Here is a 72,089-nt window from a genome sequence, read left to right as displayed (position 1 = left end):
TGAAAATCGTGCCAATCAATGTGGTCTTAAGAAATCAGAATTTTACCCTCCAAAATGAAGTCAATGCATGGTCAAACATTCCAAGTCAACACTACCCTAATGTCTGAAATTTTTGGCCTCCAAAACCAGTCCAGAAATTCATCCTCTTCCACATGTGTGAAGTAGAGAAGCCTCCAAGTTGTAAGAACCAATCAAGAGAGGAGAGAGAGAGATATGTGATGAGATGATGATGTCCAAATGACAGAAAGGTCACTTCTATTTATGCCCTTCATTGAGGGTGAGGAGAGACATCCATTGAGCATCATGAGCATACATTTATGATTTTACTGAGGTCGACCTTGACAATTTGTCAATGACAAAGAATAAATTCAAAAATCCATTTCTGCTTGTCAGAATGAGATGATCTTTATATCAAAATTGGACCTCTCGAAAATAGGAATCAAATGAAATAATCATCTCCATCATATGAGTTGTCCCTAAGGTGGAATTTGTCCCTAGTTACCAATTTTAACAAATCCAGTTATCTATGTTTTCTGCAATAGATTCTCCACTAAACACATGTAGATCAAACTTGGAATCCAACTTGAAAAATGGATTTTTATGAGTTCTTCTGCCTCTAGAATGATGAGAAGGGGACGAAAAAGAACATATTCTGGAAGATGGAGAGGGAGGTTTAGGAGGATCTTTCCCTCCTCCTTCATGATTTATTAAGGCATGATCATCTGGTTCTCTATTCTCTGACTTCATTGTCTTCTCATATTCTACAAAAAAATTGTCCACCTTTTTTGCCATGGTGTAGAACGCCTTGCAATAATTTCACTCTTCCTCCATCTGAGCATATTTGTTTGCCATTTTCCTTCTTTGTGTTGCACGCCCCAATTTTGGATCAAAGGACTTAAGTTTTCTTTCACCTCTTTGGAGCTTTATGTTACACTTGCAATTCACATTAATAAAAGACCTTATCTGATACCAAACTTGATCTGGATCTTTTTACTTCAAATATGCATACATAATTGCATATAAAAGAGCATGTAACCATGAAATCATATCACATGAAAGGAGTCAAAATAAAATGCAACCATGAGAAGCAAAGTCACAACAGATTGGTAACAGAGTTCATCCAGTGTGGGCTATGTATTCAGGCTATGCTCAATGTGGGGAGGCCAATTTCATTAATCTTCAGTAAAATCAAATTACATGCATGTACAAAAGGAACCTTATAACTCCATTTCTGGGGATGCCCTAAAAATCCACACCTTTTTTGAAGAAATGGACCGCACCGCTGAATTCCTAGTGTTAAATCATGTCAAATGACTATAAACTTGACCCCATTCGCGCTCGGTCAACATGTGGATCCTCGGGAATGTCAAAGATTCCCCCAAAGATTCCTTCTTGCTATTTTACTGTAATTCTATTGCTTAGATGAGGAAATGGATCACACCATCACATTCCCTGTAAAATTGTAGTACATTTGAGTATAAACTTTGTGTGAATCTGACACTCTAAAAATTTTCCCTTCAGGGAATCTTTTAGATTCCTCACTGATTCTACATGGAATATTTTGTGGAATATTCTAGGGAATATTCCCCTAGAATATATTGTCTAGAAAAAAGTTCCCAACATGGGCACGGTTCCTCCTCAGCTTCGGGTTCTGCACACGCTCTTCTACTTCCTCCTCCATTGAATGGTATAACCTGGTTTTTAAATATGTGCAGGGGCAAACCTGCCAAACCCAGCCACTTGAAATGTTGGTAGTAGCCCCAAAATACTACCTAGGAGATCCGAGCTCAAAACTAGTGGATGGAAATTTTAGTTGGCTATTTTTGTTTGATTAGCAGTGGCATTTTTGTGTATGGCATGTAGTTTTGTCGTTGGTTATATATATGGGGCTGCCCATTGGCGGGTTGTCCCACTTGGGCCGAGTGGGTTTGACCCCCACCGGCTACCTTTTCAGTAGTTGTTGAAATGGAATTTATATATATATGTATATAAATAATGAGACATGGAGGTTGGGCCTGGTTGGTCGAGTTTGACCACCAGCCAACCAACCCTTATATATATAGGTATTAAAAAACAATTTGTTGATTTTTAAGGTTCACAGGTTTTTTAAGTAGGTGACAATTTCACCTTTTCCATTGCCAGATTCCGCCACCAATAAGTGCCAATTTGTTGCCTTGTTAGCGGCTACCAATGGGTCTAGTTTGACCAAAAATTTGACTAGCCATAAATTTCACATACAAAATCGAATTGAGGTGTTGTTTGTGCCATTGGAAATATTTCGACGCGATCTTCGATCTAACTCTAGCTTCACTGCAATCTAGCAACTTTGATTTTTGAGATTTTCCTAAGCCCTCTTGGAACTTTGAGTATCTCTGGAGCCACCTGGATCATCAATTTTTTTTCCATTTTGATTGATCCTCGATCTAATTATAGTTATGATAATTCCAACTTGGTGGATAAGTGTGGCTCGAGTAAAAAAGTGCATGCAAATTCTTGGCTGGTGCATTTGGCTATATGGACCAAGAAAAGAGTTCATCATTGGGTGAGAGCTTCTGTATTTGAGTTGAATGGTATGCCTAGATCAACACATCTAAATTTTCTTCCATAGAGTTCATATTGTAACAGCCCTAGGTTAAAATCCATGTAATAAAGTTAATAAAAGCACAAATAAGATCAAGGTTATGGGACACATATTCCAAGCTGAACATTGGGAAAAAACATAGTGACGAGGATCACTTGCCATTATTTAATGGCTATAGAAATTGGAAAATGAAATGGTAAAGGATTTAGAAAGGCATGAAGCAGTTTTTGCATTTTATCTATGAAATAATGGAAAATAGGAGAAAAGGAAGGTGAAAGGTCACAGGTTGCATGTGAGGAGGAAAATGAAGGAAAATAATGGAAAATGAAGAAAATAGAGGCCTCAATAATAAAAAGGCTTTTGAGGATCACTTCATATCTTTTTGAGAGTTTTAGCTTAGAGCTCTCTTTCTATTCTCTCTCTCACTATTGCACACTTAGAGTTTTCTTGGAGCACTTTTGGAGCATTGTGGCATACTTTGGATTTGGGGAAGAAGGAAAAGGAAGGGCAGGAAATCGCAAGGGAGCATCGGGATCAACAACTATAATAGGTTTTTCTTGCATGTATTGAGTTGCATGGATGATTTCCTTTCTAGTTTTGACATGCATGGCATATGCATGTGGTTATTCGATTATGATCTATCATTGGCATGGAGAATTTCCTGGATTGAAAGTGGTGTTACCTAGCCTTGCCATTTATTGGATAGCCTTGGTGTTGTGGGTTTTACCTTTTGTTTCTAGTTGTTTCTCATGTTCCTTATGGATGTGGGTTGAGTTATTAGTTCGTAGAACCTTCGTTGGACAAACCCTCTAGAAGCCTTGTAACAACTTGGGTTAAGTTAGTAGTCCTAGAATCCTTGGTTGGGAAAATGCTCCAGAGCCCTTTGTGGGTTGAGTTACTAGTATTGGAAGCCTTGGTTAGACAAACGATCTAGAGCCTAGCAACAGCTGTGGGTTGAGTTACTAGTCCTAGAATCCAGGTTGGAACAAACTCTCTAGAGCCTTGAACAACTTGGATAGAGAATGATTGGGTGATGGTTAGTTATGTCCAACTATGAGGTGGAATAATTGGTTGAGGGTTGAGGTGATTGGCCTCTGGAAGCCCTGGTTTTTTTTCTTGGTTTATTCCATGAGATCTCACATTCATGCTTGGAATATGGCACGGGGATGATTGGATAAAAGAAATATTTGGTTCAGCCCAATCTATGGTCGGGTGGTACATGGAAATATCTTACTTGGTTGTATTTTCATATGTTAATAAGAGCTCTTTTCCTCTTATGTTATATGTGTAAATGTACTTGTTATTATGTGACTGTGATGGTTGTTCTATTATTATTATTTATTTAGCTATATGTTGGTTAGGGGCATGTTTTTATGACAGTCTTGAGTTATGGCTCTCATCATGTTTTTATTAGTAGATGAAATTTTAATGAATATATGACCTAATATATGATAATTAAGTTATTGTGAGAGGGAATAAAACCTTATTGATGATTCTCAGATAAGTATGAGACCCGTATGTTCAGATATGTAATTATGACTTGTAGATAACATGTTCATGTTGCGTTTGATGAAATGTATGTCATGGATAAGCCAGGTTAGATCAAGTTCTTGTCTAAGTTTTGTGTGAAAGGCTTTATCCTCGTGTCATTCCTTGTTATTGTAAGTTTTATGAAGTTATGGGCAGTGGTGTGGAGACTACACTTAAAAATTTGCTTAAATGTTGAAGTCGTTGGCAGAGAACTCGGTGAAAATGTCCACAAGCACATGGAGTCCTTGTTGCAGGAACGATTGGATGGTTATAGTCACATGGAGGATTTTCAAGGGATTGATTAGGGGTTTAGTTCAGTTATAAAGAAAGTTAAATCAGGGGTTGGGTACCTGGTTGTAGAATTTCCTACAAATTCTCTACAAATCTACCTCCAAGATCTACGCAGAAAATCTGACAATAGATTAACTCAATAATGCAATATACCAAAGCAAAATACTATAATATACTTCTACTATCAAACTTGTGGAAGCTTAAAACTGAGCAAGATCGAGCTGAATCAGAGCTGAACACATATAACCATAAGAAGAAGAGTCAATGAACCAAACACATGAAACTACGCAGGGGAAAGCCTCAGCTAAGAACCCCACTATCTGTATTATCATACAAGGTGGAAATACATCAATATTACACAAAGATTTAGCTCCCACAGCTAACCAACTCTCAATACAATCCTCCTAGATGCTCACATGCAAACAAGGCTTCTCACAAACCTTCTCCTCTACCCTCCAAGCCTCCTATTTCCTTGTGATGTTTGTCTTGGGAGATCCTACTGTTACCAAGTGTAACATTGATCACTCGCACTAATCTCACACCTTGTAAGACTGTGCAATCCTCAAGGAACCTTGTTCCTTCTACATGGATGAGTTTCCTTTATAGGAAAGGTCATGCAACTGATAGTACAATGTCCCTGTCTTTAATCTCAACTAGGTCTTTGTCTGAACTGACATGCATGAGTTATTTATGAGAGAATCCTTAGTTATCTAGAGTACACTAGTTGCATGCATGCATATATTAACTGACTAAACTCACAATTAGTTCCTCAAACTGTTTGGAACTAATTTAATTGGACATAACTCAGTTAAGTGAGCTAACTAATTACAACTCAAATACAACGCATCCCTATCTCCTTAATTAAGGGATAACTTCTTCAATCAAAGGGATAACAATTGGATGACTTCACAAAGACTTCATGTTTGAATTTCTCCAACTAATTAACTTAGGAAGAATTAATTAATTATTTTTCAAATACTTGGTGAGATTAAATTCGAATTTTAATTCACAATTCTAATTCAAAGATGAATCAAAATTGGAATATTCTGAATGTTATTTTTAGAATTTCTATTTTTAGCATTTCTTGTTGCTATTTTCAACACTCCTTCTCAACAAGAAAGGAATTCAACTTGATCCCAATCCTGAACCTTTGGAATGTTCTGCATGCAACACTTCTCTCTAGTGTTGTTGCTCCAGCAACTCCAGAAACGAAAAAAATATCCAACCTGAATCAGTATGATGTATCTGTCATCAAAGTCTCTGACTGCTATTGCCTCTTTCAACTGAAATTTTTTCACTTTTGTTGACTCTGCCTTTCTGCACTGTTGCCAATCCTTATCTGTGCTCTTCAGTATCTGACTCCTTTAACCTCTATCACTTTGATCTCTGACTACATCAATCCCACTGATTCCCCCTGCTACTATGCACTTTGGGCTCCCATAGCAAGGTACGATCCATGAGATAAAAGCTCTCAATGAACTCTGCCCAATTTCAGCCTTCTTGAGACTATCACTTCACATTGCACCACCTCACACCTAGAGGTATCGCTGCATGTGATCCATCTACCCACTTCTCCAATTGTGGTTCATCCAAAATTGTATGAGACTTCTTTTGGGACTAAATGTTAAGAGGTAATTTACTCTCCCTCTAACCACCAAGTCTCTAACATTTGCCTTGCTCCTCAAGTCTTTGCATGCATCTTGTACCTCAAGTTCATACAGGTTTTGTACCCGTGAACCAATTTGTTTCACCTGTCCCATGGTGATGTGTCTAAGGAAAAACTTTCCCTTACTGAAGACAACATCGTAGCCTTTGTCCTCCAACATTGCGATCGATACTAAGTTCTTCTTCAGTCTAGGCACATACTTCACATCTGTCAAGGTGATAAGAGATCCATGCTCCCTCTGAAAAGCAACCGTGTCCACTCCTGAAACACTATACCTTTCATAACCCATCTCTATGTGTATCTTGAGGTATTTCTCCTCCAAGGTACTAAATAAACTTTTATCACTGGTCATGTGGAATGAGGCTCCACTATCAAGAAACCAACCACAACCCATCATCGAAGACACCATGCATGTGATGAGGGTGAAGTCCATTTCGAATTGAGATGCCAACGCCTCACCTTCAAATCCTTCTGACGATCCCTTCTTGGACTTCTTTGATGGGCAATTAGTCGCATAATGACCCATATCGTGACAATTAAAGCATCTCACTTTAGATTTGTCACCCTTCTTCCTTCCATGAGAAGAATTCAATTTGGGATGAGAATCCTTCTCCTTCCCATTCCTTAACTTACTCGCTAAGGCCAGATTTTCTTCATCCTCCTTGGATGAAGAACCATCTCGTGTTCTCCTCCTGATCTCCTCCTACATGAGATCCAACCATAGTCATTCCCAATCGAGGAGTTTCTCCCTTCCATTCACAGAGTCCTAGTAGCTATGCCAACTCTTTGGAAGACCTAGGAGAGCAAGGAACACCATATCATCATCGACAGTAGTTATTCCTACACTTCCAAGCTCATCTCTGCTGGTGGTGAGCTTGTTCAGATATGTAGAAATAGTGTCGGCCTTATCACACTTGATTTTCCGAAGCTTGTCCTTGAGCACCAGCTTCCTCTGGTCATTGCTTTTCTGATATAGGTCCTTCAATGTCTTCCACATTGAAAATGGAGTCTCCTTCCCATGGAGACTCGAGACAATATGGTCTCGAACTCCCTTAAGAAGAATCCTCCTCGCCTTTGCCACACACTTCTTCCATTTTGCCAATTCTTGGGCATTAGCTGCTGCTGGCTTGGGAATTTCTTGATCAATGTAATCCTTCAAACCATTGTCTTCTAATACTGCTTCCATGTGATCCTTCCATGATATGTAATTCAAGTTTCCATCCAGTGCATACTCGAGTCTCAAGCCATTGAATGCCATTGGTGAACTTTGAGCTGTGATAAGAATTTGATTTTGTACCTTCAATCAAGAAATTCAAACTTCGAATTTTCCCTTCTCAGTATGTAGTTCACAGCGCTGATCACCCTTGCTCTTGTCAAGCCAGGTAGTAACTCCAATAGGCAGTAAAACTGATTCATATTATTCCATAGGTAGGTCATTGTTATATACAATAGGGAGTGACTGTTCAGTTCATCTCTCGATGACTGTTCACATTCCTAATTGAATTATTTACATAAAATTCACCCAATCATGAAGATTAGGTGTCAACATTACCCCCCTTAATCTGAAGGGATGTTGGTGAGTCCAAGCATCATTCTGAATCGTTCAAGCTTTTCCCTTCCAAGTGCTTTGGTGAAGATGTCTGCAATTTGCTCATTTGTGGAACAATGACAGAGATGAATTGTTTTGGCCTCAACATGATGTCGAATCAGATGATATTTAGTATTGATGTGCTTCGTTTGATCATGGAACTTTGGGTTCTTGGCCAACTTTATTGCAGAGGTATTGTCAATCATGAGTGGGGTTGATTGTACTTGTTTTACCTGCAAATATTCAAGAATTTTCCTGAGCCACACAATTTCTTTCATTGCTTCAGCTGCTGCCACGTATTCTGCTTTTGTTGTGGAATCTGCTGGCACTGATTGTTTGTGTGATCTCCAGGAGACAGCTCCTGATCCAAGACTCATAAGATATCCTGAAGTAGATACCCTATTTTCTTTGTCTCCATCGAAGTCTGAATCAGAGTATCCAATCAAGCTGAAGTCGTCCACCTATGTATACTTGATCCCAAGGTCTTGAGTTCCCTTCAAGTACCTTAGAACTCTTTTTGCAGTAGACCAATGTCCCTCACAAGGCTTTTGCATAAACCTGGAGAGGATTCCAACAGCAAATGAAATGTCTAGTCTGGTAGTAGTGAGGTAGACGAGACTTCCTACAAGCTGTCTATACTTTGTTGCATCCTCAAATTCCTTTCCTTCAATAGATGTGAGCTTTAAGTTTTGTTCCATTGGAGTAGTAAGAGGATTGCACTCTGTCATGCCAAATCTGTTTAACAAATCTCCAATGTATTTCTTTTGAGAAAGAAATATGGACTTTGGATGTTGGGTTACTTCAATGCCAACATAGTAATGAACATAGCCCAAATCAGTCATTTCAAAACTTTTCCCCATTTCCTTCTTTATGGATGCAATGTAGCTTTCATTGTTCCCTGTCATTAAAAGATCATCTTCATATACCACAAGATATACAACTGTTTTGCCAACTTTCTTGACAAATAAAGTTGCATCATCAAGATCAAAATGATTGAAGTTGAGTTTCAGAAGATGCTCAGTTACTTTTTCATAGCAGGCTCGAGGTGCTTGTTTGAGGCCATACAAGGACTTCAAAAGTTTGCATACTTTATGTTCATGTCCTTTCACAACAAATCCTTCAGGCTGGGACATAAAAACATTCTCTTTTAGATCTCCATTCAAGAAGGCAGTTTTTACATCCATTTGATGGACTTTCCAACCGTTTTGAGCTGCTAGTGCAAAGAGCATCCGGATGGTGGCCCATTTTGTTGTGGGGGAAAAGTTTCCTCATAATTGACCCCTTCCTTCTGTGCAAAACCTTTTTCCACAAGCCTAGCTTTGTGCTTGTCAAGTGAGCCATCAGCTTTGTACTTGTCCTTGTAGACCCACTTGCAGCCAATTGTTTTGGTTCCAAATGGAGGATCAACTGGCTTCCAAGTGCCGTTCTTTATGAGGGCATCATACTCCTTTTGCATCGCTTCTTTCCATTCATCATGAGAAGCAGCTTCTTTGAAGGAAGTTGGTTCAAAATCTGTAGACAAGTTCAATTCACAATCATAAGAAACATCCATATCAACAGGTGAATTAGAGTCATCTACATCACCTCCATTTTGCCGGTTTGAATTTCTGGTTCCTGTTTTTCCAATTTCATCAGGATGAACACTTTCAAGTGTCTTTGTCAGCCACTTTGGGGAACCTTTCTGAGATGGTCCAGGATGTTCTGTTGATTGAGTTGGGACTGAATCAAGATTGAGTCTCCCAATTCTATCAGTTACATCACTTAAAGCATCATCCGTTGTTGGAGTTTCATTCGGGGGAGAGAGTTCTTCAGAAGAAGATTCCACATGTTGATCTAGAATAGGAATCCCCCCTTCAAGATGTGGAATCTGATTATCAAATTCTTGAAATGATTTTGTTTTTGCGAATCTATCCAAGCGATCAAGTTGCCGCTCAACAACATTGTCAGATTTGGATGATTCAAGAAAATTACATCTCTAGATACAAAAAACTTTTTATATACTTCATCATAGAGGCGGTATGCTTTGGAGGTGTTTGAATACCCCAGGAAGATACACTTACGACTTCTAGCACCAAGTTTGTTTCTATGTACCTTTGGTATCAAAGCATAACAGGTGGAACCAAATACCCTGAGATGTTTTACCGAAGGAACATTTCCATACCATAATTCATAAGGAGTCTTGTTTCTTATAGCATTAGATGGACATCTATTCTTTATATATGCAGCACATAGAATTGCATCAGCCCAAAACATTATCTTTACATTTTTGAAGAAAAGCATGGATCGTACCATATTCAATATTGTTCTATTCATTCTTTCAGCTACACCATTATGTTGGGGATTATAAGGCACAATTGTTTAATGTTTGATCCCATGTTGGCGAAGATAGTTTTCAAATTCATTTGATGTATATTATTTTCCATTATCAGTGCGAATAGACCCAATATGAGATTGTGCATAATTTTCAATCCATTTATGAAAATTCTTAAATGTTTCAAAAGCATTAGATTTGTTCTTCAATAAATAAACCGAACACATTCTGGTGTAGTCATCAATAAATGTCATGATATATTTATTTCCATTTGCAGAAGGAACAGGCATTGGACCACATAAATTTGAATGAATAAGTTCAAGCTTCCTGTGTGCTCTTGAATGTGAATCATGAAAAGGCTATTTGTTGTGCTTTCCTAGAATGCAAGCATCACATCGCTTAAGTTTTCTAGGAATTGTAGGCAAACCAACAACACCATTTTTATTCAATAAGCGGAGATTGTCATAGTTTAAATGTCCAAATCTAGCATGCCATAATAAACTTGATGGAAGTGTACCTTCTTCATGATGAGAAATATATGAGAAATGTTGTGCATGAGTAGAGGTTCCTTACAGTTTGAGAAGCCTTTCTTCTTCTATTCCCGTCATGACAAGTGAGTGGTCAGATGCTTTTCTTGCCTCAAGCTTGCCATCAAACATATGAATGGAGTGACCTTGTTGGCAGATGTGGACCAATGACAACAAGTTTCTCTTGAGTTGTGGGAGATATAGAACATGATCCAAAAGAAAGTCAAGAAGACTAGGCAGTTTAAGCCTGATTGTGCCAAGCCCTGATGGCTTGATTTTTGACTGATCTGCAAAGTATACTGCTCCATCAACATTGTCAGTGAAATCTTCAAAAAAAACTTTTCTATGAGTCATGTGACAGGTTGCTCCTGAATCAAGCAACCAATCATTTTTGGAAGAAGAAAGTGAAGCATTAAACAAATCTTCATTTACTCCAATGTTACATTGTGCCTCAACATAGTGAGCGGATGCAGGTGATTTACCTTTGTCTGTGTCATCAGTTTTACCTTTCTGTTGGTTTCTTTTCTGCTCAATTTTGTCCCATGGTAGCTTGCATGTAGAGGCATCATGTGATCCATTTCTTTTGCAGCGAATGCAGTGTAAGTCTGCCTTTTCTCCTTGAGAATGTCTGCCCCCCTGCCTCTGAAATATCTTCCTCTTCCTCTTCGTCCACCTCTTCCTCTTGTAGAATCTTGAGTAGTATGCTTTTCTTTATGAGCAAGGCACACAGTCTCTTCAGAAGATTCAGGGGCTGTCTTCTTTTCGAAAGCTTTCTCTCTTTCAGCAAACTTTTTCACAAGAGAGTCAAAGGTTATATCTTTAAGATTTCCATTTGCTTGTAAAGACTCAAGATAATTGGAGTAAGGAGGATAAAGTGCCTTGAGAAAAGCAATAAGAGGGATATCCAGCTCAACCTTAGTGGATTTGATATCATGCGTTATAGACTTTACTTCAGATGCAAGAGCAAGAGGATCATTATTTTGCAGTTCAAGAGTGAAGAGTTTAATCATGAGTTGGACGACTTCAAGTGCAGAATGTGAGTCATAGAGTTCTTTCAGTTTTTGTAGGGCTTCAAAGGTAGTTGAATATGATGAAATATGGCGACTCACCTCTTCATTTACAGATGCTGCGATTAATGCATAAGCGTTGTTATTCTTGTTTTCCCAAATGACGGGCTCTTTGTCTGAGGTAGGCTGTACTGGATCATTATCACCTTCTCCGACACACAATCCTTTCCACAACTCATTGAAGATGAGGGTGTGTTTTATCATCCGGGACCATTCAGGATAGTTCTCCTTGCCAGTGATAACTATTCCTACCATAGAGATGATTGAATGCATTCTGTAAAAAAAATACTTCTGCTAATAGAAAAAATACTTCTGCTGATATACAGTGAAATTGTACTCAAAAATTTCTGTGGGAAACAATTTTGGTTGTTTAATTCATATCACAGTCAATAATCAATCATTCACCGCGAGCTCTACAAAGTTGGAGCAGCAACGGCATCAACCGCGAGCTCTACAAAGTTGGAGCAGCAACGACATCACAATTTCAAAGCTCACTGAAAGGAAAACACCATAAATCCCTTTGATTCTCTAGACCTTGAAGCTAGTAATAAAAAATATGGCAGCGTTAAAGTGCTCGACAGTGTTTAAAATATGGGACAGCGTTAAAATTTTGCCCTGAATCTCGTGCATAGAAGGTTTCTTCATAAACAACCTTTTTGGTTTTCAGTTTGCAACATCTTGAAAATGAAGCATCATCGTTCTGTCATGGAAGTTCTCTCCTAGAACTAAAACATTTAACAATAGACTACTAACAAATCCTAAAACATACTAGACTGGCCTCTACAAGGCTATGACACGGTACAACTAATACTCGGATGGATACAGTTTGTCACTCTCAAATCTCTCACGAATCAGATAAGAGCTCTGATGAATCTGCTGTGCTTTTCTCACTTTTCAGTCGCTGCTCAATATCATACTTAAGCATTTCCTCCCTCATTTTTTTTGCTTGTAACGAAGTTCGACGTGATACTTGATATAGAATCCCAGAGCTCCTCCTACTAAGGTGCCTGTGAGGATTCGAAAGTGCGCCCTTCAATACCACATTCAACTGTTACCATGGTAGGAAATGCAGTGTTAATACCATTCAATACCGCATTCAAATGGAAACGCAACGTTAATATGGGATAGCGTTAATATGATTCAATACCGCATTCAACTGATATGGGACAGTGTTAATATGATTCAACAGATATGGACAGCGTTACTATGATTCAATACCGCATTCAACGCAGATTCATTCAACATACACCACTCAGCATTCAACGCAGATTCAAGGAAACATCGATTGCTAAGGAATCAAAGTAATGACAGCGCTATAAAAAATTTAACGTACAACGCTTCTGTCTGGACAGTATGGACAGATGTGCAGTGCTGGCAGAGGCAAGTTATTTCAGGACTGAGGGGAATAAGGCAGAGGCAGAGGCAGAGGCCAGGACAGAGGAGTTACAGGAGCATAATAGCTAAAACAAGGAGTTGGCTCTGATACCATGTCAGGCCAGGTAGTAACTCCAATAGGCAGTAAAACTGATTCATATTATTCCATAGGTAGGTCATTGTTATATACAATAGGGAGTGACTATTCAGTTCATCTCCCGATTACTGTTCACATTCCTAATTTAATTATTTACATAAAATGCACCCAATCATGAAGATTAGGTGTCAACAGCTCTGATACCATGTAGAATTTCTTGCAAATTCTCTACAAATATACCTCTGAGATCTATGTAGAAAATATGACTGTAGATTAACTCGATAACGCAATATACCAAAGCAAAATACTATAATCAACTTCTACTATCAAACTTGCAGAACTTAAAATTGAGCAAGATCGAGCTGAATCGGAGCTGAACACATATAACCATAAGAAGAAGAATCAATGAACTAAACACATGAAAATACTCAGAGGAAAGCCTCAGCTAAAAACCAAACTATATGTATTATCATACGAGGTTGAAATACATCAAGATTACACAAAGCTTTAGCTCCCATAGCTAACCAACTCTCAGTACAATCCTCCTAGATGCTCACAGGCAAACAAGGTTTCTCACAAACCTTCTCCTCTGCCCTCCAAGCCTCCTATTTCCTTGTGATGTTTCTCCTGGGTGATCCTACTGTTACCAAGTGTAACACTGATCACTCATACTGATCTCACACCCTGTGAAATTGCACAATCCTCAAGGAACCTTATTCCTTCTACATGGATGAGTTTTCTTTATAGGAAAACTCATGCAACTGATAGTACAATGTCCCTATCTTTAATTTCAACTGGGTCTTTGTCTGAACTGACATGCATGAGTTATTTATGAGAGAATCCTGAGTGATCTAGAGTACACAAGTTGCATGCATGCATGCATTAACTGACTGAACTCACAATTAGTTCCTCAAACTATTTGGAACTAATTTAACTGCACATAACTCAGTTAACTAAGCTAACTAATTACAACTCAAATACAACTCATCCTTATCTCCTTAATTAAGGGATAACTTCCTCAATCAAAGGGATAACTATTGCATGACTTCACAAAGACTTCATGTTTGAATTTCTCCAACTAATTAACTCAGGAAGAATTAATTAATTATTTTTCAAATAGCTGGTGAGACTAAATTCGAATTTTAATTCACAATTCTAATTCAAGGACAAATCAAAATTGGAATATTCTGAATGTTATTTTTAGCATTTCTTGTTGCTATTTTCAACACTGGTGTGGTTGGTTAGCCCATAGGGGTCCTGTAGCTCTTGAGGAAGGTCAGTTTGGTTTTGGTTTGTCAATTCCACTTCCTTAACTATACTTGGGAAGTTGAATCATATCATAGTAACTCTTCATCACATGTTTACCCCGATAGGCTAGTTAGCTTGGGTAAATGTGGGAGGAAGGTGTTACAGAGTGGTATTTGAGCATTATTCAACCCTTGGACTGGATGGGTGGAATGTGTTTTTCATGCATACATGTCGGTTGCATATATGTTTTCATTACTCTTATGGTCTATGTGCTTTTTATGTATGCATGGAATTGTTCATTATTGCAGTTGTGTTGTCATATAGAAGTTGATGACATTGTTGTTGAGGTTTGTTGTCATGAATACATGTCAGTTGTATATGTATTGCTTATGCATGCATGTTTTCTATATGTTTTTCATGCATGCATTGTACCAATTCGGTGTTATAGTTGTGACACTTTTATGGTAATTAGGATCATGATTAAGATGATTTTGGTTTATTGATGTGATTATATATAAATACATGTATCGTGTTAATAGTTTCCAACATTATATGCTCCCCTGAACTACACTCAAGTATGTTGGTATGTTTATGTTTGGTTTATTTGACTTTATATCATTTCAAGTAGAAGATCAAAGGTAAAATGAAAAATGGTAGACTATAGTTCACGAGTCTCTCCCTATAGATCAAATGAAGAGCATGGTGATGGGTACTATCTTGACATAGCGGACAGTTTGAGAAGTTTGAAGGAAGAAATAAGTTGTAAACCAAATAGTGATCGAATCATTCAGTCACAAGAGATACCTGCAAGGGCATATGAAAAGCAAGTAGAGGTCAATGCAGTCATCCTTCAGAGTTTGTTAGACTTACAAATATAAGGACAACTTAGGATCATTCATGGACATGAGGACATGACTAATGGAGCCTATGGTAGTAGGTCTCATGGTGGGTATAGGTTAGATAGAGATAACACAGTCAGAGACAACAGATTCTTGGATACACCTGATAAATGAGGCAGTGGACATGGACTTCGCTCAAGTTCTTGTTCAGATAGGTATCTTGGTCAACATTGTTATCATCCTTACAAGAGAAGTGACAAAGGATATTTTCCGAATGAGTTCAAGAAAGCAAAGCAACCTACATTTGATGGGGAAATGAAGAAGTCATAAGATGAAAAAGTATGGTTCCTTGGAAATAATAAGTTCCTCAGGTTACATGACTATTCAAAGAACATGAAAGTCAGGATAGCTACCTTTAATGTCAAAAGTAAATCAGACATTTGGTGGGGAGATGTAAATAATGTCAGGGGCATTCGGGAAGAGGAGCTCACTTGGAGTGAGTTCAATATAATTTTCAGGAAGAAGTTTCCATTGGAAAGATACTATAATGACAAGGAAAAATAATTCTATGAGCTGAATAAGGGATCCATGACCGATGAGGAGTACACTAGTAGATATTTGGAGTTATTAAGGTGTGTGACTTATATTAAGGTGGAGAAAGTGAAGATTCAAAGATTCATCAATGGGTTGTCGGTAGCATTCAAATACATAATCGAGTTTGATGATCCTAGTGCATTGGAGGAAGCCATCGGAAATCCAAAGAATTGTTATGATTAATTGAAGCGTAGATCTGAGACTAAGAAAGATTGGGAAGGTAATGAGTAGAATAAAGGAAAATGGGATAAGAAGTGAACCATACCTCATGACATAGGCAACAAAGAGAATACAACACCACCTAATAAGTCCAATGCATCTGACAAGGGACAGGGATTTTAGTTTGAGGAGCAGAACAAGGATGATGGCAGGAAGCCCTTGTAGTGGCTAGACTTGTGGAGGAGAGCATCGTAGGAGATATTTTCCACAACATTAGGGTGGTAGACCACAAATTTACAATGCTCAGGAGGCATAGACAATGGGGGATGTTGGACAGAGTATTCCACAGATCTATGCAACATTAGATAATAGGTAGGTTGATCACCAAACATACATTATCAAGATGTATGGTAAGCTTTGTAATCAAGTTGCTTCTATTTTGATGAAACCTAGATCTAATTATAGATATGTTAACCCTGACCTAGTGGATAAGTGTGGTTTGGATAAAAGATTGCATGCAGAGTCTTGGTTAGTGCAACTAGCTACAAGTACTAAGAAAAGAGTTCATTAGTGGGTAAGATCGTGTGTGTTTGAGTTGAATGGTATGCCTACATCAGTGTATTTGAATGTACTTCCATTGGGATCATACAATATGTTTTTGGGTATAGACTGATTGTATCTTCATAGGACCAAGGTGGATTGCTATGAGAATGCCATTTAATGATTGGATGGAAATGGAGAACAAAGAGTCTTGTAGGCAAGAAGAAACCTACATCAGTTAGAAATGGTTACAGCTATGCAGGAAAAGCACAATCATAGGAAAGGGAGTGTATTATTTGTAGTACATATTTCTAGTGACAAAGGTAAGGAAGTTGAGGATCCAGATGTCTTGAAAATGTATCCGGTTTTGCAGCAGTTCCAAGATGTGTTTCTGGTAGAGATTTAAGATTTTCCACCTCACAGGGAAGTGGATTTTTTAATGAGTTGGTACCATGGGCAGCACCAGCATCAAAAGCACCTTACAGGATGAGTACTCCAAAGCTAGTGGAATTTAAGTTGTAGCTGAAGGAAATGATTGACAAGGGATATATTAGGCTAAGTGTATCACCTTGGGGTGAACCAATATTGTTTGTAAAGAATAAGGATGGTACTCTTAGGTTATGTATTGATTATAGGCAATTGAACAAGGTAACCATCAAGAGTAGGCATTTGTTGCCGAGGATTGATGATTTGTTTGATCAGTTGAAGAGAGCAACAATATTCTCGAAGATTGATTGGAGATCAGGATATCATTAGGTATGCATCAAAGATGAGGACATATATAATATTTCTTTCCGGACCAGGTATGGGAATTATGAGTTTGTTGTAGTTCCATTTGGTTAGACTAATGCTCTAGAAAATTTTATGTGCTTCCTGAATAGTGTGTTGCACCCTTATTTGGATAAGTTTTTGATAGTATTCATTGATGACATCTTGATATATTCTAATAATGAGAAAGAGCATGCAAAACATTTCATCATAGTATCGGGACTACTAAGAGAGCATTAGTTTTATTCCAAGCTTAGTAATAACAATCTCTTTGATATAGAGGTACATTTGAAATTGAAATATGAAGACACATGTGGCTGAGTTTGTTACAAGATGTTTCACTATCAGCAAGTAAAAGCAGAGTGTAAGCATCCATCTAGTTTATTACAACTGATTTTGATTTCAAAATGGAAATGGGAGGTTGATTTCGTGGAATTAATTATAGGCTTTTCAAGAACATCTAGACAACATGATTCCATCATGGTTGTGGTTGACAGGTTGAGTAAGGTAGCTCACTTCATTTTGGTTAAGTCTAAGAATTCAACTAGCAAGGTAGCTCAGATCTTTATCAAGGAGATAGTGATATTGAATAATATTTCGAAGAAGATCATATCAAATAGAGATGCCAAGTTCAGTTCCAGGCTTTCGAAAAAGTTGTTTGTAGGTTTGGGGATAGAGTTGGACTTTAGTACAACTTATCATCCACATACAGATGGACAAACTGAGAGGGTCAACACGATTCTCGAGGACATGTTGAGGATGTATGTTATGCATTATTAGAGGAAGTGGGAAGAGTATATTTCATTGCTAGAGTTTTCATATAATAATGGGTATCAAGAACCCTTGAGGATGAGTCCATTTGAGGCTCTTTATAGGCGAAGTTGTAATACTCCTATCAGCTGGAGTGATCAAGTGAACAGGGTGTTTGAAGGAAGCACATGATAGGTAGAAGAGTTATGCATATCAGCACATGGCATTTAAGGAGTTTCATGTTGAGGAGCATGTGTACTTGCACATCAATCCCAAGAGGAGCTCTTTGAGGATTAGATCATGTGCCATGTTGGCACCTTGGTGTTGTTTGACTTCTAGGATCCTCGAGAGGATTGGAACAGTGACCTACATACTTGCACTAGCTCCAACAGTGAAAATCCATGATGTTTTCCATGTTTCATTGCTTAAGAGATATGTGCAGTATGTTGATAAGGTGATTCAATGGTTTGTATTACAAGTGGAATAGAGGGAGAATTCCAGCCAAAACCACAATGTATATTGTAATAGAAACTACTCATGTTCTAGAACTGAGCAATAGAGCAAACTAAATTTCAGAGGAAGCACTTTGGCCTGCTGAAGCTACATGGGAGATGGTTGATTAGATGCGGGCTTTGTATCCTTCATTATTTGTTGGTTCAAGAAAATGATTTTTTGGTGTATATATATATATATATATATAGCAATGAGTTGTGTTATAAAGCTTCAATAATTTGTTTTTAGCAGAATGTCATTGTAAATACTGCATCGAGCTATGTTATAAAGATCCATAAGTATTAAGTTTTGTTTTCAGTGGTTTTCTAGAACTGAGCAATAGAGCAAGCTAAAGTGCAGAGGAAGCACTTTGGCTTGCTAAAGCTACATGGGAGATGGTTGATTAGATGCGGGCTTTGTATCCTTCATTATTTGTTGGTTCAAGAAAATGAGTTTTTGGTGTATATATATATATATATATATAGCAATGAGTTATGTTATAAAGCTCCAATAATTTGTTTTTAGCGGAATGTCATTGTAAATACTACATTGAGCTATGTTATAAAGATCCATAAGTACTAAGTTTTGTTTTCAGTGGTTTTCTGGTCATAGGTGTCAAGAAACACCGAGGGTGGTGTTCCCTTAAGCGGCAAGGGTTTGTAATAGCCCCTAGTTAAATTTTCATGTAATAAAGGATCATACATGCAAAATAAGACCAAGGTCATGGGACACGTATTCCAAGTTGAATGTTGGGAAAACACTATAGTGGGAATCACTTTTGGTTTATTTATGGCTATGAAAATTGGAAAAGGAATTGGAAAAGGAAAAGAGGCAATAATTGACATCTGTTTACAAAAATAAGGAAATAGGAGAAAAGGAAGGTGAAGAGACACAGATTTGCATGCTAAGGAAATTACAGGAAAAATGAAGGAAAATGGAGAAAAGGGAGACATCAATAATAAAATGTCATCATAGAATCAATTCATGGTTTTTGTTGATTTAGATTTTGTCATTTTTAGTTTAGGTCAATTGAGAAAGAGAGGGACAGAGCTCCAAGAGGAAAAGAAAGCAAGGAAGGAAAATGAAATTGTGATTTCCTAGCTAAGGTGTGAATGCATGGTACATGAATTTGTTTATTTGGTTCATTTTCTATAAATGGCATGGGCTTTTCCTAGTTTGACAGTGATTTATACTTGCCTTACCATTTCTTGGAGATCCATGGTGTGATGGGATTCATTTCTAGTTGAGCTTTGTATTACCGGAAGGTTTTGAATTGGGTGAGGTGATCTCAGGAAAATTCCTCAGGGTTTGGGGTGGAGATGGTTTTATTCATGAAGGCCTTGACAGGTGGGTGTAGATAGGAAAATTCCTCAAGGCATGGTGAATAAATTCTGAGGCATCCAAACTTGGTTTGGTTTTGTGATATTGAGACCAGTTTAGGTGAGATCATGATAGTTTGAGGGTGAAGGTGGTTTGCCCTCTAGATTCCCTTGGTTTTTCATGTCTTGGTTTATCCCATGAGATCCCACATTCATGCTTAGAATATGGCACAGGGGGTGATTGGTTGAAAGAAAGATTTGGTTCAACTCAATCTATGGTTAGGTGGTATGTGGAAGTCTCTGACTTGGTTGGCTTTTGCAAGTTAATAGGAGTTATTTTCCTATTGTAATCTATGAGCATTTTACTTGTAATTATGTGGATTCTATGGTTGTTTTTCATGGTTATATGTTGGTCATAAGCATGGTTCTATGATGTGCTCTAGCTATGGATCTTGCTCTACTTTGATAAGTTATTGAATGGTTGATGAATGCATAGGCTAACAAGTGTGGTTGCATCTACTTGAGAGGGAATCATACATTCTCGGTGATTTTCAGATGAAGTTCAGATTTTTATGATCATATATGAACTCATGATATGTAACTTACATGTTTAACAAAATTTTTATCATGTTCTAGGTAGTCTATGTCAACTTCTTACTTCCACTTTGAAGGTTTAGCATTGTCGTAATGTAAAATGTGATTTTGGAAAGTTACAAGAATTTTTTGATGGTGGTATGGAGGCTAGCCTAGAAAAGTGGCTCATATCTCAAAATTGTTGGCACAAAACAAGGGAAATTAGGTCATAACTGCATGGAGGAAGGCCTATGTGTGTGTTTGGAAGCCTATAATTGCACTCTTGCCTTGTTGTGCATGTGACTGGGGTGTTAAGTCAGTGAAAACAGGGTCCAACTCAGGGATTGACCACTTGGGGTGGTATCCTTCTAAGTGGTATGTGGTCTCTAAGGGGTGTGAGTAAAGTTGTTGGTTTGTCGGCGCCACTTCCATAGCATGAACTTGGAGGTTAGTTCATGTCTTACTGTTATAGACATTTTTGTGCCTAACAACATGAAGCATGAAATGTCAATAATTTGAGGGATCCAAAGTCCCTAAACATGTTGTTCCTACCCCTAGAGGAACAAGGTCAGCAAACCACAGCACTGAAAATCAGTTCTCCACCTGAAAAAACTCAAAAACAAGCTATTTCTGGATCATGTCAGCTGCTCCACTGAGCATCTGCGCTGAATGTCAACTGCTCCACTCTGTACTTGCGCTGAATGTCAAAAGCAATGAAGGCTACCTGCGCTGGGCGAGATTGGCCAAGTGGCACAGTCATTCTGCAAGGTGTCAAATGCCCAGGAAGCTTCCAAAATGACACTTGGATCAGGGAATTCGCCTTGTGATGAGTAAGAGGATCTAGATCTCCAAGTGGAAGCAAGAAACTCCAAGTGGACTCAAGAACTGAAGTATAACTGAAGTGGGAGAGGACACTAGTCAGCTTCATGCCAGCCTCAAGCTGACTCATCCTTTCTCCAAAACTCCTATATATAGAGCTCTCTCATGAGGTCTAGGGAGGCTGGAATTTTGTGAATGCAAGGAAGTGCTGTTGGTTTGTGCATAGAACTATTGGGTGATTGCTTTGAAGGAGGTGAAGAGGAGATTTCTTTCTGCTGGGAGGTGTTGCTGGATTGGGCCTCTCATGGTTGTAACACTCTCAGAACTTTACTTCTTCCATTAATAAAGTATTTGAGGTTCTTCTATATGCATGTATCTTTGTGGCGTATTGATGCTTGTATATTTGATTTATTCTAATCCTTGAATCAGTTATGGATGTATGCTTCTTGTAGTTTCCATTTCTTGTGCTTTTGCAGGATCTTTGTGTAGCTGGGCCAGTGAAAGAGCAAGGAGCTGGGAGCAAGCAGCAAAGAGGGAAGATTGGATCAACCATTAGCGGAAGACAACGGTTAGTGGATCCCTTTCTCCTCTCTCTTACATCTCATAAAGAAGTAATCTTGAATAGCTTTGAATTCAGTTGTTGCTGAGGTACTATCACCCTTAGAGTGGGATAGGGTTATTCCGTACTGGATACTTTTCCCAACAACAAATTGGTGACTCCGCTGGGGATCGTATCTTGTTGGTTGTTTGTGTTTTTGCTATTCATTTCATAAACAAAGGGAGTACCGAATCGAACTGTATTTGGATCTTTCAAATACAAAGTAGAGGGCAGCTACTCTAGCTCAGTCTCTGGGCAAGTTTATGATTTGAAGAGCTGATCCACAAGGAATCTAATAAGGTCTTAGTGATAGATTTTCATCCTCCTTGTCATCCCTTAGTGTGTCCTTGACTGATAGCTTCTGATTTGAGCCAAAACTGTGAATTTTTGAGCAATCTGTGACCCGGAAACCAAGAGAAACGAAAGTTTCGTTCTTCAGTGCAGGCTGTACAAAGGTTGTTTGCATTTCAGCGTAGTTCCCGAAGGGGCTACCTGCGCTAAAGGTCAAACAGACAGTGTCCCACCTGCGCTGGACCAGTCTTGCCTTGTGCTACTGGGGTTTCCTGCTGTTTCTTGCCCTGTTTTCACTCTTGTTTTTGCTGTTTGTTACCAGTCAATGTGCCTATCTGAAACCAACTTTCCTTGTCACTATTCCGCCTCGGTTGTATAAAGAAACTGTGTTTGTTCTTTGTGTATTTCTTGTATCATTTACAGTTTCCCATAACGAAAGTGAACTAGTCTTGTTGTGACCTCTTAGATCTAGACCTGTGATAAAGTGTCGTTTTGATCTTAAGAGTTAGTTTGTTTGCTGTTCATAGCTGATTGAGCTTTTGCTTTCGTCATTTGGTTTGAGTTTATATATTTCTAGTGTCGAAACAAGTAAATCTTAAGGTGTCTTTTGATTTTGGACAAGCTTGTTTGCTTTCACTTGAAATTGAATTCGAAATTATACAACAGCTTTCTTTTTGTATCGCACAAACATTAAGAAAGAGAAAAGAAATACCTGCATCTTTGCATTTTGCATATAAGTTTGTATGTTGATTTAGGGAAAAAGTGCATTAGCGAGTGCTCTTTGATCTGTGTGAAAAGATTTTGTCACTCTTTTCCCTCAGTAGTTAAGATTTTCATAAGTCAAAAAGATTGAAAAAGCTTGCTTCTCATCTTAGACTGCATTTAGGAATTTGTATCAATACATCTCGTGGTGAACCTTGAAAGGCAAACTTTAAAAAGATCAACTTAAAATATATTGAATGAACCTAACAACGCTTTGAAACATAACGCAAACATCTAGAGGTCTAAGCTAGAGACGTGTTCCGGCGTCGTTAAACGTAGTGACTGTCGATCTCGACGAAGGTGGGTGATTCCTCCTGAGAGTCGGTGGCACTAATACGGACTTGTGCTCCCACGTACCGTCGCGTATATATTGGGAGACCCCTATAGGAATAAAGCCTTTATCCATAGGAAACCGTGTCGGCCGCCCTACTGATCGCAATGCAGTGAACACAGCATTCACGAAGATCGACCACTCGTACCGTAAAACGTATTCTGTGGTTTTGCGAAAGGTTTGGCACACCCTCTGCCTAGATCTCCAAAGCAGTTTCTTTTGGCCTTTTTCAAACTCTATAACTGAAAAAGTCCAATCGAGCATTTGTCACTTCGCGCTCGTTAATACATCGAAGGAGACTAGAGTCATCTTTAGCTTTTTCTCGACTCTTAAAAAGTGAAAAAGCAAGTTGTTTCTAAAAGCGTCTAATAAAATTCATTCAATTCGGAAACACAAATTTCCCCTTTTAATATTTTAGTTGATCGAGTAATCCGCAATCGTGGAAGAAAGTCAATTGAAACCTCGTCGTTCGCGGAGGCTTACGAGTCAACCGTCTTTGTCCCCGGAATCGAAAACAGTACGGGCAAAGCGAACTCGTTTAACCGGTTCAAAATCCCCTTTGAAAGTTAGAACAAGTGTTCCGACTGCATCTGAGGTTCTGGTTACTCCTTACATTTCTGGAAACCCTGCCTCTATAGAAGAAGTTCAACAGCCACAGAAGGACAGTAATATTGATCCTAGTCTGGGGGCAAATACTTGTGTAACTGAACCAGTTCCATCTGTAACCGGTCCAGAAAGTTTTGTTCCCCAAACAACTGTCGCTGTCGAAGCAACCACTTCTTCGGCACCAGAAATATTTTACGGACCTGACGGTCTTCCTCTTCCACCGGGTTTGATTGCGATAGAGGAAATTGCAGAGGATCCGCAAGCAAGTACTCCAACTCATTTTGGAGTCGGGGTCACTCTATTTCCTTCATCAGAAGTTAATCCACCACAAGTGGAAGTCCCTGTAGAATCGCTAGGCAATCTTTTGGATAGACTTAAAATGTCTGAACAACCGTCATCGTCTAGGACTATGTCAAATGACACAGCGACAGCAGAAGTCCCTGCCGTCACTCCAACGATGTTTGCTGGCATACCAGCTATCCCAACTAGCTCTCAACAGCTAGAAGGAGTCCACCAAGGGACTATTTCGACAGTATGGTCTGTTCCAGTTTGTTCATCCGGAGTAATACCCGGTAATTCTTATGTTGAAACTCGACAGATTGATCCTCATGGAGGTCAATTTGGGCCATCTAGTCCTCAAGGACTAACAATCCCTCTGAGTTCCGGATTGCTACCATATGGAGGGCAGTATGCCCTTTCATTACCTCCTCCGGGAGGATATCCATATGGCAGTTCTCAACAGTATCCAGGTTATACTGGAATTGCATCAAGTAGTTGGGTACCTATGCTACCTCAACAACCAAGGATTGTATATTCTATGCAACAGTGTGTACCTGTGACGAACATCCCAACCACACCGGCTATTGTAACCATGTCGCAAGTTCAAGCGATGCCTGTTACATGTCAACCTCAGATTTCTTAGGTTGTAATGCAACAGTCGCGTGACCATGGGTCACAACCACAATCGCCAACTGGTGGGACGACACAAGTACAAACGGGTACAATTACCCCACACCTTGGTCCAATGGTTAGCATGGCGCAACAGAACATGGCGTCACAACCATGGCTTGTACAATACCAACAACCGCAGTTCCAGCAAGTGTACCAAGATTCTGAGCAGCAGATCTTTGCGAATAGTGGACAACCGTATATCCAAAACGGTCAAAACCAACCACTTTACAGTGGTCAAGTCCACCAACCGTATCAGTCATACCAACATCAATTACATTATGCTGGTATGCAAAGGCCCACCGCTCAAGCGATTCCATCGTACCCTGGTTACGCTTCGCCTAACCTGAATCAACAGTTACCATTCGTGGCAACTTTAGAGTTACCCGATTTACACCGTTTAACCAACGATCCGATTGCTTATGCCCCTTGGTGGCCAGCGATTCCTCATAAACTTCCATCTGACATTCCTAAATTCAATGGAAATCCAGGTGAAGACCCATCGAATCACGTGATGACTTTTCATCTGTGGTGTTCGTCAAACACCCTTAACGACGATTCGATAAGACTTCGCCTTTTTCAGAGGACATTGACAGGTCCAGCGGCTAAATGGTATATTGAATTGCCAAGAGCCTCTTTCGACAATTTTAGTTCCCTAGCCATGACCTTCTTAACCCATTTTCAATTACCGATAAGGTATGAAATGGGAACAGAAATATTAACCAACTTCAAACAGACAACTGCTACCCATATATCTGATCATATACATGAGTGGTGTCGTCGTCGTAGGATGGTGAAAACATATGTTCCCGATCAGCTATTAGCTGAATGGTTTATAAAGTCATTACTTCCGGCTATTACGGAAGATGTGGCTAAGGGGGGAGTCGTAACAGAGGAGCAAGTTATTGCTCGTGCGCAGTATTTGGACTTAGTTTATACTCAGTCCGGGACGCTCTATGACAAAATACCTGACGCCCCTAGACCGGAATTTTCAATTCCTCCCCCTCCTAAATCAAATAGTGACTCTCATGCCGGTGATGGCGTGATTGGCACGGAAAACACGAAATCGATAAAGGCTTCGTCAAAGAAAGCCAGTAAGAATTCGGATCAAAATGCAAAAGAAGAAATTCTTGCTTCGGAAGTAAATGCCGTATCGGAAGATAAAGGCAAAGAAACCAATCAACCAGGAAGCAAGAAAAAGCAAAACAAAGGGAAGAAGAAGAAGCAGGGTGAGTCATCCCCTGGAAAAAATTCTTCAAACCCTCCTGGAAAAGGGAAACCAAACAGTCCATGTATGATATGTGACGAAGATCACTGGACAAGGGATTGTCCTTACAAAGCTGAGCTTAAAAGGTTCTTTAAAAGTTCCCAAACCTCAGCTGTGCTAACTGATCCGTTTCCCAACCCAGGTCAAAATCTGGTTGATAGTGGAAATGCTTCCCCGTCGCAAGTACTTATGTTGTCGGTTTTGAAACAGCAGAATGATGCTTTGATTTTGACAAGGAACAAAGATTACGGGAATCATCAGCTGTCGAACGAAAAAGGTAAAGATCAACCAAGTAGTTCGACAACAACTTCGACAGAAGTTGTAACGCCCACCGTCCCTGAATTAACAATAAAACCGCCAAAGGGTGTAGTACACAAGTCGACATTTAATCCTCGTGCCAGAGCGGCGCAGCATTATAACATAGTGGAAGATTTGGCCCAATCGCCATCCGCTATGTCGATTCTTGAAGTACTACAAAATTGTCCAACCCAAAGGCAGGCATTGTTATTGGAAATTGGTGGGGTTGATCCTAAGGATTCCAATATTGTATCCTTTGATCACAAGGGATATGATCTTCAGTTACCAGCTCAGCTAGCTTTCCTTATTCAAGTGAAAGCGCTCAACAAAACTGTTCACAGAACAATAATTGATGAGGGAGCCTCGACATGTATTATGTCAATGAGTTGCTGGAAAACTTTAGGATCTCCAACCTTGTCGCGATCTTCGACAACATTAAAAGCTTTCGACGGAAGGACTTATACCCCTTACGGTATCCTTAACAACTTGAAAGTTGAATTAGGAGGAAAAACAGTAGAAATTGATGTAGAAGTCATTGATGGAAATCTTGACTATAACATCCTACTGGGTAGACCATGGATTTATGCCATGGCAGCTGTCGTGTCGACTTATTTTAGGAAGATCGCATTCCCGTTTGAAGGAGGGATTACGATCGTCGACCAACAGAATTTCCTCCCTAATGGTTCACAAGTTACAGGAAGCATTCCCATGATCCATGAGAGCAACCATTCAATTCAAGATATTGGAGTAGGATTATTGAAAGACCCCACATTGATGGGAACTTTCGCGCTACCACCTCCTATTTATACAGGAAATGTACCGTTTGTAGCAACCTGCAACATGATATCTTCCACGAAGGTCAACATGGATCATTCAATGGTTTTGCCCCCAAGCCCTTTAGAAATATTGTAGCAATCAATCTTTCAAGCATGGGAGGCGAGCCCAAATCAACGCTCGTCAAGCGTTTGGGTAGATAGGTCTAGAGAATATGGAACCCCATTAGATCCTTGGTCGAGAATACATGGGACCGACGAAGGAATCTTACAATCAATGATGATTGAGGGGGCACCATGGAATGATCACCACCATCGTTCCCTTCTTCCGGAATATGAAGAAGATACTCGAATTGACCTTTATCACCCTTCAGTTTTTGAATTCCTAACAAATACTGTAAACACGGTGGATTCCGAGCAGTTTTAACGCGGAATTCATGCTCGTTAAAAAATAAACATAAGCATTGAGCAGTGTTTTGGCGCATTCAAGCTCATTAAAAAATGAACCCATCTCGGTAAATAACCACTGTGATCGTAAATTTATTAGCCATAAAAGCCTTGGTCGTGTTTACACCCACCACATCCATTTCATTTGGCCAATCGTTCACCTCCATATGATTGTTTACCCATTTTGAGGAACAGCTGCGAAGAGTGATTTCACTTAGCCATCCTTGTGACACTGCCGTGATTGGAAAATTCCAACCTGTACCTGGAATCTGCTGCTATCCCTGTTTATCACTCGTTCCTCAAAAGATGAGTCTTCTTTGAGCTCTTTTCATCTGACTCGTAAAAAATGAAAAGTTTGCCGAGTTTTGGCCTTCCAGCTCGTTAAAAGGACCGGAAGAGCTATCCCTCCTCTAGATTTTAATATTTTTGGACCTGAGGGATTATTGCACAAAAAGGTCGAGCGCTTGTTTTATTCGGCTCGTTAAAATTATCGAAAACTCATTCCTTCTGTATTGTTTTATACTTTTTCGGACTTAAGGGATTAGATGACGAAAAAGGAATTTTAGAGTTAACTTTCTGTACCTTTTCAGACTCTCTAAAAATGAAAAGGACCGAGTTTTCCTTGTCGTTAGACTCGTTAAAATGATTAAATAGCGACAAACTTGTATTTAGACGAGAACGAGTTTCCCTATCGCTAGGTTCGTTAAAACATAGCGATGGGCTTTCCCGAAGGGCAGGTTATAGAACAAGCATATGTTATCCTCCTCAAGCTTGACAGAAATAAAGAGGTACTGGTCAAAAATGACTGGGGAAAAATTGGGAGAACCTCAAAGCTTTAATGGTAGCAAGTCGATCTTGAACATGACACTTTGTCCTCCGTATCACATCGGGTTGGGTTGTTTCATTCACCGGTCTCATCACCATGGTCCTCGCCAAACCATCCACATTTGGGGTAATGCTACCGATCCATCACATCAGTGTCGTTATATGTTCAAGAGATGTTGTTCAGAAAGAGTCAACCGCGTCCCATCCACTGCCATACATTATCTTTCATCCACTCATGATCGCCACCCTGAATCATATTTCACAGATCGTTTTCACCTCCACTAAAATCATTAGCTCCGTTCCATGTCACTGATGTGGGATTCATTAAGGCCCTCCTTTGACGGATCGCTTCTTGTCGACTTCAGCTCATTATCCAAGAAGTTGATCTAGGAACAACCCCCCCCAGTACTTTGAAGCTTGCATGCCTCAATGGCAAGTTTCTCACTTCCGGCGACAGGTATACATCAATGACCTTCGACCAGAAGATTTTGCGTGGTGTTCGACGCCAAGTCCTTTATTCACACCACGTGAATTGTACTGCAGTACCTTGAGGGTCATTATCATTATCAGTGATTCCTCTCGCGCTTGTTAACGGTTTACATTATTGACCGGTAATCAAGCGATGTCTTTCCATGTTCGACTTCAGCGCAATTCTCACATGGATCGACTTGTACTTAGAGTGAAGATCGAACGAGTTTGAAGACCCCGGATCTAGTTTCATCCATCCGGGCTGCGATATATATATTCAGGATATAAAGACATTTGTTATGTACATCATTGCAGCAGATGATCATCCTACTCAAAGGATGATAATTTCAGCAGAGAATTATCAGTCTACCACCAGACGATCGTCTGTTCTATGTACCAAAATGAATTTATAAAGCTGAGCATGGGAATGCCCGCCTCAACTAGATCATGAAAGCAGAATGAAAAATAATGTATTGTATTGTATTTTATTATAGGGCACCTCTCAGCGATTGAATGAACTTCGGATCCTCCTGATAAAGCATTTCACCCGATAAACGACCTCATACTTTAGGGGGCAACTGTTATAGACATTTTTGTGCCTAACAGCATGAAGCATGAAATGTCAATAATTTGAGGGATCCAAAGTCCCTAAACATGTTGTTCCTACCCCTAGAGGAACAAGGTCAGCAAACCACAGCACTGAAAATCAGTTCTCCACCTGAAAACACTCAAAAATAAGCTATTTCTGGATCATGTCAGCTGCTCCACTGAGCATCTGCGCTGAATGTCAACTGCTCCACTCTGTACCTGCGCTGAATGTCAAAAGCAATGAAGGCTACCTGCGCTGGGCGAGATTGGCCAAGTGGCACAGTCATTCTGCAAGGTGTCAAATGCCCAGGAAGCTTCCAAAATGACACTTGGATCAGGGAATTCGCCTTGTGATGAGTAAGAGGATCTAGATCTCCAAGTGGAAGCAAGAAACTCCAAGTGGACTCAAGAACTGAAGTATAACTGAAGTGGGAGAGGACACTAGTCAGCTTCATGCCAGCCTCAAGCTGACTCATCCTTTCTCCAAAACTCCTATATATAGAGCTCTCTCATGAGGTCTAGGGAGGCTGGAATTTTGTGAATGCAAGGAAGTGCTGTTGGTTTGTGCATAGAACTATTGGGTGATTGCTTTGAAGGAGGTGAAGAGGAGATTTCTTTCTGCTGGGAGGTGTTGCTGGATTGGGCCTCTCATGGTTGTAACACTCTCAGAACTTTACTTCTTCCATTAATAAAGTATTTGAGGTTCTTCTATATGCATGTATCTTTGTGGCGTATTGATGCTTGTATATTTGATTTATTCTAATCCTTGAATCAGTTATGGATGTATGCTTCTTGTAGTTTCCATTTCTTGTGCTTTTGCAGGATCTTTGTGTAGCTGGGCCAGTGAAAGAGCAAGGAGCTGGGAGCAAGCAGCAAAGAGGGAAGATTGGATCAACCATTAGCGGAAGACAACGGTTAGTGGATCCCTTTCTCCTCTCTCTTACATCTCATAAAGAAGTAATCTTGAATAGCTTTGAATTCAGTTGTTGCTGAGGTACTATCACCCTTAGAGTGGGATAGGGTTATTTCGTATTGGATACTTTTCCCAACAACACTTACCACAAGGGCTTCACTTGGGGAGAAATACCATACCACGTGGGTTCATATTGGAGGATATATATTGAGGAGGAAATGACATAATCTATTGAGCATATAATAGCGGTAAAAGGTTGTTATATTGGCAGGTATAAAAAGTGGAGCTCAAAGTTAATGAAAAAATATAAATAGGTATAAAAAAATGGATACCTACAAGATATAGTGAAATTAGGGTTTTTTAAATTGGGAAGGTGTATTGGATTCATATTGTAGGGGGTTAAATAATGTGACTTTTTAGAGATATTTTACAATATGTAGTCAAATTAAGGGTATTGTTTAGTATGTCATGAACACACGTGATATGTCATAGTTTCACTGAGTGAATATTTCATGTGTCATAGTAGCACTTTACTTCACTTTTACTCGGAGGGTTTGTAAATGTGGGCAGGGGGCTTACAGTTTGGCCTTGTATTTTTTTTATGACTTTTGTGGTGTCTCATGTACCTATATATGGATTTTCCTGATCTTCTCAACAAATTTATCTACCCTTAAGTCATATCTTGTAATATCCTCCCTCACTTCTCCTTGCTACCCATATGCAATATCAAAAGGTGAAGGTGGAAAACATACAAAACAAGTTTCAAATGGGGACTTACCAGTAGAAGTGTGTATTGATATGTAATAGGAGTGTTGGATATATACCATTTTTTCTCTTTAGTCTTCAGATGCTTATGATTCTAACCACTCAAAAGTTGCACCAAAGTCTTGTTGACTACTTATGTCTATCGATTTATCTATGGATGGAATGTTATAGACCTCCTCACATTCACATATAACTTTTTCCACACTGTAGTCTAAAAAGCACTAAGAAATCTTGTGTCCTTGTCTAAAACAATGCTCCTGGCTATCCCAAAATGCACCCAAACCTATCGAAATAATGATTTCATTGTTTCTTTCCATTGATGGTATTTTTATAAGGCATCAAAACGCACATCTTGCTAAACTTGTCAACTACCACAAATAGGTAGGCATGTCCCTTCCTAATTGTTAGTGTTGAAAGTGGCAACAAGAAATGCTAAAAATAGCATTGCTATAAATAGCAGTTCGGGTACCAGTGTTGGACAAAGCAACAAGGAATGAAAAATGGAAGTGCTAAAAATAGCTTGCTATAAATAGCATTTCAGGATGGATTCCTATTTTAGTTGGTCCCTGAACTAAAATAGAGAAGTAAAAATTTGAATTTGACCTTAGCAGCTGTTTGTAAAATAATTAATTAGTTCATCTTGAGTTAATTAGTTGTAGAAAATAAAATATATAGTCTATGTGGGGACATGCAACAGTTTCTCCATTGATTGAGGAATTTATCCTTCAGTTAAAGAGATAAGGATGAGTTGTAATTAGTTAGCTTAGTTAATTGAGTTAAGTCTAGTTATATTAGTTCTAACAGTTTGTAGAATTAATTGTGAGTTCAGTTAGTTAATGCATGCATGCATGTAACTATTGCTCTCTAGATAACTGAATATTCTCTCATAAATAACTCATGCATGTCAGTTCAGATAGAGACCCAGTTGAGATTAGAGGAAGGGATAGCGTATTATCAGTTGGAGGATTTTTCCTATATAGGAAAGTCATCCATGTAGAAGGAATTATCTCCTTTAGGATTGCACAGTTATTTTAGAGGTCAGTGTTGTGTGTGAGGTGAGAATCACACAAGTTGTAGTTGGAGGACCTAGGAGAAACTACGCAAGGAAATAGGAGGCTTGGAGGACTGAAGGAAGGAATATGTGTTGTCTATTCTATCTAGGAGCAGTAGTGAGGGATTGTATTGAGAGTAGGATAGCTTGAGAGCTAAAGCTTTGTGTAATCCTGAGATATTTCCACTTGTATTATAATACAGAGATCGAGGTTTTTAGATGAGGCTTTCCCCAGAGTATTCTTCTGTGTTTCATGTGTATGATTTCTTCTTCTCCGTTATATGTGTTTTGATTGATCTAGCTCAAATTGATTAAGCTTCTGCAAAGTTTGATAGTAGAAGTAGATCAAGTATTTTGCTTTAGTATATTGCATTATCAGGTGATTTACGGTGAAATTTCTACAGTTAGTAAACATCCCACAAATTCCATGGAAATGCTTCTCCAATGATGAGTGGGTACAAAAAAGGGATGATATAGACCCTACTTATTGGTACTAGGCTTGTTGGTATAATAAAGAATGCATCCTCTTATGTCCCTAGCTTCTTGTTCTTGCATCTTGGGTTAATACACATACTTATACAAGTTGACTGTCATCTTTCATATACTGAAGGTCCTTGCAACTTTAGAGGCATGAGCCTCTCTAATTAGTTGCATTCACTCACCTTTAGGAACACATAATTTATCCATCATGTAGAATAAACTATCTTGGAGGATGTAGTCAGTTGTCATGTCACCGTCATGCACATGAATCTCGCTTTGCAACTGTTCAAATGCATCATTTAAGTCCTCAACCTCTAAATATGTCTCTTTGTATGCATCATGGGTGAATGGCTCCATGTGCTTCAGAGTTCCCAAAGTTTTGATCTTTAATGTGGGTATCCTTTAAAGAATGTTTTCCAACTTGTTTGTGTTTCCCTTCTTATGCTTCATCACTAAATGAAATGTTGTAAAAAACACTTGTAATGTCGAGTTTTTTGTAGCATACTTTGGTCCTACACATACTATAGTGGCTAGTGATCTATGTGGATTATTGTCTCCTTTCCCACCAAATAATGTTTCCACTTCTTCACAACTTGCACCAAGGCACGTAGACCCTTATCATGGGTAGGTGAGTTAAGAAATACCCCATGAAATACTTTATAATGGTAGCATATATGCATTCCTCCCTACGTCAAGACTGCTCCCATAACATACCCACTCACATTTGTCTTCTCTTTGAAGGACTATTACAAGTTCAATAATGGCAGAATTGGTGCTTGAATGATCCTTTTTTCAAACTCGTCAAAGGCCATCTATTAAACCTTTCCTCACTGGAAACTCTTTCCACTCATTGTTATGTTGTGGAGTGGTGTTGCCACTGCTAAAAATGAGGCTATGAATTTCCTTACGTACTATGCTTCCCTAATGAAACTCTTGACCTCAGAAACATTAGTATGCACTAGCCACTTTATGATGGCCTCCATATTGGCAGGATTTATCTTAAGCTCTCCTCCACCTATCACATACCCTAGATACACCAATGACTATTGTGAAAACCCACATTTCTTGAGATTTTCCAGTAGCTAGTGATTATTTAATGTCTTAAGCACCTACGTCAAATGTGAGATGTGCTCCTCCTAGGTAGCATTGTATACTAGTATCTGAACCAAATAGACAATAACAAATGAATTTATAAAATGGAATAATATCTCATTTATTAACATCATAAACCTATTTGGTGCATTGCACAAGAAAAACAGAATGACTAACTACTTATACAAACCTTTCTTGGTTATGAAGGCATTCTTCTAGGCATATTTTTCTCTAACTTGAACCTAGTGATATCCAAAATTTAAGCCTAGTTTGGTGAAGTATTTTGATTTCTACATTCGATGCAAAATACTATCCTAGGAAATGTGTACTTGTTCTTGAGCGTGATTTTGTTTAAATCCTTATAATCAATACACATTTGTGAAGTCCCATCCTTGTTTAGCACAATGATGATGGGTGATCCACATGGTGAGATACTTGGTCGAATGAAACCCTGTTCTAATAGTTGTTGTAGTTTCTTCTTCACCTCACTTGCCTCTATAAAAAACTACCTACACAACCCAAATTTTGGCAATGAGGCGTTCTGAAATAGATGGATCTTGTGATCCACTTCCCTCTTGGGTGGTATCCCTTTAGGCACCTATAACACATTCATGTACACCTGTAGAAACTATTCCTGTTGTTGTTTATGTTTCTTATCACACTCGTCTAGGTGAATTTTCTCTGACAGACTCTTCAAACTAATTTTATCTTGAAAATAGTAAAACATACTTCTTTCTAAAACTAATTAGTTTCTTGGCTTGGTTGGCATTTATTAGAAAAATTTTGGACTTGCCCTTGTGCACATTTATGGTGAAGGATTTTCCATCCTTCATGAGGTGGTATGAGTTGGCTCCTCACATGAAGATTGCATCCTCCATGTACATGCAAAACTTCCAAACACCACTCCACATACATCAAGGGGAACTACATCTAGTTCTAATTCATCAATAAATCATAATTTATACAAATATAATTTTGCACTGTTCAGTTACTTTTACTGATGTATCTTTATTTATCCATCCCAATGGACATGGAATGATCACAAACTCCCAATCCCAATTTGTCAACTTGCTTTGTTGCAATGATATTTTCCTATGATCCTGAGTCGAACAAAGCATCAATATTTGTCTTCTTGACCTATATCTTTATATGAAAGAGCATAGTCTTTTCATTCTCTTCCTATTGTTGAAGGCTACTCAGATTCACCTCCAAGCAATCTTCTTATCCACCTCCAAGTTGCTTTCAACCTAATTGCTTGAATCAATGACAATGATGCTCTTCTTCTTTGCATCTTTCTTTCTGTTCTTTGGGTAAAGCTCTATATGTAATTTCCATCACTTCTTCTCTGTATGAACACCTAAGTTGTGATGGTTATAGTGTTTGTTGGGATATTTTCACTGGTGCATTATGGCTATTGTCTTTTTATCTCCTCCCCTTTCCACTTCTTAGAAGCACCTTGATGCTCATTTTGCTGCGACCTATTTGATTTCCCTTTCTTTTGGCGTACATTCTCTAGCAACTATTCTTATACACAAGCTTTATCCACCAATCTGGGTTTGAATAACAACATTTGTTTTTGTAGATGTCTGCATATATACCTCAGGTACTTGAGGAGTACATTTGGGTTATTTGGGGAGATTCCGAATATTATGGCCATATTTCTAAACTCTATTGTGTACTTATGTACACTCTGCCCTTGCTTATACCTGAATTAATCCACTGGTCATCTACATACATGATGGGATAAAATTGTAACTTTATGAGGGTTTCGAAATCCTCCCACTTAGTCATTAGAGGATCTCCCTCCAACCTCAAGTTGTTCATGTGGCTTTCCCACTATGTCAAGGCATGGCTCACTTATTTCAACTGAGAAAAAAAAAACTTTTTTTCTTCCTCTATATGTTGAACACTAAAATAAATTTCTAATTACTACAATTCATGATTTTTATTCAAAGCATCAATCTCATCTTGATATGGATTGATGTCAACCATTACTTCCATTTTGAATAGGGACTATGCCTGGTTCACAGTACTCGAATTGGATTGATCCTTTTTTGGTCCTTTCTCTAATAACCTCTTTGTTTCTTCCCAATCTGCCAATTTCCTCTTGAATTCGACCTATATATGAAAACCCCCATCTTCTCTAACTAACTTGACATTTGGTGACTTTGGGCTTAATTGATTTGGATCCCTTGGAACTCCCAACAATATACCCAAAGAAACCTGCTCTTATACCAATATGATCTATAAACTATCGTGGATAATCCACTTGACAATTTGTCACAACAAATCTGATAAAATTATACTTAGAAATTCCAAAATCTACACTATGAGGGTTAATTTCTATTGAATTTTCACAATCTTGGGTCTAAAATAGGATCTTAGAATCTTTGATGCTACCAAACCAAGAATCTCAACAAAAGCTACTTTGGACAGTGTAAAATATAAAGCATTAAATCACACATGCACAAGAACAGGCAACTTTTTAAAAACTATTGTACAAATATGTACAACAACCCAATCTTCATTATAATAAACGAACTGAATAATACAACATCTAGCACTCCCATACAAGGGATACAAGATACAATGACAATCTTGCTATAGTCTCTATGTCGTATCTCATCTCGTCGGTCATTTGCTCCCGTTTTTCTCTCTAGCTACCCCTTAGTCCATCAAGAGACAACACATAGAGTCTCCAGGAGGGATGCCACCTGTCACTGCTACAAGTCTCTTATGCTACAATGAACACGGGTTAATCCAATATGCTCTTCTAGGTTGGACGACACCCGAGCTCCAATCTGCCAAGCTAGCAATCCATTTGTCCATAAATGTGTTGTACATTAGGCTCGAAAACTTCACCTAACCTTTAGCTATCAAGCTCTCGTTATGATTGCTTGTCAAGGGATACTTTAGGCCATCAACACATTTACCTCTGTGAAATATGCTCCTAGTTAGGGTTTCTTAACACCCAAGACAACCTCAACACATGGCTCCCATAGGATGCATTTGATTTTGTCCAATCATTGATCACCATTGTGGAAACTTCCCACTAGTTAGGGTTTCTAACCAACATGTTAGCCCTCCCTCCTTGGCTTACACAAGCTGCATTAAAACCAATGAACTAGATGACCTACCTCTCTGTTGTCATAGATGACCTAGTTAGGGCATGTTCACAGTCACAATCATAGAAACACCTGTTATCTCACTCAGATATGCCAGCATACCCTCATGGACTTCAATAGTCACAAGAAGACACTCAAGTGCTCTTCTAATCTTCATTGAAGATGCGCTCTAAACTGTGGCCTCCAAACAAAGATATAGTCCCTTTATGAAAGCTCCCTTCTTGCTATATGTTGCACTTTTGGATGTCTTCAAATGAATCAGATTCACCTTCTATTTATACACCTTAGAAGGGCTCAATGAATTTATGAAGAGACATGTATTTTGGATCATCTCACTTCAAGCTTACATGACTTGAATGCACAAAAAATTGTTGTCAACTTCAAAAATTCATATCTCATCAAGGACATCTCAGATTTCGATGATTCTCGAAGTGTTAGATTCTCCTTGAAATCCTCTATCATCTCCATCCATCACATGTCCAAAATGCCTCATGGTTTTGGCCCAAATGTCAATGAGTGCGAAACCCCAACCTTGGGTTCCAAGTCCACAAATGACTTTCGTGGTGCTTCACCCTCCAAACCCTTAACCCTAGGGCTTGGAGTACCTCCCAAGCTACTAAAAAATCAACAATTTCTCCTTAGATTTATGGATCTATTAATTATTTTTTATTACATATGCATGCAAATTACAATTATATAAAAAATAGAGAATAATGAAATAAAACTTAAAAACCAAAAATTAACATAGGAATTAACCTCGAAAAAAATTTCAGGAGAAAACCCAATTGGAAGGTGAGGTTGTTTTTGTTGGAAATAATACTGAAAGGGCGGGTGAATCAGTATTATCAAATCAAACACTTTTTCATTTCCATACTCAGATTCATATACACTACTTCAGTTAAGGGAACTTGCGTGTACACACAACTGTGTCTAATGCAACTATCGTATATTCAGTAAACTTATGATTCAGTTAATCCATTAAATGTTGATCTTTAGTTAGTGCATTAGAACTTTATTAACCATATGAATAGTAAACAGGTGCAGTAAAATAGAACATATCATCACACACAAGAAGCACACATGAACACCATGATGTAAGGTGGAAACCCAATGTGGGTGAAAACCACCTGCTGTAATTCGTCTCTATCTTCTTTTAATAAGAAACTTCTTTTTACAATGTTTGTACTAGTGCAGTCTTATACCAGTACGCAGAGTTCTACCTGCAGAAGGCTACAACCTTCTTTCATTCTCCAACTTCTCCCAGAAGGGAGATACAACCCCCTTAGCTCTTGTACTAGTATGTAGGTGCTGACCTACAGAAGACTACAACCTTCTCTTTTCTTCCAGGGACCACGTTTCGTAAATTTTCAGACTAGATCCAACAATAACAATAATCAAATATCAAATACATCTGCATCAACCAATCTCCTTTTCTTCAATCAAAATTGAATCAAATAATTACTTCTCTGAATGTTATAACCAAAATACATTAACAGTAACCAGAAACCAATCCTGAACCCAGAACATTGCAGCAATAAACAGAAGTGGATAAAACATATCTCATGAGTTGTACGCTACTTCAATATGTAGAACCTGCATGCATACGCTTCTGTATTAAGGCCAACCAGCGTATACGCTGTTTTGACTTACTGAACCAGCGTGTATACACACCTCTGCTTTGCTGAACCTGCGGACAGCTCTATAAAAGATAATTTACCCTTTTCAATTATTCAGACATCAGTTATACCTAGATTATCAGATTAATAGATCAAGTCATGCGCCAAATATAACAAATCAAAATCACACAAAGATACTACCATTCAAGCCTTAAGATCTTGACGCATCAATAGAACTTATCCTTCTTCTAGTGCTCAAGTTCCTCTTTGGTTCAGATCCAACTATGCACCATAACCCAATTCTAGATCTTCCTCTTCATAAGATATTCAATGCTTGAGTGAATGCATTTGCCTAGTGACCTTCTTCTCCTTTTATAGTCTTAGGCCTTCCTCAATACCATGGTCCAAAACCATAGAGAATCAATACCATGGACCCAATACCTAGGTTCAACACATTGGACGAGATACCATGGTGCAAAACCATAGGTCTAAATACTAAGGACTAAATACCATGGACCAAAAAATAAGTTTTCCCACATGTACGCGCTTTTCCTTGCATGAAAGTGCGTGCATACGTATATGCGCCTTTTGATCGTCGATCCCGCATGTATATGCGACTTGATTAAGAGAAACCTGCGTATATTTCTTTTTTCTTCATTCTGAGAGCCTGAACTGTGATCTGTCATTTGAGTGATTTGCCATCAAGGACAACACCTGTGTCATAGCACCAAACCTATGTCATAGCGTCAAACCTATGTCATAATGCCAACAATTTTGATATCTTTCTCTGAATGGAAATGGATGTAAGGACAAAGAAGTGAGGATTATTGCCTATGCGTTGCTATAGTGCACAAATCTCCCTATCCACTCAACTATTCTTTTTGTCTACAGAACAAAAATGCTTCAATTAGAATGAAACGCCTTTTCTTCCTAATAGCCCGGTTATAACAACCAAAAAACCTATTAATGGTTAGGCTTGACCTTTTCAACTCTTAATTAGAGTTACAATATCTACTCTTTTACAATTTTCATCACCTACTAATGGTTAGGCTTGACCTTTTCAACTCTTAATTAGAGTTACAATATCAACTCTTTTACAGTGTTCATCACGATCATGTGATTAGCCCATTTTCCATGAATAATGGGGCATAATGTGCCATCATCGTGAATTATGGTGGTCAAAATAAAAATATCAACTTCCAAGTGGCATAACTTTTGCATACGAACTTTGATTGATGTGATTCTTGCACCACTAAAAAAATATTTGTGTAAAATAATGAAAAATAAAACAACAATTTCTAGCCTCAAAAAAATATTAATTGATGCCTCAAACTATTCCTGAAATGTTTTAAATCCAAATTTGTCAAATTGAAGCCCGCTAGTAAAAATGGTCTTGTGAGTTGATTCCTCCACTTTTTCCTCCTTAAAAGCTTCAATATTGATGATAAACAATATTACGATCTAATGCATATCAATACAAGAGTTCTATAGCTCAATTTAATCATCTAGCTACTGGCAACCAACTCTATTGGGATTTAGTAATTGGATTTTGGATTACAATAGGATTCCCTGCATAGATTCATTTCATTATGAAAAGCAAGATATATGAAGGATTATTGGACTTAGATGTTTTTAGTCGAGATACTTTTTATTCCCCATAATTGGTTTCCACTCTCAATTCATCCCCATAAAATTTGATCTATTGATTTGATAAAGACTAAACCCCACACAAACCAACTAATCTACACCTCATAAATAAACTCTAAAATATATTTTATATACCCAACTTAACTAAAGCAAAATAAAATATACAATCTATAGTTATAATATTTTATTATTTCTAATCTATAGTTAAAATATATTTTATTATTTCTAATCTATGTTTAAATGAAATCTTTGCAATTCCATGTATCCTGACACCCGTGTTCATGAATAATTTATAACATGCATCACCAAAAATGGTTTCTTATGATAATTGATCAAATTATGAAACTAACCATCCCTACCCTTCAGGGGATATTAACGCTTTCTGTATCGATCCCACTGCTGCTGCTTCATACAGAATGATTAATTAAAGGACAGGTAAGATTGATATCCTTTACTTCCATCTTTATTCACTATGACCGAGCGGATGATGTTTCCGCTATTGATTTTGTTCATTATCTACGGTGTAAGAATGTGCTCCACATCTTGGAGCAAGAAATCTTGGAAGTTTACGGGACCAGATTCTTCGCTCCAAAATCTTGGAAGTTTACGGGACCAGATTCTTCGCTCCAAAAATATTGGAAGAACCTTATAACCGGAGAGCGCTTGAAAACCTATCATATGACCTCGACATCCAGGAAATATTAGAGACTAGAATACAGGCAGCATGCTTAATCCAGAGCGAGCAGGCGCCTCAGATCCCATGTTGCAAATCCATCGATTTCAGGCAACTCTTGGCCGGATTTCTTGATCGAAAACCTGGGTAATGGCAAGGATCTTGGACTTGGAGAATTCACGAACGCTGGACCGGCCCATTTCTCCGAAATAAAAGCAGGAAAATTGGGGGTTTTGATGCCGTCGCCTTCCTCGGCGATCTCAGTTTCCAGTCCAGGCGGAGTAGCCGCTTCGGATTCTTTTGACGAAATGGATCTTGATTTCACGATTCGATCCTTGGAAATAAGTCTCGGATCTGGACGCGTGATCTCGGTCGGGCTTACAATTAACTGGCCCGTTATCTTCTTTGCAATTTCCCGCTGGCTTGAACTTTTATTGCTAGTCTTTAATGTCTGCCCTCGCTTAAGAATTGTAACTTGCCCCATTAATAGAGTATTTTTAGCCGGCTCTTTCTTCAAAGTTTGGGCATCAACAGGGCCGAATTTTCTGTCACTGGCTTTATGAATTCTGTTGATAGCCCTTTTACCTACCTCGGGAAAAGATGCGTCCTGGGGTTTGGTCTTCAAGGGCCGTTTCTTCTCAGGATTTTCACCCCTAACCTTAGACTTCTGAGGAGAAAAGCCATGAGCGTGACCAGATTTCCTCTTGGACTGCGGATGTTGGTGTGATTTCTTGGGATAAATCAAACCCTTGAAATTACCGTTCGGATAGCTCTGATAATGAGCCAGAAAACCCGGGGTTGGAAGGAGAGCAGATCCCATATCTATCCAGCGCCTCAAAACTAAACAAAATGAAGGTAATAACTGAGAAGGAAGCGAAAGCTTGCAGAACGATGTGAAGGGAGGGCAAAGAGGTAAAGAAATAGGCGTCTTGTCACTGCGCGTCCCGGCGATCTTCCACGAAAAACCTTTGGAAAGGGTGAGGTGTCTCATCCCTTTTATGAAATTTAAAAAAACACGTAAAGCCCTGGGAAGGGGTGAGGTGTCTCTTCCCTTTTATAAAATTTAAAAAAAAAACACGTTTTACTTTATTAGTCACTGCCATGCGGGATACAGACTAAAAAAACACGTTTTACTTTATTAGTCTCTGCCTTGCGGGATACAGACTAAAAAAACACGCTTTACTTTATTAGTCTCTGCCATGCGGGACACGCTTTACTTTATTAGTCTCTGCCGACCGCGGGAAGGTTTATATATTATTATTTTTTTTAAATGATTTTTTTATATTATTAAAATGACTTGAAATAACAGCTGCCTTGCAGGATTCAGCTCACAGGGCTTTTATATATTATTAAAATGTTTTTCTCTAAATAAAAGGGTATATCTAAAATAATTATAATTAATTTTTGATTGATTTGAAAAACGATATGAAAGGAAATCATGGTTATTAAAAATAAATTAATAATAAAAATATATTAAAAAAACATTAAATGAATATTAGGTATATTTTAACCAGTATAGTTATATAAAAACATTAAAATACCTTGCGACTGTAGATTTCCATCATGTAATCATATTGTTGATGTACATATCAAAATTAAATAAATTATAATTTTATTTTCAATTATTATTATTAATTAAAAAGTATATATATGAAAAACATAATAAGTAACCATAAGCTATAAAAAAAGTGATGTCATAAACAATTGTGAACATAACAATTTTTTAATTATATTGAAAATCAAAAAGGCATGATTGTCTTTAAAATAAATTTAAATATTTTATCATTTTTACTGTTACAAATATTTCTAAAAACTGAATTTTTACTATTCATTTAATAATAATTGATAATTAAATTAGAATTATAAAAATTCAATTACAAAATAAATTCAAAAGGAGTTAGAGTATGTATGCCTTCATAGACTTTAGTATTCAAATTTCTTGGTGGAAGCAGGTCCTTTGTTCCATAATCAAGGGGTTTCATACACTAATTTGGTGTCTACCTTAGGTGTGAACTTAAACTTAAATTGTTATTATTATTATTATTATTATTAAAAATTGAAATAATACTAATAATAATAATTAAACAAAAACCACCAATTACACTTTAAATTTATTCATTAAGCCATTCATATAATTGTAATATTTTTCATCTCTAATATCATTTGGTTTCTTTTAAGTGCATTCGAACCTTTGTAAGTTAGATATGCTTACTTTCCACTTGGCCAATTTAAAAAAAATAAAATCCAATTAACATCTCTTACCATGTTTTCCTTTTTATGAAGTAAGTTACAATAAATTTTCCTAATTGCATAACAATTTTGATTTGACAAAACAAGTAAACCATAGTTACTTTCCACTTGGCCAATGTTGCATATCCATTGGCCAAGTGGAAAGCAACTATGGTTCCCTTGTGGGAAAGTCTACACAATGCAAAGTAATAGAATTGTACTTAAAGATGGGCCATCATGGTTGCATCACATCTCAATAACAAGCTTGTTTTCTTGTCACTTACAATGTTATGCAATTATATAGTTTGCTAGTTTGGTTGTCTATTTCCATTGCAATGTGTAGGTCCCATTTATTGGTTTTTAAGAGACATTTCTCTTTCGGGGGATACAAGGAACATATATGTTCCTTCTTAAGCTTGAACTTTCTTGGATCATCATTAACATCATCACCTTTATTCTCAACTATTTTTTTTAGTTTTTTTTTAATGCACTTAAGGTAGTGTTCTTAGATGCAGAAACAACCTTTCTAACTATTTGTGTTATAGAATCTCCTCTTTTATTTATCTTTGACCTTCCTCTTCTCTTCATTGATCGCGTAGGATTATAAGTAATATTTTGGATTTTTTTGATTTGCAAAGACTTCTTATTGGATATTGCATTCAAACTAATCATTGTATGCATGCCATTTGGGGCCATGGTTACATATTTTTGATATATATGCTTCTTTAATTTTTGCATTAAGGTCTACATTATCACTACCCCTTTAGCTTGTTGATTTTCTTTTGGAAAGCATGAGCCATACTTGGATACTGTCATATGAGTCTTAAAAGTCTAATGGTAGTTGTAACCTCAAATACCCTTGGCTTTCTTCAACTCAAAATATTGAAAACCTTGTGCAATCTCTAATAGATGAGTGGCACTCTTTATTGTAAATCTTGCAAATGTAAGAAGTATTTTTGTTTCCTAGACTAATTTTTATTTAGGGAATCGAGTCTCCTTGGGTTAGGGCCAAACCCAGGTGTTAAGGTCCCCTCTTTGCACCTTTTATTTTCCATGCAAAATTTCATCCTGTCATTTATGGGATTTCACTGATAAATATTTTTTTCTTTAGGTTGATAAAATAATTTTTTATAAGCTTTTTATGCATATTGTCTTAGTGAATTTATCCATAGTCCTTTATGTAATTTGGTGTCATTTCTCATGCACTTGCCTGTTTAGATTGCTATTATTTAATTTTTGTTCACATATTTATGTATTCCGTGTTACATAAATTCCTGGTTTGCAAAGCTACAAGATGGCCTAGATATGCTTATTTCTTGCATGAATTGATCCATTAGAGTCACTTGATCTTGGAAAATATTTGTTTTCCCTTCTAAAACCTTCCTTCACCTTCTTCATCCCTCAAACCACAAGTAGAATGCATAAAAACTGTTCTTAGTTGTTTCATGTAGCAAAACAGGGGCATCCTATAACAATATGTAGATTGCATTAGAACACCTCTAGATTTGAACCTAAAGCTTGCTTTTCATTTCCTAACACATTATAATGTTCATTCAAACTTAGAGATGGAGTTTAGAGTTTTAGAGTCCCCTTAGAAAGTTTACCCTAGTAGTTGTAGCTTTCTTTCTGAAATTAAGGTTTATTGTTTTTATGTCTTCTTTTAGCTGTAAGTTGATTTAACATGCACCATAGAGTAGGCTTAATTTGTCTCCAACATTATTGAAATGATTTGCTTTGATTTCTTGCAATTAACATAGGTTTCTTTCTTGTCATTTACTTTCCTGCAATTAGCATAAATTTATTTCCTACAAAACATAGTAGGTTTATTTCTTGTTATTAAACTTTGTGCAATTACATTAGGGTTAGCTTCTATCATTTTATTTTTTATAGATAGATTAGGGATTGCTTTATGTTTTTTCCTTTCCTGTAAGTTAGATTAGTTCTATTTTTTGGTCACTAGTTTTTTGAGCATTTCTTGTAGCCTAGATAACAAAAGTGGTATCTGTGCATTTAAGTTTCTCTTCAGTTATATCAAATCAACCAAGGAAGAATGCATTACATGCTACACACATAGTTCGAACACATCTTGATTTTGTATGAATCTATTGTCGCTACTACAACACCCTCCAAAAATTCATTACATTCAAATTTTGTAGCCTACCAAACTGTCGCATCAAGTGTTGTTTTTGTCATCAAGTATTGTCTCAAGTCATTCCACATGTTTCAAGTTTTCTTGATCATTCCTAAGTGTCTTTGTATTGTTTAGAACATCTCTAGTGCACCTCATGGCTATAATGTGTTTGTTTGTTATAAAATGACACTTTTGGTCGCAGCCACATACACTTTGTTTATTGTACTTGGGGAGTGTTTGTAAGCTGGAGTTTTGATGTGTATTTATAATTTTCTGACCCTGTCGAAGTTTTATTGATGAGTTGGTATGTGTCATACTTGATTTTATTTCTAGACTCATTATGTTTTGCCCTTGTCCAATCTTCGAGACTTAGACAAATTTTGGTTGCACAAGTTGCCCATTAAGGCTAGGAGCACGTGGAACACTATTAAGCCTTGATCAAGACCCCTTCCTTGTTCTGAAGTGCACCCAACGCTCTCTATGAGCAGATAGTGCATTCCCAAGCATCATTTCCCCTTCCTTGTTCCGAACTGCCCCCTTAAAGAAAACATTATTTCTTGTTAAGCACATGGCACACCATCGAAGCATCATCATCATCCCTTCATCCTTTAGTAGTGTGCCCTGCAGTCTCCTTGGCCCCCTTGAGTTCACAACGCACTTGGGAAGGCTGAAACTCAACCCTTCATCCTTTGGAATTGTGCCCTCCACCCTCATGTCTTCTCTTGAGCACATAACACACTTGGGAAGGCTGAATCTTTGTCCCTTCAACCTTCATTAGTGCGCCTTGCGCCCTCCTTAGTTCTCTTGAGTGTACAAAACACTTGGGAAGCCTCATTGGTCCTTCTTTCTCCTTCAGACTTGTGCCTTGTGCGCTCCCTTGAGCTTCATCTCTCCTGTTAAGCACATGAGTGCATCCCGAAGCCTCAAAGTACTCACACCTTCCCCCTTTTACCCAAAATTTTCCCTTGTGTTTCCTGTGTGCACTATTAAGTCATGAACATAAAATTTGCATGGAACATGTTAGAATAATATATTTTCCAAGCTGATGTTTTCTTTCCATAAGTTATTTCATTTGCAAGGAGTCTAAAACATCATGGCAAAGATGCATGAAGATATAGGGTGAACAAAGAAGTGAAAGGAAGCATTCAAGAATGAATAACACTTTATGTAACAATCGAAGAAGACATTGAAATCTCGATGATTGAAGCAGCCCAAAAGACTCCATGAGATAAAAAACCCTTTGGAGGGTGAAGAAATCAACAACATGGAAGCTCCATGCATGTGGATAAGTTGTCACCTACCAAGAAAGTCCATGGCATCAATCATTATGAGTCCAAGTCATCAATGATAATGACTCGTCATGTCCTCACCACATGATGATGTGGAAATCGTGATGTAATTATGTAATTATTGTAAATACAAACAAGTCAAAGTCCAAGAGTCATGTATGGAAAAAAGAGGCATGTGAACAAGTCCAAAAGACATGTAATTCCAAGATTCATATGCAATTCCAAAAGTCATTTGAAATTTCAAGGGTTATAGAAATCCAAAGGTCATTAGAAGTTGAAAAGTCATAAGAGAAACTCAAGAGTCATGAGGATATGGAATGTCATGCCTCAAGTTATAAGGGGAGCCTCATTACTAGAGCAAGGGACTTTTAACCTTGGCTTCTCCCACAAGGCATTAGAGAGATAGAGGTAGTACTTTTGGGAAGCAAGTAGTGGCTCTAACGCTCCACTATTGGAGTTAGTGATGTTCATTGTACTTATGTATCTTGGAACTTTTTCTTAATACTTGAATCCATTTGGCTAGCACATTTTCATGCATAGATTCTAGATGTTTTGAGACTACTCTTCTAATGTTTGAGGTTTATGTTAGCTTCCTTATGTACTAAAGTAATTAAACTATTTCGGTGACTTTGGTGCTCAACCTGTTGGAAATGAGTTACAATGATTTTAATGATCGTTGCATCTATGTGAACTATTTCTCTTGATGTTTAACGATTTTTCATTTTTACGTGCATGCATCTCCACTATATTAGTACTATTACTTTTATTTTAGAGGCTCACTTTTCTTTTGCTTGTAGTGAAAGAACCTTGATACATCTAGAATTTAACTTTCCACAATGCACACTCTCTTTCTAATTCAAAAGAAAATGTGTGCTACTCTCTCATGCTAATTGCTTAAGCCAAAGAAAAATTTTAAGTTTGGGAATTTTGGCATATTTTAGAATGGGAATCCTACACCAAACGGTGTGAGGTATAATTGGGACCTCATATCAGGGAGATCCCCTATATGTTGGCAAGATCCAGGACCATTAATAGAACTTCGGGTTGGTAATTAAAGTAATTAAGAGCCTCGAGAGTTTCAACATTCTTGTTGTAATACTAAGGGCCATCACTCTTTCGAACCATTACCGAGGAGGTGTCAAATTATGTACTATTTTCTTCTCTAATTGATTCACTTCTCTTATTTTCTGTAAAAACAAAAAATATACATTAGGCATTATTCATTTCAAAATAGAAATTGCATTGCATTCTCATTCAAAACAATTACAAAAAAATATTTCTTCCATACCATAACCCCCCACTTGATCATGTGGTGTAGTAAGAACCACATCACCATCCACTTTTGCAGGTAGAAGTGGAAGACATGGAAAAGAAGGTAGAATAAATGGATGGAGATGATGATAATGAAGAAGATCTTTCTTGGATTTCCCATTCAAGATATTGATATAAGAATTCATATGAAGAACATCCCTTCATATTTTCTTCCCAACTTCCATGGTATGAGATCAAAACACCTAGAAACATTTATTTTTGAATTTGAAATAATTTGCAAATCTTATAATTACTTATCAGACACTTAAAATTTGAAATTGTTTTTGGCAACATTGAAGGATAGAGCTCTTAAATGGTTCATGAGTTTATGGACTAACTCAATAAGATCATGGAATGATATGTAAATTATATTTCTAGAAGAATATAAAGAAAATTTTATACATCACGATCTTAAAGAGGAAAGTTTTAAAATGATTCAAAAAGAAGATGAGAGCCTTAAGGATATAATAGAGATATTTATGTAAAATGTTAAGAGGGAAAATTTGCATAATTTAGGATTTGACACACTAAAATATCTCTTACTTAGAACAATTAAAGAAGAGTGGATTGATCCCCTTAATTTAATGGGTAAAGGGGATGTATACCAATTACCATGTGAAGAAATTTGTGAAATTGTAAGCACATATCAAGAGGAAGGGAAAGAGTAAGTAAACCAGTGTAATTGATATCGATAAGTCAATTTGAACATGGTGATTTCCTAGATAAATCCAAAAAATAAATTCTTAGTAGTACAAGTGAACAAATAGATATGTTAAGAATGAAAAATAAGCAAAAATAGAATTCTGAAATTTGTTTCATTTGTGTAGAGTCACACACTACAAAATATTGTCCATCATTACCAGGATTGAGAATAGTTTAACAAGAAGATAGTGGAGCAAATCATACACCTAAACATGTGGCTCGAAGGAGACTTTGGCAACCTTGTCAATCAGGTATGGTGCAATATCCTTCCGAACGATTTCAAGCGTGTACTCAATAGTCACAAAATAATTGGAATACCCCATTTTCTTTGAAACCTTGGCCACCCCATCCTCAAAACTAATCTTGCACTACAAGGAAAATACCTTCTAGTGTAGGTTATAACTGTCAGACCAGGCAGTAACTCCTCAACCAAAAATTGATTCATATTTATTCCTTCAGGTAGGTCTTCATTATATACATGAGGGAGAGACTATTCACTTCATCTCCTGATGACTGTTCATATTACTTATTTATCTATTTACATTATATTCACCCAATCATGAGGATTAGGTGTCAACATTCCCTCCCTTAATCTGAAGGGATTTTGGTGAGTCCAAGCATCATTCTGAATCGTTCAAGCTTTTCTCTTCGCAGCGCTTTGGTGAAGATGTATGCAATTTGCTCATTAGTGGAACAATGATGGAGATGGATTGTTTTGGCCTCAACATGATGTCGAATCAGATGATATTTAGTATTGATGTGCTTCGTTCGATCATGGAACTTTGGGTTCTTGGCCAACTTTATTGCAGAGGTATGGTCAATCATCAGTGGAGTTGATTGTACTTGTTTTACTTGCAAATCTTCAAGAATTTTCCTGATCCACACAATTTCTTTTATTGCTTCAGCTGCTGCCACGTATTCTGCTTCTATTGTGGAATCTGCTGGAACTGATTGTTTGTGTGATATCCAGGAGACAACTCCTGATCCAAGACTCATAGCATATCCTGAAGTAGATACCCCAACTTCTTTGTCTCCATCGAAATCTGAATCAGAGTATCCAATCAAGCTGAAGTCATCCACCTGTGTATACTTGATTCCAAAGTCTTGAGTTCCCTTCAAGTACCTTAGAACTCTTTTTGCAACAGACCAATGTCCTTCACAAGGCTTTTGCATAAACCTGGAGAGGATTCCAACAGCAAACGAAATGTCTGGTCTGGTAGTAGTTAGGTAGTTGAGACTTCCTACAAGCTGTCTATACTTTGTTGCATCCTCAAATTCTTTTCCTTCAATAGATGTGAGCTTTAAGTTTTGTTCCATTGGAGTAGTAAGAGGATTGCATTTTGTCATGCCAAACCTGTTCAACAGATCTCCAATGTATTTATTTTGAGAAAGAAATATGGACTTTGGATGTTGGGTTACTTCAATGCCAAGATAGTAATGAACATAGCCCAAATCAATCATTTCAAAACTTTTCCCCAATTCCTTCTTTATGGATGCAATGTAGCTTTCATTGTTCCCTGTCATCAAAAGATCATCTACATATACCACAATATATACAACTGTTTTGCCAAATTTCTTGGCAAATAAACTTGCATCATCAAGATCATAATGTTTGAAATTGAGTTTCAGAAGATGCTCAGTTAGTTTTTCATACCAGGCTCGTGATGCTTGTTTGAGGCCATATAAGGACTTCACAAGTTTGCATACTTTATGTTCATGTCCTTTCACAACAAATACTTCAGTTTGAGACATAAAAACATTCTCTTTTAGATCTCCATTTAAGAAATCTGTTTTTACATCCATTTGATGGACTTTCCAACTGTTCTGAGCTGCTAGTGAAAAGAGTGTTCGGATGGTAGCCCATTTTGTTATGGGGGCAAAAGTTTCCTCATAATCGACCCCTTCCTTCTGTGCAAGACCTTTTTCCACAAGCCTAGCTTTGTGCTTGTCAAGTGAGCCATCAACTTTATGCTTATTCTTGTAGACCCACTTGCAGCCAATTAGTTTGGTTCCTAATGGAGGATCAACCAGCTTCCAAGTGTCGTTCTTTATGAGGGCATCATACTCCTTTTGCATCGCTTATTTCCATTCATCATGAGAAGTAGCTTCTTTGAAGGAAGTTGGTTCAAAATCTGTAGACAAGTTCAATTCACAATCATAAGAAACATCCATATCAATAGGTGAATTAGAGTCATCCACATCACCTCCATTTTGCCGGTTTGAATTTCTAGTTCCTGTCTTTCCAACCTCATCAGGATGAACACTTTTAGTGTCTTTGTCAGCCACTTTGGGGGACCTTTCGCAGATGGTCCAAGCTGCTCCGTTGATTGAGTTGGGACTGAATCAAGATTGAGTCTCCCAATTCTATCAATCACATCACTTAAAGCATCATTTGTTGTTGGAGTTTCATGCAGGGGAGAGTGTTCTTCAGAAGAAGATTCCACATGTTGATCTAGTATAGGAATTCCCTCCTTCAATATGTGGAATCTGATTATCAAATTCTTTAAATGATTTTGCTTTTGCGAATCTATCCAAGCGATCAAGTTGCTGCTCAACAACATTATCAGTTTTGGATGATTCAAGAAAAATTACATCTCTAGATACAACCAAATTTTTATTTACTTCATCATAGAGACGGTATGCTTTGGAGGTGTTTGAATACCCCAGGAAGATACACTTATGAATTCTAGCACCAAGTTTGTTTCTAAGTACCTTTGGTATCAAGGCATAATAGGTGGAACGAAAGATCCTGAGATACTTTACCGAAGGAACATGTCCATACCACATTTCATAAGGAGTCTTGTTTCTAATAGCATTAGATGGACATCTATTCTTTATACATGTAGCACATAGAACAACATCGGCCCAAAAAATTATCTTTACGTTTTTGAAGAAGAGCATGGATTGTACCATATTTAAGATTGTCCTATTCATTCTTTCAGCTACACCATTTTGTTGGGGATTATAAGGTACAATTTTTTTATGTTTGATCCCATGTTGGCGAAGATAGTTTTCAAATTCATTTGATGTGTATTCTTTTCCATTATCAGTGCAAATAGATCTAATATGAGATTGTGCATCATTTTCAATCCATTTATGAAAATTCTTGAATGTTTGAAAAGCATCAGATTTGTTCTTCAATAAATAAACCCAACACATTTTGGTGTAGTCATCAATAAATATCATCATATATTTATTTCAATTTGCAGAAGGAATAGGCATTGGACCACATAAATCTGAATGAATGAGTTCAAGTTTTCTATGTGCTCTTGAATGTGAATCATGAAAAGACTGTTTGCTATGCTTTCCTAGAATACAAGCATCACATTGCTTAAATTTCCTAGGAATTGTAGGAAAACCAGCAACACCATTTTTCTTCAACAAGCAGAGGCTATCATAGTTCAAATTTCCAAATCTAGCATGCCATAATAAACTTGATGGAAGTGTACCTTCTTCATGATGAGAATTGTATGAGCAATGTTGTGCACGAGCAGAGGTTCCTTTCAGCTTGAGAAGTCTTTCTTCTTCTATTCCCCTCATGACAAGTGAGTGGTCAGATGCTTTTCTTACCTCAAGCTTGCCATCAAACATATGAATGGAGTGACCTTGCTGGCAGATGTGAACCAAGGACAACAAGTTTCTCTTGAGCTATGGGAGATATAGAACATGATGTAGAAGAAAGTCTGGAAGACCAGGTAGTTTAAGCCTGATTGTGCCAAGCCCTGATGGCTTGATTTTTGATTGGTCTGCAAAGTATACTGCTCCATCAACATTGTCAGTAAATTTTTCAAAAAAATCTTTTCTATGAGTCATGTGGTAGGTTGCTCCTGAATCAAGCAACCAATCATTTTTCTAAGAAGCAAGTAAAGCATTAAATAAATCTTCATTTACTCCAATATTACATTGTGCCACAACATAGTGAGCGGATTCAGGTGCTTTACCTTTGTTTGTATCATTAGTTTTACCTTTCTGTTGGTTTCTTTTCTGCTCAATTTTGTCCCATGGTAGCTTGCATGTAGAGGCATCATGTGATCCATTTCTTTTGCAGCGAATGTAATGCAAATCTTCCTTTTCTCCTTGAGAATGTCTGCCCCCCCTGCCTCTGAAATATCTTCCTCTTCCTCTTGAATGCATATTGTAACAAAAAAAATACTTCTGCTGGCAAAAATTTGTGTACTATAAAAATACTTCTGCTGATAGAAAAATACTTCTGGTGGTAATTTAAAAAAATAAAAAATAAAAAAAATTACATTTCAAAAGGGCGTTCTCTCCATATAGGGCTTTGTACTGTCTTTGTCTTTAGTGAAAATATAAAGCATAGATCAACTATGCATTCTCAAAAGATTTCAAATCTCTTCCTCATCATTTTTTTCACAATGTTGTTGAATTGTTTTACATGAAAAGGCAACAAAGCTATCTGAATTTGGTCTTCACCAATCTAATCTCAACATATATACCATAAAACTTCAATACAATTCCATGTGTTAAACAGCATTAAGAGTACATTCAACAACGTTCAAAGTAAATTCAACGCATGGCTATTAACACATTTTACATGCCAAAAAATCTTCATCGTATATACCAAAAACTTTCAAAGTATATGCCAACGTTATGTGAAAAACTTCAACGTGTATGCAAAAAAAACTTCAACATATATACCATCATTCACGCAGTAGACTCAGGCACCTTTTCACTCGATCTTGCTTCCAGCCATTCAAAAAATGTAAACAAAAAGACAATCGTACCTCCTTCCAAATAATCCCCCAAACCAAGAGTGCCTAGAACTATTCCAAATCAGCGCCAGAACGAGTTCTTTGCTTCTCTGTTCTTCCAATCCACATGCACAACTAATAATAAGCTGTCATCGCTTGGAGAATGCGTTCAAGTGGTCCTCTGGCTGATATTGTGAGATAGTCTTTGCATTAATTTGGCACCAAGATTCCAGACGTGTGGCCATTGTAACATCGAAAGCCTTATGGTTCGAACCGCGGTTTCTACCATTCGACTGCAAATTTCAGGTCAAACGTAGGGGAAAAATCAAAGAAATGGAACAATTGGTAGTATAAACCATGCTAAGGTAAGCGAAATTGCTCATATTAATCTGTAAGAGTGCTCTTGGCGACCAACATTGGCTTGAATACTTTGCACCATCTATGAAATGGACAAATTGGCATTCCTATCAAACACAGCGTGACCTGGAACTTGCTATGCCAAAAGAAATCTACCACAAAAGCATTGAGGAGATGACCTTGTCACAAAAAGGGGACAAAGCCACGAGTCCATGATGAAGAATCAACAGTGGCACATTGGTAAGGCGGAGTAATTGTAGAGCGCAAGTCGTGGGTTGAAACTCACAGTAAATACATGCGTATAACACACAGCAAAATGGAACTCACAGTAAATGAAATACACAACGAATTGACTCCTTCAAGAGGTAACGCACTTCAACGAATACATTAAACAATGAATGAGATTTTGCAAGGATATGACAGAGATGTCAGCCTGCACAACATGGGCATAATATAGGCAGAATATGCAGGAGGGAGTTATAAAGCAGAGGGAAACTAAAAATGGTGCTGGAAGTTGTAATTGTATCTTCCTGGGGTATTCAAACACCTCCAAAGCATACCGTCTCTATGATGAAGTAAATAATTTTTTTTTTGTATCTAGAGATGTAATTTTTGTTGAATCATCCAAAACTGACAATGTTGTTGAGCAGCAACTTGATCGCTTGGATAGATTCACAAAAGCAAAATAATTTCAAGAATTTGATAATTAGATTCCACATCTTGAAGGGGGGATTCCTATACTAGATCAACATGTGGAATCTTCTTCTGAAGAACACTCTCCCCCACATGAAACTCCAACAACAGATGATGCTTTAAGTGATGTGATTGATAGAATTGGGAGACTCAATATTGATTCAGTCCCAACTCAATCAACGGAGTAGCCTGGACCATTTGAGAAAGGTCCCCCAAAGTGGCTGACAAAGACACTTGAAAGTGTTCATCCTGATGAGGTTGGAAAGACAGGAACTAGAAATTCAAACCATGTCAGACCAGGTAGTAACTCCTCAACCAAAAATTAATTTGTATTTATTCCTTCAGGTAGGTCTTCATTATATACATGAGGGAGAGACTGTTCACTTCATCTCCCAATGACTGTTCATATTACTTATTTATCTATTTACATTATATTCACCCAATCATGAGGATTAGGTGTCAACAATAACAGAGGTTTTTAGTGTTATAAAATTGGAAAAATTTGTCAAGAAAAACCTCTGCTACAACATCTGTTGTAGTAGTGGATTTTTAGTGGAGCTGATAACAGAACTTCATCACAACTAAAAGAATATGGGCGGCCCGTTGTTTTAGCAAATGTTTTTTTGCAGCGTGCTTAATGGAAAAAATACACCGGTGTGGTAAAACTTTAAAAGCACATGTGTTGTAAATTTAAATAAAAGGATTGCGGTGTTGAATGGAAACAACTCTAGTGCTTGAAAAGTAGACCTCCTTGGTGCTTATGTATTAAACAAACTCCATGGGAATTACTTTTCAGGAACCGCACTGGTTCAGGAAAAAACAATTGCAGAACAGGTGCTTTTATTTCAATTTACAATGCCAGTGCTTATATATTACAAAAGTGTACCAGTGCACTACTAATATAAAATAATCAGTGTTGTTAATTTGAATAATGCACTGGGGATCAAAAAAATATTTTGGAGGAGTGGGGCGTTGGTGCTACGAGAGCACCGTGCTTTAACAATTACAACACACCGAGACGTTAAATGCAAATCATTCAATGCTTGAAGAGTATAATGCCTCGATGCTATAATATTAAGGAAAAAAACCAAGCTGTGAAAAAAAGTCTTGCCCCACTAGTGATTTTACATAATATAATGCACTGGTGCGTATTTGTTTTATAAATGCACCACGATTTTTTATTACTATATCATTTTTTTCAGATGATACAATTTTTTATTATTATAAATATCGTTATTAAAAAGTTCATATTCGGAGCGATGCACATTAAGATATGATGTCCCGATATCCATTTTCTCATTTTTAGAGACATCGACCTATGACAGCGCAATTATTGTGATTTTTTAAATCCATTATTCATTGAAAAATAAACATATATCTTATAAAAATATTTATAAAACTTATTTTTTTTATTAGTGCATTTGTATATGATGTTTGGATTAATTTGTTACTTCATCAGGTTTCACATCTCTTCATTATAATATTTAATCATCTATATTTAATTAGTGGTGTAACATTTCAAAACAACATTGGACAACACAATAGAATAAATTAAAATGTATTTTGTTATATATGAATAAGAGGCTTTTTTTTTATACAAAATGGGATAGTTATTGTTAACCCCTCGTCTTTCAATTAGGACACTATGTCCATTACATTAAACAAAATGTTTGATTTTCAGAGTGAGTTATTTTAAAAAATACAATAGCTTACATTGATATCCAAATAGATCATCCTTGTTCGTTAGAACTGTTGTCAGTACTGCTCGAGCTACTTCCATGACTTGGGTTATTTAGACAAATGTTTTGTTGATTGAATTGACAATTTTCATCTTCTTCTTGTTCCATCTGCAATCATAAAAATAAAGTGTAATCAGTGTATCTACATTAGCGATTTGAAAACAAAAAATCGAAATAAATAAAATACATCAATGTAAATTGAATAACAAGAAGTGACTCATGAACTGTACACATGGTTTCAAAACCAAGTCTCATGCCTTGTTGCAATAACTCTTCTATTGGCATAGTTCTATACTTTGTTTCCTGCAAGTTTTATACCTCATAATAAATCATAGATTTAATATAAAGGTTTTTTTTCTATTAATTATAAACTTAGAGAAGTAAAAAAAGATAGATAATTACAAAATCTACAATTATTTCTTAATATGCCAACATATACTCACAACCCATATTTAATTCAATATCAATCAATTCTTTCGATGGCTCTTCTTTGTATGTTAGCACCTATTTGAAAACATTCAAGGATGGTTGTTGTAAAATGTTGGTCTGGTTGTAGGTGTAAGGGATAATCGTTCAAATCTAGTAACGATTTCTTCAAGCATAGGTGGAAGTTCTTCTCGGATTTCCTTTGGAGTTTCAATCATCTGCATCTAATTTTAGTTATTTTGCGGAAATAGCTGAAACTGTTAAATTACCTGAAATATGGCCAAAAATTCAATTACCATGGAATAAAAAATAATTAAGACTCCAGCACATAAATTTCTTGGGTCCGCCTTTTCCACCAGCCTTTAACTTTCCCACGGAACCAAAAGGAAACAAAGCTATAATATATAACTTCTTGGGTCCGAAATTTAGATCAAATCCCATGTACTTTTTGACGCGATATCTGTCGAATCTCGTCACTTCATAGTGAACGGCTATGATCAATCCGGACTTCAACGGATTAAATCACAATTCATACAATATCACGTCCGATTTCCAAATTAAACCCCGTGCATGTTAACCATGCGATTGTCGTCGGATCAACCTCCTTCAAGCAGATGGTCTAGATTAACTGAGTTATTAACTCAGTTAAATAATTTCTCGCGTCTGGTTTTAGAATTAACGTTCGTGTTTGTGAGCACGCGATCACCGTTAGATCTGTGCCTGTCGATCGGATGGTTCAAGTCATTTCCTAAGGTTTCTCACGACTTTTGTCGAGGTTTTCCTCGTTCCGCCAAGAATTTGCCTTCCATCAAGTTTAGACTGTGTCTAAGTTATATTTCTTTTAAACATATCTCGGCTATCTCAATACACAGAAATAAAGATTTAATCGCGATAACACAAGATTATACCAACCTCTAATTCTAAAGGGCTAAACTGTAAATCAACAGGACTCAGAGAAATTTCGAAGGAAATTCAACCCTCCGGGATTGACCATTCATTCACAGAATACACAGAGACACAAAGATATTTCAATTTCTTAGTCTAATCTTCCACAACCAAATCCAGCCAAATCCCATTACACTAATTCAAAACTTACATAAATACCATTACTTACAACAATTAGATCCTCAATCAATGGATAAAATTTGCCAAATAATAGATAATACCTACTCTGCATGATATTCTCCTCGAGAATCTCAACTAATTCTAAACTACTTGAATTAATTATAAAATCATCCAAATCCCTGAATTATAGCTCTAATCCTATCTAGAAAGCTTTGTAAAGTGACAGCTAAAGGATCCCACTCCTTTGCTTGTAAACTTTTTTGTATTTTTTGGAATAAAATTGAAGCCTTTTGTCTTCAAGCCTCATGCTCCTGCATCAGACTCCTGAGGACAAAATTCTTCATGGGCTCCTGTCCATGAGCTCTTCTACAGAACTGCCCAACTTTTGTAGCATGGCATCTGTCATCCAGGTAGCATCAGCAATTGGTTGATCTTTCCACTTGACCAAATACTGAAAATACTCCTGTCCTCTTGTCCTTTTAAACACTCTCTTATCCAAAATCTGTTCTGGCTACAATGCCTTTGCTGTAGGTAACTGTTTTACCCAATCAACCTCTTGTTCTTCCTTGTCTTCTGTTGTATCCTCTTCATTTCCACTTTCATACCTATACAAATCAGCAACATTGAAAATTGGAGATATTCCAATATCAGGGGGTAATTCAATTTCATATGCATTTGAAGAAAATTTCCTCAAGACTTTGCATGGTCCATTTTTCTTAAATTTCAACTTGTTATACTCCCTTTTTGGAAATCTTTCCTTCCTTGGGTGTGCTAGAACCAAATTTCCAACATCAAAATTAACTTCTCTCTTCTTCAAATTTGCTCTGCTCTTGTACTTCATGTTGCTATCCTGTAACTATTGTTTTAACTGTTCATGTATTGCTTGAATCTCTGAAGCAAAATCTTCTCCTTTAGCACTTCTCATTTCAACTTTTCCCAAGTCTCTTAATTCAGACACTTCTCTTGGGTGCATTCCATAAACTATATGGAATGGACCTTGCCCTGTACTTCTGTTAGGAGAATCGCTATAAGCATATTCAGCCTGTGCAAAAATTTGATCCCACTATTTTGGATGTTCACCTGCAAGACTTCTCAGAAGATTACCCAATCTTTTGTTTACAACTTCAGTCTAAGGATGATAAGCTGAACTAAAACTCAGTTTAGTACCAAGCTTCTTCCACAATGTCCTCTAGAAATGACCAACAAATCTGGTGTCCTTGTCTGAAACAATGCTCTTAGGTAACCCATGCAACCTTACAATCTCCTTAAAAAACAAATTAGCAATGTGAGTAGCATCCCTGGTTTTATAACATGGAATAAAATGTACCATTTTAGAAAATATATCTACCACAACATAAATTGAATCATTTCCTCTTTGAGTTTTTGGTAAACCCAAAACATAATCCATACTTACCATATCCCAAGGTCTATCTAGAATAGGTAATGGAACATACAAACTTGTGTTTTGGCTCCTTCCCTTTGCATACTGATAGAATTTACAATTTCTCACATACTTCTCCACTTCAGATCTCATCTTCGGCCAGAAATAAAACTGGTTCAACCTCTCATAAGACTTGTCTGCCCCAGAATGTCCTCCAAGTCCACCACTATGTTTCTCCTTGATTAAATTTTCTCTCATAGAACAATTTCGTATGCACAACTGACTTCTTTTAAACAATAATCCTTCTTGCAAGAAAAAATCCAACCACTTACTTTTGTCTAACAAAACAGGATTTTTACAATCTTCAAATGCCTCTTAAAATCTAAATATTTCTCATACAATTCCTTAAGAAAATCAAAACCCAACACTTGAATTTGACTTTCCTGAACTAAAATACTTTTTCTGCTTAAGGCATCTGCTACCTTGTTTGATTGGCCAGTTATATGCTTCAATACAAAATTAAAACTTTGAAGATATTCTACCCATTTTGCATGTTTCTGACTAAGCTTTGGCTATTGCATAATGTACTGCAATGCATGGTTGTCTGAATAAAGTATAAACTCCTTAGACATCAAGTAATGTCTCCACTTCTTCAATGACTGCACAACTGCATAAAACTCCTTATCATAAGAAGAATATTTCTTCTTTGATTCATTTAGTTTTTCACTGAAATAAGCTACAGGTCTGTCCTCCTGACTTAAAACACCGCCAATAGCTTCTCCACTAGCATCACATTTCACTTGAAAAGGTTTATTAAAATCAGGCAAAATCAAAATAGGTTTCTCAGTGATTTTCCTTTTCAACAGCTGGAAGTTCCTTTTTGCTTCAACAATCCACTTAAATGGATGTCTATCCTTCTTTATAGTGTCAATAATAGAAGCATTGATCTTACTAAAATTCCTTATGAATTTTCTATAAAAACTAGCAAGACCATGAAAACTTCTTACCTCAAAAACACTTTTCGGTGAAGGCCAAACATGATTGCCTTGATCTTCTCTGGATCCATCTTTAACCCATCAATAGAAACAACAAAGCCCAAATATACCAAGTCTTCCTTCATGAATGAACATTTCTTTAAATTCAACAGTAACTTTTCTTGTTGTAGCTTTCGTAAGACATAATTCAGGTGTCTCATATGTTCCTCTTTAGATCTACTGAAACTAATATATCATCCAGATATACTATTACAAATTTACCAATAAATTCTTTCAACACTTCATTCATAAGACTTATAAATGTACTAGGAGCATTTGATAACCCTAAAGGCATTACCATCCATTCATACAATCCTTCGTTTGTTTTAAAAGAAGTTTTCCATTCATCTCCTTCTCTAATTCTTATTTGATGATAACCACTTTTTAAATCCAGCTTTGTAAAATATCTTGCTCCACTTAAACAATCCATCAAATGTTTAATTCTAGGTAAAGGAAATCGGTACCTAATTGTTATTTTGTTGATTTCTCTTGAATCAATGCACATTTTCCAACCTCCATCTTTCTTTGGACTCAACACTGTTGGCACTGCACAAGGACTCAAACTCTCTCTAATCAGTCCTTTATTTGACAGTTCCTACACCTGTTTCCGGATGTCTTAATTTTCTGTGGGAGTCATCCTGTAAGTTGCTTTATTTAGTAGATTTTCTCATGGAATCAAATCTATATGATGACTGATTTTTCTATTGGGTGGTAACTCATTAGGCAAATCATCTACAATGATATCACAATAGTTTTCCAGCATCTCTTGAATTTCAATTGGAAAATCAGAAATTTTAGTGGAAGTAATTATTACCTTGGGTTTGCAAATCAATGCAAAATTTACCTCATCCTCTTCAATCTGCTAAAAATATTCTTTTCCACTAAGCAATAAGGTATTTGGATCAGATTTCTTTTATGCATCCTCCTCTTCCATAGGCAGCAATGTATGATTAACACTAGCTTTACCAAATTTGTATGTGTTCTTATTCCCATCATGCATAACTCCTCTATCATACTGCCAAGGTCTTCCCAACAATATGTGACACACATCCTGTTATCACAAAATCAAGCACTGAAGGCTGCCAATCAGTAAGACTCTGTGTAACTATTTCAAACCAGGCTTTTGACTAAGGCTTAGCCTCCTTAGTCTGAGAGGGCTCTCTCAAAGGTTATGAATGTTGACTAATGACAAGATGGCTAACTCTTACAAGACACATGAACAAGTATGCTGGCTGGACAACATTGAATTGATTCCCATTGGGCTTATGGAGTCACTCATATCTCAGTAAACAATAACACTATCTTTTCATAGAAATCAGGGCACTTAACATCTAAATGTTCAAACATAACTTTGAAACCACAGTTTGCAAAGGCATATAGGAAGTCAGAGCATGATCCATGAGTTCTGAGTGATTATGCATTAACAAAACTGTAAAAGAACATTAAAGAAAATATACCATCACACATTTGAACAAGAAGATCCTTTGTGAATCCTGAGAAGAAAAAACAGTCATTTGCATTACTGAAATCTGTTTATACATAAACCAAAACAGTCTTCTCCAAAACATCCAACCCCCATTACATCAAAGTTTGATCTATATATAGAGATACACCCTTAACTAACTTGAGCTTCCTCCTCCAGCATGAGGGGAGCTCGATGACTGCTACTAATTACCCCTATCTACCATTTAACTAACTCATTAAATACATTAAGTGCTGAGCTGTAATTACAAAGAGTCCCAACTAAACTAAAACTATAATTCTATCCTCCTCGTAGAATGATTCTTCTCTGCTTTTTGACACCTGTCTCCTTTCAGTTTGGCCGAGATAGCTGAGAAGAGGATGCAATGTTCCATGCTAGCTTTGGATGCTGGATGCATTGATGGTTCAATCATGTTAGGAGACAAACCCCTGTTTTTCCGGTCTCTGTCTTCCATCACCTATTCGAAAATGTAGCAACATGTTTCCAACTCTTTAACACCCCAAAAATGAAGAGCACCATCATGATACCAGATGCGCTGGAGGCTTAGTTGATGAATAGGTGTGCCAACCAACTTCTCGTATGCAGCTCCCTCAAAACCCTAATCACCGAGAATAAAGTGGCTTTATAACCAAAAATCTTAAACTTAGGTTAAAAGATTTCACCTTTTGTTAAAGGTACACCTGGCATATGTTGAATGGCTGTAGCAGCTTCCTTTGATCCCTTTCATGTCATTGAGGTGTTCCCTTTGCAAATTTCTGATTCTTCTTTCAAACTGTTTGCCTGCGTTTTAAAAACAACACCTACAGCAGTTTCGCAATTTCGTAGCGCGCTACGAAATTGCGAAACTGTTTTAAACAATTTCCATTTCCCTTGAGATTTTTACTGCTCTGCCACCTGATTGCAAAACTCCTTTTTACCTTGGATATGTATAGCAGGGTCTACATGCCTTCAAAATAAGGAACTAAGCAAAATTTTACAAAACTTAGAACACACCTTTCGCGCAGCCCATTCTCAATAAGTGTCTGATGTGTCTCTGTAAGACCAAGCTCCCAAGGACCACCTGCATGTTTGATAGAACTTATTTGACTTGCTCCAGTGCCCCCATCATGTCCTGATATCTGTATTATATCAGCATTGCCTTTTGCAACTCCAGAGGCAACAGTTCCAATTGCGCAAGGTCCTCGATAGGGTAGATATCATGATGTGGAGGAGGTGATATCAGAGGTACACCAGGTTTAGAGTTACGCAATCTTGCTATGTAAGTGCTGACTTTCTTTCCAGGCAGTTGCCCTCCTTCGCCTGGCTTTGCTCCTTGTGCAATCTTGATCTCCAACTGATCTGCATTAACTAGGAAAGTTGGAGTAACACCAAACCGACCTGAAGCAACCTGTTTAATTGCACTAGTGGCAGTGTCACCATTTCGAAAACCTTTAAGGTGTGGAAATGTTGATGAATATCCATCAACTACATCTGATAGAGGTCTCCAACGCACAGGATCCTCACCACCTTCCCTTGAATTTGATTTTCCTCTTATTCTGTTTATTGCCACGGCAATCGATTCATGTGTTTCCCTTGAAATAGCACCAAGTGACATGCCCCCAGTGCAAAAGCATTGCACAATTTCTGAAGCTGGTTCGACCTTCCCAACAGAAATAGAAGGTCGATCACTTGCAAATTCTAGGAAGTCACGAAGGACATTTACTGGCTGGTTAGCAAGGTGTTGTTGGTAGACTGAAAATGCGTTTTCATTTTTCTCACGAACAACTTTATGTAGCAATTTTGACATCTCTGGATCATTGCCGTGATATTCACCTCCAGGTCTAAACTGTATAAAGCCGAAGTTTTCAAGCCTCCTAGCAGTATCCTCAGCGAAGGCTTTCACCCAAAATGACAATGATTCATGTGCCAGCTCATCCATATTCAAACCACCAACTCGGGAGAAACTCCCACAAAATGCTATGTCAACGACTTCTTTACCTAGCCTATATATCTCAAAAATTTGTGCTCCACAATAACTAGAAAGCAACGAGATACCCATCTTTGAGAGTATCTTCAAGAGGCCAGCCTTAATTGCCTTGCCAAAATTCTTCTGAGCTTGCTCGATTGTAACTGTTGGCATTTTCCCATTCCTCATCATATTTTCAGCTTTGGCACTCACACGCCATTAACGACATGTCTCCAGTGCCAGATATGGACAAACAGCACTCACACCATACCCAATTAGGCAAGCAAAATGATGTGTACTAAAACATTGAGCTGTATCAGCAATTATCGATGCTGACATACGCAAGCCATTTTGAATGAGGTGTTGATGAACAGCTCTAGCTGCCAAAAGAATGGGAATTGCTGGCCTAGTTGGTTCCAATTCATCGGCACGATCACTGAGGATTAACAGATGTGAACCACCTCGAACAGCCTCATCTGCAGCTTCACAGAGTCTATTTATTGCTTTTTCCAAAGATCCATCAAGACCTTTGTTGATATCAAAAATATTGGTAATCTGCGAGCCTTCAAATATGAATCTTTCTTCAGTAGCTCTAGCTCTCCCTCATTCAGCACGGGACTTGCAAGAGTTACCTGAGTAGCATTCTTTGGTCCAACTTCCAAAATATTTTCTCGTTTTCCAAGACTAACTTCCAGAGACATGACTAGGCCTTCCCCTGCTTCCACTTGTTTTGCTATAATGTCAAGCTTAGACAACCGTGCTGTAATGCTTCTGCCAGCTAGCGGAAAGGCATCTAAGCTAGAATAATGCTTTTAATGTTTGATGCGTTCACTTTGTTTACAAGCCCATGATACTTTTACGAAGAGCATCCCAAGACATACGCTGATATTCCAAGCTGCTTTTATCTTGTAAATCTTTCATCATTTGCGCCATGATAAACTAAAACTTTAGTGCTTCCTTCAACAATAAACTGAGCAATGTCGTTCCTCCATTGAATAACAGCTACCATGGGACAAACAACAAGGGTGCCTTTAACCTGAGGTAGTACCTTGCAATCACTAAAACTGTCACCTTCAGATTCAGAACTGATGACAAGCATACACGCAGGAGCTTAAGAGCATGCCTCCTGTAAAGTGCATCCACCCCAGAGCTATTTTGCATGACAGCTGCTATGAATTCGAAAAAATCCCCCATTTCGTAGCACAGCCAATGAAAAATATGAATTATGCGCTGCAAAATCACCTAAAAGATGTTGCTATGTAAAACTGCTAAAAGAATCTATGCGCTGCGGGAACAGTTTGTCCTTAAGCTAGTCTGAGCAATTTTGGCAACAAAATTTTCAGTGATAACACATCCATAGGTGTCACATCACATAGAATTTTGTCTTTATATTTTCCCAACTGCAACTCCACTTCACATTGTTCATTCACTAACAACTGATGTCCTTTTTGAAGCCATAACACCTTGTAAGGTGTTGGATGTTTCTTCGTCTTTAATTTCAACTTCTCCACCACTTTCGAAGAGACCAAATTATTAGTACTACCACTATCAATTATCATTTGACATCATTTTCCTTGAACTTTGCACACAGTCCTGAACAAAGTCTTTCTCTATGCTGGTTCAACAACTTCCTTTGCTAGATTTAACAAAACTTTGTTAACTACCAAAGATTCCCCTTTTTCTAATACATTTTCTTCTTCTTCTAACACCTTTGCTGCTTCCTCTTTAGTCTTAGCAACAATTACATTTCTCTGATTTGTTCCTATGTTTTCTGGGCACTCATAAGCTCTGTGTCCCAGCTTATTACATCTGTAACATCTAATTTCTCTTCCTCTGTCTCTACCTCCTCTTCCTCTGGAAAAAATCCTTCTGCCACTTTCATCAGCTTCTGTGGGTGAATGCTGACTCGAGTTGTTGCTAGCTCCATCTCTAGGTGTTGTAGATCTTCCTCTACCACCTTGACTTCCCCTTCCTCGGAAAGTACCTCTACTTCTGGAAGATTGCTTCCTTATGAGTTTTTCTTCAGCTTTCAGTACTATCTGATAAGGTTCTTCTACTGTTTTAGGAGACAACAAACTTATCTCATCTTGAATCTCCATGCTAAGACCATTTATGTATCTTGAATTTATCTAGCTCTTATGCTCACTTTCTAAAATTCCTCTATGTATTCTTTCACTTCCAAAGACCTCTGTCTAATATTATTCATCTATCTAAATAATGTGTGTTGATAATCACTTGGAAAAAACTTACCTCTCAACTTTGCCACCATCCTGTTCCAATTTTTAATTGGATGCTTACCAAGTCTTTTTCTTTCTGCCTGCACTCCATCCCACCAAAGTGCTACATGTCCTTTCAATTTTGTGACAGAAAATTTCACTCTCTTTCCTTCTTCCATTTCTTCATAATCAAATAATTTATCCATGCTATTAATCCAGTCTATCAACTCCTCAGGGTTTTAGCCTCCTGCATAAATTGAACCCTCAGGTCTGGGTTTAGATGTGGATTCTAACACTGATTTAAAGAATCTCATTTCAGGAGTAATTTCTGTAGGTTCCTCTGCTTCTATAGCTTCAACTTTAGGCTCACTAACATCTCCAACATCTGCATCTTCTTGATTTCCCATTTCCGCTGCTTCAAATCTAGCTTGCATCTGTTGCATAGTTTCCAACACCTCAACATTTGCAACTGGTCTTCCTCTTCATTGACCACGTCTTCCTCCAGCTCTGAAAGCCATGTTGGACTTCTTTCTCTGATCTTTGAGATCTTGATCAATGTCAATAAGCTACTCTGATACCACTAATGGTGGTCTGGTTGCAGGTGTAAGGGATAATCGTTCAAATCTAGTAATGATTTCTTCAAGTGCTGGTGGAAGTTCTTCTCAGATTTCCTTTGGAGTTTCAGTCATCTGCCTCTAATTTTACTTATTCTGTAGAAATAGACGAAACTGTTAAATTACCTAAAATATGGCCAAAAATTCAATTACCACGGAATAAAAAATAAATAAGACTCCAGCACATAAACCTCTCACGGCCGCCTTTTCCACCAACCTTTACATTTCCCACAGAACTGAAAGGAAACAAAGTTGCAATTTATAACTTCTCAGATCTGAAATTTAGATTAAAGCCCGTGTACTTTTTGACACGATATCTGTCGGATCTCGTCACTTCATAGTGAACGGCTATGATCAATCCGGACTTCAATGGATTAAATCACAATTCATAAAATATTGCGTTCGATTTCCAAATTAAACCTCGTGCATGTTAACCATGTGATTGCCATCCGTGCATGTTAACCACGTGATTGTCATCGAATCAACCTCCTTCAAGCGGACAGTCTAGATTAACTGAGTTATTAACTCAGTTAAATAATTTCTCGCGTTCGGTTTTAGAATTAACATTCGTGTTTGTGAGCATGCGATCATCGTTAGATCTGTGCCTATCGATCGGACGGTTCAAGTCATTTCCTAATGTTTTTCACGACTTTTGTCGGGGTTTTCCTTGTTCCGCCAAGAATTTTGCTTTTGCCAAGTTTAGACTGTGTCTAAGTTATATTTATTTTAAACATGTCTCGGCTATCTCAATACATAGAAATAAATATTTAATCGCGATAACACAAGATTATACCAACCTCTAATTCTATAGGGCTAAACTGTAAATCAACAGGACTCAGAGAAAAATCAAAGGAAATTCGACCCTCCAGGATTAACCATTCATTCACAGAATACACAGAGATGTAGAGATATTTCAATTTCTTAGTCTAATCTTCCACAAACAAATCTAGCCAAATCCCATTACACTAATTCCAAACTTACATAAATACCATTACATACAACAATCAAATCCTCAATCAATGGATCGAATCTGCGTAATACTAGATAATACCTACTCTGCATGATATTCTCCTCAAGAATCTCAACTAAGTCTAAACTACTTGAATTAATTACAAAATCATTCAAATCCCTGAATTATAGCTCTAATCCTATCTAGAAGGCTTTGTAAAGTGACAACTAAAGGATCCCACTACTTTGCTTGTAAACTTTTTCTGTATTTTTTGGAATAATTTTGAAGCCTTTTGTCTTCAAGCCTCATGCTCTTGCATCATAAAACAACTTAAAATATACAAAAATGAAATCTTAAGTTCTTATAAGGAAATATTAACAATTACTCACAAACTTTGATATCAACCATTTTCTTCCTTGTCGTCCTATTTTATGTGCTAAATGGGTTCCATTTTGTTTTCTTTTCTGCAAGAAAATACTTGAAAATTAATATTTAATGCTAAATTATTTGTTTATATGTACCTAATAGAAAATTTCTATGATTACATACATTTGAAGCATGTTGTTGTTGAGATGGCTCCTCCTGTGATGCAATTATGTCCATTTCTTTGACTGTCTCCTTGTACACTTTTTTTGGACATTCTTACTTACATGTTTTGGATATCATCTCATCGATCCTTTGGGATTTTCATAATCGTCCTGCAAAAGTGATAAACTATAATTGTATTAATATATGAAAACTAAATATAACAAAATTGATATTAATAAATGATTGCTTCGTAGTAATATATACATATAATTCTAGAAAATTGTTTTAAATAGAAATATTAATTTTTGAATGATTTTTTTTGTATGTTTTTTCTATTGCAACTCTGACAAGTCTCATTGACCATTACCCTGGAAACACTTCTTGTAGTTTTAATATAACTTGGTTCTTGGAATCATTGGATTGTTTTTGTATTGTAAGTGGAAAGTATGTCTATACGTTTGTTCCACTATATCCTTCATAGTTATGTAAAATAATTTCCCCTTTCATTAACCTCCAACACCACTTGAGATGAGCTATGGACCAATTCATCATCATTTACATGTTCTATATTTTTTATTTATTAGAACGACATTCTTTGCCTTCTTTTTTTGCTCCCATAGAACATTAAACATATGTGAATTAATAGATTCTTTGAAATATGTTCTATAATATTATTAAGTATGTTGTTAATGAACATTCAAAAGAAAAAAGTTCATATTGAATAGTATTTTTCCATTCATTTGATTCATCCTTCTGCAATTTTTCCATTAGGATTTTACACTCTTCTGCACTTAGATCATAAATAATCTTATCGAACTTCCTCATTTTGTGGCTCTACATGACACATTCTAGTCAAAACATATTAGTTAAACTTACATATAGTTCAAACATATTAATTTTGTAAAGAATTTACAAATAAATCACCTTTTCTACTTTTTTGGATGTGCTATCATTGTGTTGAACAATGTTTTTGCTACTTGACAACTTATCAGACATTTTTTATGAATATAAAACTCGTACCATTAAATATATAAGCCATTAAATATATTTTATAAATAAATCATCTAATTTTCAACCAAAAAAAGCTGTAGAAACTAGTTTACTTGTGTGAACAAAATGCACCTATGCTTTTAATTTAGTTAATGCACCAAGTGTTTAATTATTAAGCACCGACAATGAATTAAAAAAAAAAATTTAAATTATGACGGTGTGATATGTAATGATAAAAACACCGCCATCACAGTAAAAAACAAATATAAGAAAATAAACACATGTTTTTTTATTTAATAGTTTTATTTGTCAGAGGCCTTCCGGTGCATTTTATAAAACATGGAGCACCAATGCATTATACTTTAATAAAAAATCTAGGGGTTTAATTATTGAGCACTGACAACGAAAATTATTTAAAAAAATAAAAATTAAAAAAAAAAAAAAACATTTTTTTGACTTAACAATGCTATTTGTCATAGGAGTCCTGATGCATTATATCAAACATGAAGCACCAATGCATTTTTTAAAACATAGTGCACTAGTAAACAAAAGCCATTTAAAGAAAAATGGGCAGGGCTAATCATAGGGTTTGGATCCCATTCAACAACTTGCCCCCATGCTTTACTTGTGAAACACATTATATATAGTAATACACAAACTCTTTAAATCTAAAATCCCTTAAAATGAAAAGCCCTAATTGTGAAGTGGTAGAGGGAATTAAACCCTAAGGTGAAATTTTGTAGTCAAATAAGCAAGAAGAAGCAAGAATTTAAGGTAAGTATTTTTATTTTTATTTTTTATTTTTTTATCTTTTATTTTTATTTTATTTTATTTTTTATTTTTATTTTTTATTTTTTATTTTATTTTATTTATTTAACTTCTTCTTCTTTTTTTTTTTTTTTTTTTTTTTTCTGAACTTTAATTAAATCTAAATAAGAATAAAGATTGTAAAAAAAATCATTAGTAAAATCAATAGTAGAATTTTTACTCTGCAGGGTTTTTATTCTTTTTTGAATTTTAATTAAATCTAAGAGAAATTGTAAAATTTGTTTTTAGTAAAATCAACTGTAAAATTTATTTTTTTTTACAATGAAGGGGTTTGAGTGAATCATGATACCTTTCAAATTCCAATATTATGAATAGCTTATGTATTGTTCCAAAGTATTTAATTTCTCCATGATGCTCTCGATATGTCTCTCTTGCAAATCTCTCTTTTAATTAAATCTAATAGAAATTATGCAAAAAAATATTAGTAAAATCTGTCAGACCAGGAGTAACTCCAGACTAGGAAAAAACTGATTGGTATATTTCATTAGGTAACTATTGTTTATATACATGAATGTGACTGATCAGTTCATCTTCTTGATGATTGTTCACATTCCGGGTACACCCAACCGTTGAGGATTAGCTGTCAACAATTCCCCCCCTTAATCTGAAGGGATGTTGGTGAGTCCAAGCATCGTTTTGAATCTTTCAAGCTTTTCTCTTCTAAGCGCTTTGGTGAAGATGTCTGCAATTTGCTCATTTGTGGAACAATGACGGAGATGGATTGTTTTGGCCTCAACATGATGTCGGATCAGATGATATTTAGTATTGATGTGCTTAGTACGATCATGGAACTTTGGGTTCTTGGCCAACTTTATTGCAGAGGTGTTATCAATCATGAGTGGAGTTGATTGTACTTGTTTTACTTGCAAATCTTCAAGAATTTTCCTGAGCCACACAATTTCTTTCGTTGCTTCAGCTACTGCCACGTATTCTGCTTCTGTTGTGGAATCTGCTGGAACTGATTGTTTGCGTGATCTCCAGGAGACAGCTCCTGATCCAAGACTCATAGCATATCCTGAAGTAGATACCCCAGTTTCTTTGTCTCCATCGAAGTCTGAATCAGAGTATCCAATCAAGCTGAAGTCGTCCACCTGTGTATACTTGATTCCAAGGTCTTGAGTTCCCTTCAAGTACCTTAGAACTCTTTTTGCAGCAGACCAATGTCCTTCACAAGGCTTTTGCATAAACCTGGAGAGGATTCCAACAGCAAATGAAATGTCTGGTCTGGTAGTAGTGAGGTAGATGAGACTTCCTACAAGCTGTCTATACTTTGTTGCATCCTCAAATTCCTTTCCTTCAATAGATGTGAGCTTTAAGTTTTGTTCCATTGGAGTAGAAAGAGGATTGCACTCTGTCATGCCAAATCTATTTAACAAATCTCCAATGTATTTCTTTTGAGAAAGAAATATGGATTTTGGATGTTGGGTTACTTCAATGCCAAGATAATAATGAACATAGCCCAAATCAGTCATTTAAAAACTTTTTCCTAATTCTTTCTTTATGGATGCAATATAGCTTTCATTGTTCCCTGTCATTAAAAGATCATCTACATATACCACAAGATATAAAACTGTTTTGCCAACTTTCTTGACAAATAAAGTTGCATCATCAAGATCAAAATGATTGAAGTTGAGTTTCAGAAGATGCTCTGTTAGTTTTTCATACCAGGCTCGTGGTGCTTGTTTGAGGCCATACAAGGACTTCACAAGTTTGCATACTTTATGTTCATGTCCTTTCACAGCAAATCCTTCAGGCTGGGACATAAAAACATTCTCTTTTAGATCTCCATTCAAGAATGCAGTTTTTACATCCATTTGATGGACTTTCCAACCGTTCTGAGCAGCTAGTGCAAAGAGTGTCCAGATGGTGGCCCATTTTGATGTGGGGGCAAAAGTTTCTTCATAATCGACCCCTTTCTTCTGTGCAAAACCTTTTGCCACAAGCCTAGCTTTGTGCTTGTCAAGTGAGCCATCGGCTTTGTATTTGTTCTTGTAGACCCACTTGCAGCCAATTGGTTTGGTTCCAAATGGAGGATCAACCAGCTTCCAAGTGCCATTCTTTATGAGGGCATCGTACTCCTTTTTCATCGCTTCTTTCCATTCATCATGAGAAGCAGCTTCTTTGAAGGAAGTTGGTTCAAAATCTGTAGACAAGTTCAATTCACAATCATAAGTAACATCCATATCAACAGGTGAATTAGAGTCATCTACATCACCTCCATTTTGTCGGTTTGAATTTCTGGTTCCTGTTTTTCCAATTTCATCAGGATGAACACTTTCAAGTGTCTTTGTCAGCCACTTTGGGGGACCTTTCTGAGATGGTCCAGGCTGCTCTGTTGATTGAGTTGGGACTGAATCAAGATTGAGTCTCCCAATTCTATCAATTACATCACTTAAAGCATCATCCATTGTTGGAGTTTCATGCAGGGGAGATTGTTCTTCAAAAGAAGATTCCACATGTTGTTCTAGTATAGGAATCCCCCTTCAAGATGTGGAATCTGATTATCCAATTCTTGAAATGTTTTTGTTTTTGCGAATCTATCCAAGCGATCAAGTTGCCGCTCAACAACATTGTCAGATTTGGATGATTCGAGAAAAATGACATCTCTAGATAAAACAAACTTTTTATTTACTTCATCATAGAGGCGGTATGCTTTAGATGTGTTTGAATACTCGAGGAAGATACACTTACGACTTCTAGCACCAAGTTTGTTTCTATGTACCTTTGGTATCAAAGCATAACAGGTGGAACCAAAGATCCTTAGATGTTTT

The 72,089-nt window shown here is 37.2% G+C and overlaps 1 protein-coding gene and 1 pseudogene across 1 annotated transcript; both read right to left on the bottom strand.

Moving 5' to 3' along the window:
• Window positions 1-40,325: 40,325 nt before the first annotated feature.
• LOC149145172 (uncharacterized) lies at window positions 40,326-41,692 on the bottom strand. Its single transcript, XM_089449518.1, has one exon. The coding sequence runs from the start codon at window positions 41,685-41,687 to the stop codon at window positions 40,752-40,754; it is 936 nt and encodes a 311-aa protein (XP_089305644.1). The 5' UTR covers window positions 41,688-41,692; the 3' UTR covers window positions 40,326-40,751.
• A 20,494-nt stretch (window positions 41,693-62,186) lies between these two features.
• Window positions 62,187-64,387, bottom strand: LOC149145171 (ferredoxin-dependent glutamate synthase, chloroplastic pseudogene; annotated as a pseudogene).
• Between the last annotated feature and the right edge of the window lie 7,702 nt (window positions 64,388-72,089).

Source organism: Pinus tabuliformis, chromosome X, assembly GCF_031772625.1.
Source record: "Pinus tabuliformis cultivar Carrire ecotype Pingquan chromosome X, CPIR1, whole genome shotgun sequence".
Lineage (NCBI taxonomy): Eukaryota > Viridiplantae > Streptophyta > Pinopsida > Pinales > Pinaceae > Pinus > Pinus tabuliformis.
The sequence above is the reverse complement of the archived record's forward strand: the minus strand, read 5'-3'. Positions and strand labels throughout refer to the sequence as shown.

Bases quoted from the DNA above. Each gene is read 5' to 3' on its own strand.
- LOC149145172 (XM_089449518.1), bottom strand. From the start codon at position 41,687: ATGAGACACCTCACCCTTTCCAAAGGTTTTTCGTGGAAGATCGCCGGG.